The following is a 53,611-nucleotide window of genomic DNA, read 5'->3' as shown; positions in this document are numbered from 1 at the left end:
ACTACCATTCAAAGGTTTGGGGTCACTTAGAAAAAACATACATGAAATGAGTTTGAATAGTAAATATAGCAAAATGAATAGGAAATATAGTCAAATATTGACATGGTTAGAAATAATGATTTTTAATTGAAATAATAATTGTGTCCTTCAGACTTTGCTTTTGTCAAAGAATCCTCCATTTGCAGCAACTACAGCCTTGCAGACCTTTGGCATTCTAGTTGTCAATTTGTTGAGGTAATCCGAAGAGATTTCACCCCATGCATCCTGAAGCACCTCACACAAGTTGGATTGGCTTGATGGGCACTTCTTACGTACCATATGGTCAAGCTTCTCCCACAACAGCTCAATAGGGTTGAGATCCGGTGACTGTGCTGGCCACTCCATTATAGACAGAATACCAGCTGACTGCTTCTTCACTAAATAGTTCTTGCAATGTTTGGAGCTGTGCTTTGGGTCATTGTCCTGTTGTAGGAGGAAATTGATTCCAATCAAGCGCCATCCACAGGGTATGGCATGGTGTTACAAAATGGAGTGATAGCCTTCCTTCTTAATGATCCCTTTTACCCTGTACAAATCTCCCACTTTACCACCACCAAAGCACCCTCAGACCATCACATTGCCTCCACCATGCTTGACAGATGGGTCAAGCTCTCCTCCAGCAGCTTTTAATTTGGTCTGTGTCTCACAAATGTTCTTCTTTGTGATCCGAACACCTCAAACTTAGATTTGTCTGTCCATAACACTTTTTTCCAATCTTCCTCTGTCCAGTGTCTGTGTTCTTTGCCCATCTTAATCTTTTCTTTTTATTGGCCAGTCTGAGATATGGCTTTTTCTTTGCAACTCTGACTAGAAGGCCAGCATCCCAGAGTCGTCTCTTCACTGTTGACGTTGAGACTGGGGTTTTGCGGGGACTATTTAATGAAGCTGCCAGTTGAGGACCTGTGAGGCGTCTGTTTCTCAAACTAGACACTCTAATGTATTTGTCCTCTTGCTCTGTTGTGCACCGAGGCCTCCACTCCTCTTTCTATTCTGGTTAGAGCCAGTTTGCACTGTTCTGTGAAGGGAGTAGTACACAGCGTTGTACGAGATCTTCAGTTTCTTGGCAATTTATCACATGGAATAGCCTCCATTTCTCAGAACAAGAATAGAGTGACGAATTTCAGAAGAAAGTTCTTTGTTTCTGGCCATTTTGAGCCTGTAATCGAACCCACAATTGCTGATGCTCCAGATACTCAACTAGTTTAAAGAAGGCCAGTTTTATTGCTTCTTTAATCAGCACAACAGTTTTCAGCTGCGCTAACATAATTGCAAAAGGGTTTTCTAATGATCAATTAGCCTTTTAAAATGATAAACTTGGATTAGCAAACACAACGTGCCATTGGAACGCAGGACTGGTGGTTGCTGATAATGGGCCTCTGTACGCCTATGTAGATATTCCATTACAAATCAGCCGTTTCCAGCTACAATAGTCATTTACAACATTAACAATGTCTACATTGTATTTCTGATCAATTTGATGTTATTTCAAAAACATGTGAATTTCTAAGTGACCCCAAACTTTTGAACGGTTGTGTGTGTATATACATACATAAATAAATATATATATATATATATATATATATATATATATATATATATATATATATATATATATATACACACACACACACACACACACACACACACACACACACACACACACACACACACACATTCAGTTTTATTTGTATCTGGGAGGTTTCACAAGGGTTCACAACACAGTAATTATGGCTGTGTTTTTCATAGTTTCCCACTATTGTTGAGGGCTAAATTGGTAACTCTTTTTGTTTGGCAGGTCACAATAACCCAACCAACTTCCGAATATGAAGTATCTGGTGCTTTTGCTTCTTGTCTCTCATGTGGTTGACTTGTAATGACAGACCATTCTTAGTGTTCAATATGGCCTGAAAACTTTAGAAATAACACACTTTATTTAATGGGCAATTCATTTTATTACATTCTATGGTGTATACCAGCTCATGCATAATCTTTAAATACTGTCAGTGTCCTTATGTGCAAAATTGCCACTATAGTCTGTCAACATTCACCACTGATGTTCAAATTGGACTACATTCAAAACAAAAATAATTATATTCAACATTTGTTCTTGCACATAGACTATTCACTGACACATACACACTGCAGTAAAGTTGTATGCATGTATTTATTTACTGGGATATATTGCACTGCAAGGCACAGGGATAATTAATTTCACACCACACGAGATCAGACCAGATTGAAGCCAGTGCAGCCTGTAATCCCGCTCAACACGGCCGAGATGCGCTAAAGCCGGCCCGTGTCTGCGCAGTTTGCGTCCCTTCAACATCTTGCTTTCCAGCACATTCAGGAAACCGGGGCTCAGCCGGGGAGGAAGTGCACTCGACCAGCTGCTGAGACCGGCACCTCGGCGGACCAATGGCAGGCCAGGAAGGCCGGCGCGGACCAATCGCCGCTGAGCGTGGAGAGGCGGGTCTTCCGCTGGACTGTGTTGTGTTTCTAGAAAAGAAAAAAGAAAGAAAAACAGAAAGATTGTGTTATTGTGTTGACCGTTTCTAACCGATCACACTGGGCCGTGTTATTGCACCTGATAATCTCGCTACTCGCAGGTAAACCGGGTTTGTGCTGTGTAGTGTGTGAGGAGGAAGGGTAGCCTTTATGTGCCCAGCGTGTGTAGGATGTGTGTCCGAGCACAGCGAAGTGCACACAGACCCCGGTCACAACACGGGCTGCTGGGGACCCGGCTGGGCTGTGGTCGGGGGTCGGGGGCAGAAAGGGGGCGATTTAAACCGTACGGGACGCCGGGCGATTGTCGAGTTGAGACCTTGCGTTTCCAAAAAGTGTCCCATGTCTCCGTGCTGAGTCATTTCCCGAGCCGAGGGGGTCGAGTACACTGCGGGTGTCACTCAGGTCCGCGGACGGTGTGTAAGCGGATTCCATGTCGGGGTGCCGGGGTGTGACGCTTCCCACCCCCTGTCATCCGTGCGGCACCATTTCCCCCGGGTCACACATTACATAACCAGCGCTGCTCGCACTGACTACAGCTGCTGCCGTGCGGGTGTTTACTCGGACGTGGTGACATTATTCCTGTCTTTCTTACAGCCCGGGGCCAGTGTTGTGAGTGCATGAAGCAGGGGGTCCCAGTGTGTGTGTGTCCTGTGATTGACAGCGGCCACGATGAGTCGGGGCAATAGTGACAAGTGCCCCTGTTGTTGTTCGAGTCCCGGGCAGTCACTGATAGGACGTGGGTGTGATGCTGCGACTGCCAGGCTTCAGAGGTTTCTTTTTTTGCAAAGCACAGAATTGCTTATTTTAATGGTTATATATGCACAACCTAGTCACACTAGCAGCAACAATGCACATTCCTGCTTTTCCTGTGTGTATTTGAGTGCAGAAATACTCTGTGACTGTTAGCTTTGATATGCCTTGAAGATCCCTTTGGATTTTTGTACACACAAGTCTTCTGTCATCTTTTTGAAAAGGATTTGACTAATCGTGGACAGCAGCGAGGGTGCTGTTTCGGGGCTGTCGTGCATGAACTTAGGCCTGTCTGTGTGTGTGTTTTGAAGGCATATGTCACCTGAACCTCAAGCCACGGCTCCTGGATTGTAGGGTGCAGCAGAGTCCGGTGACCCGGTCCAGTCGGAGGCAGTGTGAGACCTGAAAGGGCAGGTTACTGTAATAAGGCTGTGTGTGTTCAGTGTTGAAGTTTGTGTCACAGCTCTGGTACGTAAATATACAGATCCTGAGTGAATGCATTTAGGATCGCAATACGTCTCAACTCCAGTGGGACAAAATCCTGATCCTCACATAGGGTTGACAGGTGCACAGTGCATCGACCAATCATTTGTGTTTCCCATTGGGGGAGACGGGGTGGGTTAGGGAAATAACAAGTCTACAGACTTCAGAATGATATTTTCAAGCTTTTTATGTATATATGTATGTATGTATGTATGTATGTATGTATGTATGTATGTGATTATGTATTTGCCTGTACAGAGACCAGCCGTATCAGAGTGACCAGACCAGATGTTGACATTTAATAGCGTCTTCGGATTAGGGATGGTATCTTTTATGTGAAGAATACTTTTTTTTTTATACTTTCAAGTCCTTTCTAGTATACTGTAGATCACAGCAAAAAGCTCTGCCCAGAGGGAAATCCTCTTGCTTGTTTACAGTTGTGTTTTCTGGTTGTGGTCCTGATCTGAGTCCCCCGTCATACTATGAGGGATCTCCCAGATTAAGGCAAGAGGGACTTTTCCCTATGATGTATGTACATGTCTTGCCTTGTTAGTCCTGATTTTTAATGTATTATGAGTTGGGCAAACACCCCCGCCCACAAGTGAGGCCCTGTGTCTGCTTCCTCGTACTAGCAGTATTTATTTATTAACTTTTTGGTTTCACTTTCTGTTTAGAGTGCTTGTAGAGGTTTGTGCGGCATGGGATCAAATGTGCTCTTTCTTTTTTTTTTTGCAGGTTACATCACGGCACTTGGCCCCTTCACCCCAACCCTTTGTGAAAAGCTCTTTAACTAAATGAAAAAGAGGCACCATGTTTAGCTTTGAAGGAGATTTCAAAACTAGGCCGAATGTGTCTCTTGGGGGAGCGAGTAAGAAGGTAAGATTATAATAGGCAGCTTTTACAGACATCATATAGGCCTAATCTTCAGTTTTGCTAATCAAATCAATGATGATGCCCTGTGGCACAATTGCAGGGGTGTGTGATTAAATACGCAGCAACTGGTTCAATTGGGAACAGAATGATTTTCAGATGAGTTGTTTGAAGCTGTTGGTTATTCAAAATGAAACTGAACAGACTACACAGCAGAAACAATGCCCTATATTTTATTACTGCAGATCTTTGACCTTAATTCATGCATTCTTGCATTCTTGCATTAGGCGTAGTTCTGGATTTCACGTAACACTTGGGTATCTTGCAATGTATATTATATTCTGGTATAGCTACTGAAAGAATGTTTGTATCTCCCATCTGAAGCTAGGATGTGAAATAATTAGAATATATGATGGTAACTAGAGTTTTTCCATTTGTTTTTGTCTTTCTCCATCATTCCCAAACTTTTTCTGTCTGTTTGTTTTCATACATGGTGTATACATATATTCATTAAGTGCTGCTCTACTCACGGGCACTGGTGCCAAAATATATCAGTCCAGTAATATAACTTAATTGACAAAGGCTTATAATCCCTGTCACACTGCTGTGTAACTCTTCTTTCTTTTGCCTCCAAGGAGGAAAAGGCTTCACTTTTGCATCGTACAACAGAAGAAAGGAGAAAAAGAGAGGTAAGCCTGAACGGTATTTTGTGGTTTGTATTTGTAGTTAATTTAGAACAATTTGCAGATTATATTTTTCACTTTGACATTATGGACATTTTCTGTGTCGATCAGTGGCAGAAACTCCTGATTAAATCCATTCTGATTTCATATTGTAACACAATGAAATGTGGAAAAGTCCAAGGGGGGTGCATACTTTTGAGAGCCATTCCTGTAGTCTGTGGTGGTGGTTGTGGCAGTGGTGGTATTGCCGGGCAATTTGGATGTCTTCTGTATCTTTCTTTTTTACCTTGAACAGCTGTAGTTGATGTACTTGGCACGGGATAATGAGTCACAGGCCCTATTGAGCTACATTTCTGTTTTCTCGCACCAGGACGAAAGGCGAAGACTGAAAAATGCCATTATTATCCAGTCCTACGTGCGAGGGTACAAGGACAGGAAACAGCAGGTATTTATCCCCCTGTATAAAAACAAAAAGGGAATATTGAAATAATAGTTTATAATGACAAAGGCCTGGACCAAATCAAAACTTCAGTATACCCGTGAAACGCAAATGACAATCCTGTCCCCTTTCACGTTTTCATGCACAACTCACAGAAAGCAGCTTCCGATGATAAACAGGACTGCTGTCTGGTACAGTGTCAGTTTGTATTTTGTGTTTAGGCACGTCAGGGATTGGAACTGGTCTCCCCCATAGTGCGTGCTCAGATTGTGTCCCAGCATGGCCCACACTTGTCCACTTGTCCATCTACTGTCCAAGCACCTTCACGTCCCTGCTTACACTGCAGACTATTCGTAATGTTATGAATTATTCTGATACTTCAGTGAAGGTGTCTGCTGTATGACTCATAAATAAATAAGTAAATAAAAGAAGACCATTAGTTTTGTCCTTCTGTCTTCTGTAAGAATGCATCCATCTGTCTTTCCCTAATACCTCAAATCCTAGCTTAATAAGGGCTTATTTACATGTTAATGCTATTGTACATGTGCAGCATCACTATACGGTTATCTGTTTGACTTTGATGTCCTGTGTTGACACTCCACGTAAAACATTTCTGACTATGACCTGCTGTGCTCCTGTGGCTGTGCTGGTGCTGTGGGATGGTTTTGAGCGTGTCCGTGCCAACGCTGTGGCTTGTGTTCCTGTGTCTGCAGCACGCCATTCAGAGGAGTGAGTTCGACCACTGTGCCTGCCTGGCGCAGTCGGGGGGAGGGTTTTGTCTCAGTGACGGAGCCAACCTGACGCTCCTAGTAAGGCAACTTCTGTTTTTCTACCGACAAAGTGAAGACTCTTCAAGATTGGTAAGTATCGTCATACACTCTCTGTTTCCTTTCTTTCTCTCTCTCTCTCTCTCTCTCTCACACACACACACACACACACACATAGTATTTTGCGGTTGAATGCTGTCTGAAGTGTAATACCTAATGATAGACCAAGTTTGCTCTTTGAATAGTGTCTAACACTAACATAAGGATTAACAAATAAATATGGTTATATAAAAAAAAAAAAGAGTAGGTGTTTAAACTTGGATTATCTTAGAAAAATCTGTTTTCTGTTGGATGTGGTGGCATGGTTTGTAAATACACTAATTTAACAAATAGAGGATATGGAAATGCCCTGGGTACCAAACAGCGTATTCATTACATAAACGAGTCAAAGCAGTTCCCACTGTTTTACTCGGGAAGTGACACTGTCAGGGCTTGTGCACTTCCTGTTACCTCACAGCACCGGGTGAGATGAGTGCGTTCTCTTGCAGATATGGATGTGTCAGAACTTGGTGAAGTCCAACGGGCCATTCGTGAAGCAGCTTGCTGGGCCGGACAGACAGACCTGCGTCTTTCAGATCAAGAGGATGCTGGGCTTGTGTTGCAGGTACCTTCGACTCTGACTGAATTACAGTTACACTTGTGGAGCACAGCGTTTACTGTACCCGGCGTGTATGTTTGTTGTGTGTAACCCAAAAAGTGTTTGTTTCTGTCTTCCCAGGCTCCTGCAGACGTGCAAGGAAGACAGTTTAAACGTGGCGGTCCCCATGCGCATGCTGGAGATCTTTTCTTCAGAGATAACTTATTTGCCTGTTCTTCAAGATGCTAATTGTGTAGCGTCTTTAATTGAACAAATTTTGCACTATATGGTACATAAAGGTTAGTACGGCCCTCGTGTCCATTTCCCCTCCGCCTGGGATTTATTACACATGCAAGTGCTACCACAGCCGTTTTCACATTTACTTTAGTCTTGGCAGCCGGCGAAGGGAACTGGGAGATTCTGTGCTGCCCATTATGGAGATTTTAATGTAATTACCATATTAAAGTCATCGATAAATTAAAAGTGTTCACAATTTTAAGTCTATGATGTAGGATATTTCCACAGGCACAATAAATAAGGCACTACAGAGGCAAGCGGATGTTGTGATTTCCACCCCCCTAACTGCCTCATAATGTATTCAACACAAAGAATGTCTGCAGTATCTGTAACACAACAATAATGTTACTTTTCTGTCTCAATTGGAGTGACACTTTTACCACCACTGATGGATTGTGCAGCCTTGACCGGGCAGCTGTTCAAGAAGCACTAACGTCTCTTTTTTTCCTCTGTGTTTCAGGATACTACAGGTCGCTTTACATTTTAGTAAATCATAAGCTTCCATCGAGTCTAGAATATAGCAATGCTCCCCGCGTCCCTCTGGCCAGCACTCTCCTGGAGCACATACTCAAGCCTTTGCACTTTACCTACTCTTCTTGTGCACACGGAGCCAGGTGAGGACACCACACTGCTCACAGGAATCGGTCCCCATCACAGATAGACTCAGACTACCCGTGCGCAGCTGCGTTTTTAACAACAGTGGCCAATTGAAGGTTTATTGACAGTTCAGAGGGGTAGGCCTACAATTTCTCAACTTTAAGCAGTTAGAAAACATTTCATTCAGAAGGCGCAGCTCTTTGTGAAGCCCTCTTTCTACAGGGGCACTTGTTTGCTTTTTCTTGGCCTTTCTACAGATAACATTGAACGACGGGGCTGCTTTCTGTTATGGTACAGATCATGAAAGATTGAGATTTGTTTTGTAATGACTCATGCACAGATATTCAATTGTATGAAGGCTGGTCTGTTCCTTTAAAACAGACTCAGAAACACAAATGGGCACATTGTCATCCTCACGGTACATATTTTTTAGACTCCCCTTGGCATTTGAACGTTCTGCATCACAGACTTGCAAGCATGTGAGAAAAGGCGAACTTTGTCTAAGAGGCATTCGTACACAAAAAAGAAATCCAGACAGTAAAGTGACGATCACAGGAACACTGTAATTGCTTCACCAACCTGTTTACAATGAGCAATAAAAGTAAACCCGAGCGCTCTGACTAATAGCAGACGAGATCGAGAGCAGCCACTTGGACTGGCATTCAGTCATGCCAAACACATGTTTTTTACTCACTGAACACGGTGATCTCACGACTACTAATGGAAACCCTGAAGTGTAGGAACCAGCACTCAAAATTATACATATATTAGGATCAAATGATTAAAATCACGATTAATCTCAAATGTTCACTAATTAGTCACATATTTAATCTCATGTTAAAATGACATGAAACATTTGCATATATCAGTGTAACTCTAGTAGAATGGGTGTAAAATAATCCCAAGAAAGTCCTCTAATAAAATCTTTAATAAAAATTCCAGCAATCCAGTACAAAATTTCAAAAAATTATAATAATAAAACAAACAAGAGGCTGCCATAGTCTCTAGAGTTTTCTGCTTCTTCATTATAAATGTACAGGGAGGTTGCGATTAACAGGGTTTCACAACAACACAGTAAAATAATTAAAGAATAAATGAATTTAGCACCGTCAAGTATTTTCTACAGTTAATGATCTATGATTATGGTTTACGGTTTAACGTATTTATTATTAATTTATTGCATACGTTTATAACATGTATTCCTATCGAGAAATGGGTTTAATTCTCCATGGTTTCAGAAGCACAGTCATTTTCAGAAACTCCTCTACCGTATGGAAAGCCAAACTAATTTAGAGAGATCTCGAAATACAATGTAAGATATCTTAAATTGAATTGGAGATCTCTCGTACTAACTCCATTTCAAGAGGTCTCAAATTGACTTCCTGACCTATTTGAGATATTTTGAATTGTATTTGAGATATCTCAAATTGATTTCCTGTCTATTTCAAGATAAGTTAATACAAAACATTCAGCATTTTCACAGGAAGTCAATTTGAGATATCTCCTTCAATTCGAGATCTCGAAATGGAGTTAATTTGAGATCTCTGCAATTCTATTTAAGATATCTTAAATTGTATTTGGATATATCTCTCAATGACAGCTTGGATTGCCATATCTACCGTGTTAAGTGATACTGTACTGAAAAGGTCCCCTGTAAATGCAGTTAGATCATCAGATTAATTTAACTACTGAAAAAGTGAATAAAGTTAAAAGAAAATATTTCAAAGGCATAGGCTGAATATAGGAACTAAACCCATAGTACTGCAAACAGACAGACTAGTGTGTTCACATTTTCAGAAGATAATGCTGCTCTTCTGTAGTATTATAACTGGCACGTCGCCCTCCTTGACTAGCAGTTTGAATATTAGCATGTTTAGCTTTGAGCACGACTGTAAGCAAACCCCTGTTGCTGCCTGATTTTGTGTCCCTCTCAGTTTGGTTTGGCTTTGTGTCCTGCAGACAGTACGTGTTTGCAGCCTTCACGGAGGAGTTCATCTCGGCGCCGTTCACGGAGCAGATATTCCACTTCTTCATTCCCGCGCTTTCAGACGCCCACTCCTCGTTCCCCTTTGAGCCCTTCCTCAGCTCCCTGCTGGGGACGGTCTGTGCCTCCATGGTGGCTTCTCACAAGGCCCCCTGGTTGTTCTACTTCATCCTGGCCATCGGGGAGACGAACTTAGGTGAGCAGAGTCCGTATGTCAATTGCAACAGCTCAAATGTGTGAATTCATCATCATCATCATAGAGAAGGTGTATGGGCCTCAAGTGCTGTCCAATTATAACAACAGTGCTAGAGGACACAAGGTCACCTCCGATGATGCTTTGGGTTCTTCCAGGAAGAGCATAACAGCGGCAGTGTTAGAATATGTGTGTCTTTCTCTGCACTTTCTTTTCGAGTGGCACAGAGGAAGATCTCGCTACTCAAGACCCTGCGTCGCTCACTGTGTTTGTCTGTGCCACCAGGGGGCCTGTCCGAGGAGGGCCTGCTGCTGTATCTGCGCACACTACAGACCCTGCTGCCTCAGCTGCCCGTGTCCGTGGCCAGCGGCCGGCAGGAGGTCCTGAGTGACTCCGAGGACGAGGACGACACCAGCATCAAGACCGTGTCCAGTCAGGTACCGTCTGCACTGGAACGCATGCTTGGATGTGATGGGAGCCGGAGGCGGGGTTTGGAACACGGGTCCACGTGACGTTCCGCCTGAATGCGATGCGTGTGAACCTGAAACAGCATCCTTTCCTCTGTTGTGAATCTGATCAGGTGTCATCATCAGGAGGACCCTCGTGCAAGCTTACCCTGGTGAATTTACCGTTGGGTTTCAGCCCTTTTTAGCACGTGGTTTTACTGTGGTTGTACCATAGTTTTACTATAGTGAATGAGCCTTAGAAATATTGATCATGGTATTGCTGTGGTCCAGTGTAGTAAAACACCGTGAAGGCATGTTGAACCCATAGGTATCCACAGCAGAACTATGGTAGAAAGGACACAGATTTATCAGGGTGAACGTGCATAAGGCCATCTTTTCTGTCTCTAATTCAGTTGATGGGTCGAAGCAGTACCCCCCCCCCCAAGAGAGCTGTGGTTTGTAGTTGAGTTTGGCAGGACTAGGGACTGGTGGTTTGTCCAGCCTCTGCTCCTGGGTCGTGCTCATGCTATCCCAGTGTCTCCCACAACTGTGGCTTTTTAGTTACTGTTTAAAGCCTTTTCCTTGAGCTCTCCAGTGCTTATATTCTCCTCAGGCTGTTTGCCTAAGTGTTAATTGGTTGGCTTTAAGATGTATCTGCATCCAGACTGATCCTTAAGAAGCCAAACTGCATTGTGCATGAAGGGAATGCCATTAAATGGAGATGGATGTAATTGGTTACGTCTTTAATGGTCGTCAACAGCTTGCTCTCCATTTTAATTAATTCAGCGAGCTGTCTCCATGTAAAGGAACATCATGTGAACAAGAGGAACATCACATGATCGAAAAAATAAACGCAAACTTCAGGCCTTATACATACATACATAAACAATATTGGCTCAGTATTGGCTCACGCTGGTCATTTCTCTTATTGATTTAAACAAATTAACAAACGAGACAGACAAATAAGTCCTGCCGTTTGCAGTACTCACTGCAGGGCACGTTTGGGGGGTTGTGTGCTGCTAACTGTGCCCTTTTTTCCTCCTTGTCTTTCGTCGATGCTGCTCTCTCAGGATGACAGCCGCATCTCGGTGCAGTTCATCACTGAAGAGTGCGTGCGCAAGCTGGACACCAAGCAGCAGACCAACGCGCTACTCAACCTGGTGTGGAGGGACTCGGCCAGCGAGGAGGTCTTCACCATGATGGCCTCCATCTGCCACACCCTCATGGTGCAGCACCGCATGATGGTGCCCAAAGTCAGGTGAGCCCCCACGCGCCAACCGGCAACCGGGCACTCTGGGACCATCCTACCCCACTGCCCCGCTTAACCGAATCCTCTTTTAAACTGCCATGTTCTTCCCCCTGCCAGTGTTTCCAGAATTATACCAGTTGTCTCCTACCTCAGGCCGCAAGGTGCGTTTTTAATGACCACCAGTTTGAGATTTAAAGGCGTATTTGTTGAGGATATTGGAAAATCAGAAGTTATTGCTGACTTAATGGATTGGGATTTGATGTTTTTTTTTAATTCCAGGAACTAAATCAGTTTTATTTTTTGCCGCAAATTACAAATGTTGTAATATGTGCATCAACGTGGAGCTGAATAAATCGTTACACTCAGCCCCATTGTTTTCAACCTGCTGGTGGGTTGACATGCATCTATTAATAACTCTGGCACTATTATACCCATATACATAATTTTATATCCCTGGAAACTAGAGAATTGAGTCTTGATACAAAGATTGTTAAAATCTGACGTTGCTGTGAGGAGATATTGACTTGCAAAGTAGGGGGGAAAATTGACGAGAATTGCTATTTTTAAAACAAATAACTCCTTCAACTGATATCCAATATTCACCCAGTTTGTCTTAAAAGTTGTATTTTGACAAGTACTTTAAGGGGAAATTGTAAGAAAAGTAAGTTTTGCATTGAAATCTGTTTCATACAATCCATAATTCATAAATATGCTATTATTTATCTTGGGGAAAAAAAAGTGGTCCCACATGCATGTGGCCCTTATAATGGAGAAATGGCCCTCATGTCAGTATTTTGTGGTACACATTTTCTCTAAACTTTTCCGCATAGGCAATTTTTTTTTCAAATGCACATTATTCCTTCATTTCTTATGGTATTTTCAACTTTTCCAAATTTCAATACGAGTGGTATTTCGACATAAAATATTCAAAAAAGATTTCCTATGTAGTGGAGGAAAACTTTTCTAAACGCATTTTTGTTTTTGTGAAAAGACTTGGTATTACTGTAATATAGTTTGTCTAATCAAGATCAACTATGCAGAATATAGTTGTCTAGTTTCATTTGATACGTGTTCCATACCTGTACTCCTTATAATGTCCATATTAGACACTTGCGCGAACAAGCCAATCCTCTGTTGAGTTACTGTGTTGTGATTGTAATGATAAGATCTCTGGTGGGGTAGAAGAGCAAAACTGGAGCTACTGCCTGTGATACAGTAATCTTTATAACCCTACTACAAATCTCAACTCTCTCACTTTTAGGGCAGTCTCCGAAGGTTCGAACGTTCGGTCTCTAGACCTTCAAAGGTTTTTACAAGCCTTCGTTCTTTTTCTCTCTTGTTGATAGAAATTGACAGTGTTTGAATACTGTAGCGCCACCGCACCCAATAAAGGGTTTATGGGGTAAAGGCAACTTTTGCAACTCTGCAAGTTCGTTGCAATTGACCCAATATTATTATTATTATTATTATTATCGTTATTATATTGGTATAATAACTGGAGAAGAAAGTATTTTTATTATAGTTAACGTAAGGTTAAGGTTACTTTTGTTTTGGTTTGTAGTATTTACAACTTTCAGAACAGTAATGAACACCGGGATATATTCATCAAGGAGTTTACAGCGATTCGCTATTTCGTGCAAGTAAAATCAATATAAACCATGAGCTTTATATTTATAAAATTTATAAAAACATGATCACTGTTTGAGAACTTATTTTAAACTATAAGTGGATGTTTTCTTTTGTTCATATATGGATTACCTGTAAAAAAGAAAAGGGAAAAAAAAAGTAGTCTGTTCATTCAAATCGATACACTAGTAGCTAATGTGACGTCATCGATAAAGTATGCAAATTAGCACCAACAAAGCTTCGACAATTTGTACGGTAATGTGTTCCAAACCTTCAAAGATTAAAATTTACCCTTCGGGACAGCCTCCACCGGACATTACTCCGATACCAATTTTAACATCATATTTATGTACGCTTTTAAAAATAAACCTTATATTATTTGAAACCTCAAAGAGTGCCAAGATTGAGTGATTGATTCTGCAGTAGAAAAGGACTAAGCAAATGAAATCTGCAGGGACCATGCTGTAATTATGAAGGAGAAAATGTTAATGATAATCTGGATTACTGCATCGTTTGCCGCCGTTGTGCTGTCTTGGAGTTTGTGTTTTCTCACTGTGGGAAGGGTGAGTGAGGCGATTTGGGGGCTTTTCCTGGTTCAAATCCAGGCTGTGCCACTTGCTTGCCTTGTGCTCGCCAGCACCCCCTCTGTATGAGCTTTGCCGAGCGTCTCCCTACAATAGTTTTGTGCACGACCCCAAAATGAAGAGTGGGGAGGCTGGTTCCATGATCGAGGCACAGAAGAGTAGGCAGAGGGTAAAAATAAGACTCATTCGAATTAAAAGAGTTAAATTAAAGGCAGTAAACGGATTGCTTCAGGTCTTGGTAATAAACCATTTATTCCAACCCCTTCAGTCCTACACCAGCCCTGCGTTTTAAGTAATGCAAGCACTTATGTAAATAATGATGAAGCAGAACCAATTAGCTCCTGTCTTCACCCACTTGTGTTTATGGCTGCCAGAGGAAGTAAGATGTCAGTGAAACTGTCATTCCTCGATTAGGGTAATTAGCTCTTTACCGGCTAATTGCATTAGGGCAGGATGTAAGGGTTTGGGGGGTTGGGGGGGTTGGTTTGGTCGTCATAGTTGCCTCTGAATTAGAGCGCCGGGCTTTACTGCTGCAAATAACTGGCTTCCCTGGGTAATCATTACTGGGTTGAAATGAATCGGCGCTCCTGGTTGACTGGGGGACAGACATGATCAACGGAAGAAGGAGAGTCCTGTGTGTCAGGCTTATTTGTCTGCTTCCTGGACCCTGATTTACAGTCCTCAATTCCCCGAGCGCGCTCACACACAACAGGGACGCCTGTTAAAGCACAGAGACTCCTTTGCACAATCTTCACATGAATGCTTGGTGCTGCAGCTTAACTCTGATGTGTCACAGGTTTAATAGAGTATAACCATCAAATTGTCTGTCTAGAGTATCAGGAAATATAGCGAATGATTGCTCATCATAATTTGTGATACGTGTGCTTGCAGCTCTGATGGTCTTCTGTACAGACGTGTGTATGTATGTGCTGCACACAGAGCCCTCAATACTCCTCAGTATCCTCTGTCCCAGTCAGTCCTGCCTGCTCGTAGTTTCAGGAGCAGAGACTCAAACAGAGAGAGAGAGAGCTGGCTTCAGCTGTAGAGATGGGGACAGCAGGTTTCTTCAACAGGGTTACACTTCCTGTTTGGTCACTAGTGACGAGGCTGACGTGTAATAACCTGGACTAGGATGGGACAAAACATAATTGCCAGATTTCTGTCTCTTTCCTTTTTGGTCTTACCGAGGCCAAGAAGGAAATACTGGGCAGCTGTTTGTGTTGAGACTGAATTGTGTCTGGACTTCCTCTCTCTGTTCCTAAATTTCATCTGACTCACTAGCCATATGGATTGAGCAGCATAAACAGAAAAGCAGGCTTAGTTTAATGCCCGGTCTACAAATGACCATGTTTTAGTTTGTTTTGTTTTTCGGGTGCCCTTTTAAATTCCTTTTTTCTTTTTGTACTTTCGTTCCTTCTTTTCCTCCTTCTTCTTCTCCTTCTCCTACTCCTTCTGTAATTTTATTTATAACCACTCGCTGGCATTCCCAACCCCCCTCCGCAATCATCTCCTTCTCACTGCGAACGCTTTTACTATAAATCCGCCTGCTCTCTCCCCACCATTATTGGAGATCTGTACAAAATAATTAGCTCAGAGAGGAAGATGAATGAATGTAGAATAGGACAGGATAGCTTTACAAGAGGCACAGGGGGCCGATCGCACTGTGCGCTAATTTATAGTGTTTTAAGAAAGGGTTCATTGCCGGTGCGTTTCGGAGAATAAATATTACAATTGAATAGTTTGTGCTCATGTCTTCACCTGAAATACATTTTCAGTAAATGCTGATAACACTTCAATTTGTATTTCTTTTTCTTGCAATTGAATGCAAGAGCTCCCCATATGCATCAAAGCTATATATTTGTATATATGGTATGATGATGTATGATCCTTATATTTCTCATAATTTAGTCTGTAATCCATATATCTATTGATGTATATTTACACTATATATGTATAAAATACACTAAGAAGTTAATACCTACCATATATTTTCAACATATAAAATGTATTGATTACAGACAAAAATATATTCTATAAGTATATCCCATGTATTTTAAATCTACAAGGAATTATGGAATATGAAAAATAGAAGCATTGTACATCTACCAAATAGTAAAATGTAGTTGTGTGTTTCATATGAAGAGGTCTTGCATTCAATTGAAAGAAAGAAATAGAAAATGATGAGGAAAAAGAAAGAGATAGATATATACATCATCTGCCATGTGTTAAAAATGTGTGTTTGTTCCATGAGGCTCTTTCTGCACAAGGCTCAGATGTGATTGCAGTCACATGGCTGTGGCATAATCGCCTCCTAATTGTTTGCCTTGCATACAGTGCAGCCCGCCTCGGTGAGCCTCTGTCATTAGCAGCTGTCGCAGACTCCCAGACTGCTCTCGGGATGCTGGGTTTGTTTAGCACACCAGCTATAATTGTGTAGTTTACATGTGGAAAACACCGCCGGCTCCCCAGTCATCTCACTCGGCTTCACTGTGACGTGCTGGGGCTTCCCTCCACAGAATGCCATCAAACCTCAAACCTAGGGCTGGCATAATTGGCTATTAGCAAATCCCTTTTTAATTGAAGTGATATCTTCCAGACGGCCTCGAAATTGCTCCAAGATAGGAACTGACCAAAGATAACATACGATAAGAATTATAGCTTTTTATTTGAATTACTTCTTACACCTTATGAACATAAACACGACAGGGTACGAGTCTGCAATTTGCGATTTGGGGGTTGGTCATAGTTTTGTTGTGGTCTGGGCCTTTGAGTGACATGGGTAACAGGCAGTGGAAATCAAGTTTTGAATTTTGTTTTGGATTTGCTTGAATCTGATTGCTGCCGGGGAAAGCACAAATAAAAGTGGCTGAAGAAGAATCATATTCCAGTCCCGCAGGTTTTTAATTGATATGCTAATTTCTGTTGATCTTTCCAGTGCCCCATCATGGCGTGACGTTTATTGACACTATAGTGAAACGTTCCATAAACCTGTCAAGACTTCCAGTCTCTTTCATTTAACCTCAGTGTTTATTTATTTAAAACATAATTATTATTCACACTGGCAATCTGTAATATGGTTGGAAATAGCTTCTTATTTGCAGTTGTTCCTGTTCCTGCTAATTGTTACTGTTCCTGCTACAACCCCCTAGTGATTCATTCAGTTACCCTGAGGGGACAGCAGTGGGCTTGTGTTCCCGGGGACAGGAAGTCATATCCCGTCTTGTCTTGCCTGCTGCAGGTTGGACTTGATCAATTTGTGACCTCCACTCCTCTCATGCAGAGAGTCTTGATGGTCAGACCAGGTAAAACCACATGGGTGTGAAATCTTTCAACGATGTCATCAGAGCGATCAGTGTATCAAGGTCATCCTACACGCACTTTTCCCTGTTTCCGCCAGCCCCCCCACTTCCGTGTTCATTGTAAATGCACAGCCTCATCTTGTGATTGAAACGAGGTGGGGGGCTGTTTTTTTTTCTTTTAACACGTAAGCTGTAAATCATTGTGTCAGTGAGTATTTTAGTGCTTTGTTACCAATTTCAATCAGACACTCACAAACGATTAAAACCGGGAGAGTGCCACGTTTCCTGTGGGAGACAGATTGGGAGTATATCAAGATTTACCCCTTAAACATATTAGTGTTGTCCCTTTCTGTCTCTTTCTTTCTTTGTTTCTTGCTTTCTTACTTTTTTCCCCTAATTGTCCAAACTAGAAATCTGTGACATGGTCCAAATGGTGCCGTGCTGTGAAACGTTTCTGCTGTAGCGAGTCACTCGGCTCGCCGTTTCTTTCTTAACATCTCTTTTACGAGAGTTAGTGACGATTCACCGGTGTTATCAATTCCTGGCAGTGGCGGAGTTTGTCCTGAGGAACTGACAGTAAGCTGATTTTCAAACCTCGATTCATGTAAACAAATCACTTCCTGTATATTTGTGAAGGAGCAGAATGTGGATACGCGATGCATTTTATACACGTGCTTTGAAAGGAATTTGAATGAGGTTTTGGAAATGACATCTTCAGTGTATTATGATTATTATTTGTAATACCTTTTTTTTAAATCACGCCATCGTATTGCAACTCTACCCACCTACTGTACGTGGCATTCAATGACAAAGTCCTGCCTGGTTGGACAGATGCAATGGCAGTGGCAGTGCCCCTTTCACTTCTGCTTCTGAATATATAATCATTGTCCTTGTCTTGTTGCTGTCAAGGGCTTTTTTTTTTTTTTTTTTTGCTTTGCAAGAGTGGCAGTTATCTGGGCCTTGAGGCAGGGGCTCTGTTGTATGCAGGGCTTAGTTTAGCTTTGGGGCAATTATTGTCTCTGTGCTACCTTCACGCCAGCGAGCTCACCTTTGACTTGGAAGACCTGGGCATGGGGAGGGGGAGGCAGTGGGGGGGGGGGTAGGTGTCCATTCTCACAGAGGTGCTATAGCCTATAGCTCTTTGTGGCATTGTTATAGAAAACGGGTCCTTGCGTTTCTATTATCTCGGCGACACCTTCGCAGTTCCCATCGAGTGTCTAAGCATGCGATCCCCACTCAGGGCCTTCCCCGCAATGGCATTGTGTGCTTCTACACAGCTCCATTGTGTGTCTCCTACACATCTCCATCGTGGTCTCTTCATTAACTTAAATGGGCCCTCCAGGAAGCTCGAATCTGTTTATGACCCTGCCTTCCATCCTCGTCATCAGCCAGTTTACTAATGGAAGGTGCCTCACCTAAATAAAGCTTAATGGGTCATTCAGTCTGTTTCATTGCACATAAGGAATCTTGACGCCTTTTACTACGGAGGCCCTGACATTCCTGTGGGATGCCGTGTTCTGCCGTCACGCCTTTTTAGCTCTCCTCTCCGTCAAGGCCACAGAGCTGCACTGATTCCTCTTTGGGGGAAAATAACAAACAAAACAGGATGTGAATAAAGGAAAGGAATTAGTCACAGCTAATCAGAGTATAAGAGACGTGTAGATTAAAACGTGCGGTAGAAATGGGAAAAGTGGTCTGCACGGTCTGGTTTGACCATGCTAGTGCTTTTGCAGTTACGCAAATTGCTTTGGAAACTGTTTGTGCCATGAATATTCAAATGTCTTGTGTATTCTGAAACTTGATGGTCAAATAGAGTTGACGTTTCGCCCACATTTTCCTTTTTTACGACATCCAAACCAGCAGTCAATATCGAGGACGATCCCTAATCAATCAACCTGAGAGTTAACGGTGACTGGCATTGTGGACTGGCAACTGAATGTCTCGACACCAATAACACACCCATCTCCTCAGCTTGAGAGATACCCAGGACCCATGCCTAGCTATCATTCAGAAGCTGTTACCTGCCATTACTGTATTAAAGCAATCCCTCCACAGAACACTTTTAGATGCTTTAACCAAATTAAACCAAGGGACAGTGATTTTATCCTTGTTGATCTTTTTCTCCTTCCGTCTTTCAGACTCCTCTACAGTTTAGCGTTCAACGCTCGCTTCCTGAGGCACCTGTGGCATTTAATAACATCCATGACCACCAAGATGATTACCGGGTATGGTATAAACATATTTTTATATATTTACATTGTGACATGCCCTCAGCGCATTCATGTGGTTGCTCTGAATGCAAGAGTCTGCCCTGTGGAATTTCCTCTGAGGACCTCTGCTAATTAAACACGTTTACTGGCATATTAGCAAGCTGCGGCCTAATCTGTGTGCGTCGGTGGCACCCAGGCCCCAGTTTATATCGGTGTGCAGCCGGAAACCCTTTAAATGACATCCTTTCTGAGCACACAACAAATTTATTAAATAATGCACATGTTTTAATGAAGCAGGCAAGCACTGGTTTGAGAGATGGGTTTAATATGGAGAAAAACTGTCTCCTACGAGCATACAATCCTTTTCCGCAATGATTAAATAATCTAGGGAGTTCAGCAGCTAGAAGTCTGCCTCTCAATTACGAAGCTTGTGTTGCCTACTTCCTTATGAACTATCAATCAGGTTTGAGTCCTGAGTAACAAAAGATCAAACCCATGGGTGACTGGCATGCTTGATTGAAGAATGGTCATCTGTTTATCTGTAAAAGAACAGAGGGGTTGATTTCCCGAGTTGACGATTGATGTACTTTTGAATGAGACCGGCACTGTGAATCGAGTTTATTCCTGTGAATGACGTGTTCTCCTGTGCCCCGCCCTCGCAGGTCCATGGTTCCCCTGCTGCAGGTGATCTCCCGCGGGTCGCCCATGTCCCTGGAAGACTCGAACCGCATCATCCCCCTCTTCTATCTCTTCAGCTCTCTGTTCAGCCACTCGCTCATCTCGGTGCACGACAGTGAGTTCTTCGGATATCCCATGGAAGGTAATGCAAACAAACATACAGGCAAACAAAACAAACTCATAATCGTTGTTGTTGTTGTTAACATTTCACCCTGTGATCACAATGCTTTGACTGCAACGTTAGCTCTTTGTTTTTTTCTACAATAAAATGTGGGTTTTGCAGTTTTTTCCTCCATCGGCGGCCCAGACATAACACAGTTCCACTAATACCTTGACTAGACACTATAATGAATAGTCTCCAAATACTGGGAACAATAAAATGAAGAAATATAGACTTGTAAAAAAACTATTGAGAGAATTTAACAATATAGCGATGCTCATAACTGAGGAGCACACTGGCCCAGTCTCTGTAAATACGGCCTGCATGAATGACCATTTTTGTTATCTCCTAACCCCCAGAGAGGCGATTCCCTCAGGGGTAGAACTGACAAGCTACGGGGATATGCCATCTTCACGGATTCATGTTCTCTGCGTGTTGTGGCACTGTTATTCCCATTTTTACCATACAAGCTGCCTGTATGGTATAATATATTGTACAGCATAGTTTTGCTCTTTTTTGGGGGGGGATTAGTGCTACCAAAACCAGCTGTGAAACTGAGTGCTGGTGCATGTTTGTGTAAGTGAATGTTTAGCGGTGGTGGGGAGGGGGGGGGGCAGGACGCTGTCCGGGCAAAGCAGGCTTTAGGAAGTAACGGCAGAGTGCTAAAATGTTGTAAGGGCTTCCTAAAACTCCAGACACACTGACGAAGACAAATATGATTTTAATTACAAAACAGACTTTGAGACTAAAAATATACATTTCCACCTTTAAAAAAGGCCAGACAAATCTTAAGTGATATAAATGAGATTTCATGGGGCTCATAAAAAAATGTTGGCTTTCAGTGCTTGGCGAATTGTATGATCTGCAGTAACTGAGACAAGATAACAAAACTATTTATTACAAACAAATGTACATCCTGTGCAACTTGCACCCCTAGCATTGTCCTGAAACCTCATTGGTAACTGGAGCTGGTATTTGGTTACCAGGCATTGCTGTCACAGCAAGGGGGACTTTTCCTGAAGACTTATGTGAAGAAATGTGTTTAACTCCCTTTTTGGCACTTCAGCCAAGTTTGGTGTGTGATGATTAAGACTGAGTTTACTCTTGTGTCCAGAAACTGACGTCTGTCCTCAACTCCAGCACCTAAAACTCATCAGCAAGTGGCACAAACACAAACGCAATGCACACTGTCGAGAGAACAGCCGCTACTGAGGTTTTACACTTATTTTTCACTGTAAAGATATTTGTATGTATTATCTTTACATATGTGATTTATAAGAAGTTAATATGTTAAAATCGAAGATAGCATGATTGTCCATTTTGCTGTTATAATTTTTAAATATTGATAATTGTCTGCACAGGGTGAGAGGTATAGGATAGCTTGGAAATGCTGCTCTGCCATTGGTTGGTTTCTCGTATGTGATTCATAATGATTGATACAATTATTGGCACTTCTGACTCCATATGGATTGCTGTAAGACAGACAAGTGAAAGCATTGTTTGGCTCGGTGGCTGTGCTTGAGATCCACTTGGCTCTGATTGCTTGAGACACAGTTGGCCTGTCCATGTGGCAGTATGACGCAAGTCTTGCAGGAATGTGCCAGCTGCCAGTTTGGCCTCACGCGTCCCGTGTGTTGCAGGGCAGAGCCAGTCCTCCATGATGCCCTTCACCCTGGTCGAGCTGGTCACGCTGTCCCGCTGCCTGAGGGACGCCTGCCTGGGCATCATCAAGCTGGCCTACCCCGAGACCAAGCCCGAGCACCGTGAGGAGTACATCGCCGCCTTCAAGAGCGTGGGTGTCAAGACCAACACCGAGATGCAGCAGCGCATCCAGGCCGAGCAGAAGCGCTGGGTCCAGCTGTTCAAGGTGAGCTGAGCTCCCAGTGAACGATGTAGTGGAACATTCCTCAAGCGATTTCGGGTCTATTTTTTAATTGACCAGATGTTGCGCTCCTCTGGTCGATGTGTGTTTGATATGTCCTTCTCGTTGTGACATGAGGTGTCAAAGCCGAGTAGTTAAATCCCACAGCACACAGTCTGTGGCGATGAATACATCTCTTCGTCAAGTGCCTCTTTCATGGACAAGAGTGGATTAGCCCTGAACCCTTGGTCCTAATGTGCACCTAACAGTCTTCTCAAATTCTGTTTTGAGACAGCAGGGGATAAATATCATGTTTGACTAACTTTTCACTGCAGTCTAATGAGAAACAAGTAAATGGAAAATCGCAATATACCACAGTATCGAATTGCAGTATTTGGTGTATCACTAAACATAATCGCAATGTTATCGTATCGTGATATTGTATCGCCAGGTCCCTTCCAATTCCCACCCCTAATCTATTCATACAGGGAAGGCTACAGGAATAGTTTCACTGCAGCCATGCTTTTCAGTTATTTCCTTATTTTCCTTCTATCCCAGGGCAAGAATATAATTTGTCATCTCCCCTCTTGCCCATCAGAAGGAAAAGCAAACCACCAACTCCCTTCCCAGCAGTTCATGACCACAAAATGCACTAATTTAAAATAAATAGGATTGTGTATTTCATTTAATTTAAAGTTTCTAATCACACAGGCCCTAGTGCTTAGGTTTCAGCTGATCACAGAGCCCCGAGGGAAACAATTCTGCTTGTTGGTTTGTTTTTTTGATGCTGAATTGTTTGTTTGACTTGAGGGTGAGCACTCTCTCCTCTGGTTCAAAATATTCATCAAAAGGAGTTTTTAGTTCATAGTGGTTTTTGTTCTCCTAAATTCAAGTAATTTAGACTAAAGGTACAAAATGCAGATGACATCAGTGTTCATTTATGGATTTATTTATGCATGTATTGATTGGAGGGTTCAGGCTTTTGCAGGGTCATCATTTCTGTTGGTGACTTAAACCAACGTTCACCAGTATGACTGAAGATTTCTTTTCCATGGGCCACAGGACACGTATCGTTCATCTCTCGGTATGCTGGATTTTTCAAAGAGGATTATAATAACCAAACAAACAAGTTCCAGGCAATGTTTTTCATCTTCTTCATCAAAATCTGTAGATTTCCTTGAATCTTGTGTCTTAAATGTCTTAAAACAAAGGTATTATTATTATTATTCATAATAGTAAGTCCTTATGGTGAATGACATCAAGGTATACGAGAAGATCAGAGTCTAATCTCAATAGCTGTGTCTTAAGGGTTTGACTCTGGCACCACCAGCATATAAACCCAACTAAGCAGGGTGCTGGAGGTGCTGGCGAACCTGGCTGCGGTAGGAACTGGTTCTTGGCCCACTCTGGAGGTGGACCTCTCCTCGTGTCGCCCTGCCCTGTAGGAAGATGCGGAGATGCTGCCGCAGGGTGAGCACAGGAGGTGTAGAAACACGGCTGAAATTTCATAAAAGGCTGGTGCCGACACCTCTTGTCAGCTGACACGGCCCATTAAAGGAGCGGGCGCAGCGAGAGACGCATTTTCCAAATTGAATGCTAGATTTACAGTGAGTTTAATACCACTGACCCCCCTCACACGCTAATGTTTGGTTGGAGTCATCGGCTGTCCCTGACGATCTTTTATCACTCCTATTGTCAAGCTATCTATTTAATTGAAAGAAGTTAATTGAATGAAAATGATCAACTAAGCTCGTATTAATATTGCTAATGGAACTTTCTTCTTGGCCATGTTTGGAGAAAGATGTCACGCTGGAGTTTGGGGAGAGGCCCATTAAGGCCAGCACTTAACCCGATGGGCTAATTAAGGAATGCTTATTCATTCGACAAGTCAGGGGGAAGCCACAGTCCAGCCCAATCGGGTTGATTTTACAGCGTTTTGCACTTGTGGTTATTGCCAGCTCCAGACGGCTCCGGTTTGGGGTTGGAGATTGATGGTACGGGTCGGAGAAGATGAGGGCTCGGGAGGAATTCTCAATTGCGGTGGTTGGGGGTGTAGGCTGGTCTTGGGTCATTTTGTTTAACTTCAGTAGGGTATCCATCCGGTTAATATTCATATAGGTTTATATAAATATGGGTATATCATCCGAATTATGAGTGAAAGAGGGATGGTGTGGAGGCCTGGCCTGCGATGGCTGCGATGGCTGGCTCCAGAGAAAGTCCTGGTCTGTACCCTGGGCACGGCGCTCTGCCTGCTGTTGTTGCCGTCGCAGTTTACCTTCGAGCACGGCTCCAGATCAGTAGCTGATGTCAGCAGTCTTGGCCTAATTAACGAGGCTGTGCGTTTCCAGATGATTTGAGTCATTTTTCTTTTATACTACCCATAAATGGTGCGCTAATGATGGAATGCTCAAATTGGCTTTTAGCAAAAGCTTCTAATTGTATTTCTTTGCATATAAACAGTGGCGTTCCTTTTTTCCAAGTACCTCGAGTACAGCGTGGAAACATTTATTATCCTTAATGCGAGGAATGGCCTGCACTTTGATTGACACACAAGAGTTATGCTGTTTCCTGTTAGATCATCAGCAAAATATCTTCCAAGGAAAGTTCAAGTTCTTTATACAAACATACACAAAAGAATGTGTGTGTGTGTGTGTGTGTGTGTGTGTGTTATTAAAATCATGGATACAAATTCAAGAGAAATGTAAGACTTATTGTCTGTGAAATAGCGCTTGCCTGGTGTGTGTGTCAGCTGAGATGTGGTGTGTTTTACAGGTCATCACTAACCTGGTGAAAATGGTGAAAGCACGGGACATTCGCAGGCCCTTCTGTCCATCTGCTCACTGGCTCTCAGGCGAGGTGAACATCAGAGCTGATAAGGTGAGTCTTCATTGAGCATTCATAACCTTCCCTTTCCTCACCGTTAGCAACAGCTGGAGATGGCCCTGAAACCGGCCATGCACCAGGATTGGTGAGCACGTTACACGCTGAACTGGATTCTTAGCTGAAGCCCTATTTAAAATCTTTTCTGACTATTGAGAGTATTGATATAAACCCCGCAAGGGCTTCTCTGATTGTTGTTACTGTAATTGATAGATTAGGCAGTGGGTCCCTATCTGTAAGGCTGGGCTGTTAATGGGTTGGTCTGTGCAGGGGACTTTACTATTGTGCTAATTATTCCTTTACTAATTTTTCCCCATCAATATTGACTGTTTTCTCCCTGCGATCCCAGGTCACTCAGCTGTATGTCCCCTCAGCCCGGAACGTGTGGAGAATCCGACGAATGGGACGCATCGGGCCCCTGCAGTCCACTTTAGACGGTGAGATCGGTCTATAGGTGGTTGCTGGCCAGCCCTGTTCCTGGAGGGCCCCACTGCTGCAGGTTTCATAGGGCTCAGAATCAGTGGCCCTCAAAGTGGTCCCTGTGGGGTCCGGTTGCCTTGCCTACCACATCTTGGAGGTGTATTATATTATATTATGCTGGGATTTCTTAATGTTACATTTTTTTCCTTGGCTTCTGCTGTCAGGAAGGTGGTGGATAAATAAACAAAAAAGAAAGAAAGAGAAAGAAAGAAAGAAAAAGGGATGTGATATGAATAGAGTGCTGAACCTTGTGTGACCCTGGATCTCGTAGCAGGCCAGATATATGCCTGTACACAAACTTCCTTGAGGACCCCTGTGCCACATTCTACATCACTCAATACTGTGAACACTGAGCACGTTGGTTTTCACTCATTATGCCCAATCCTTGAATCGTTTTTAAGTAGTCAATGGTTGGATAAGAAAAACGGTAGACAATGTGTGTCCAAGGTCAACCAGCCATTGCAAATGTTGCTTTTTGTTCCTCTCATCAGATATTAGTTACTCTTTTCATAGTGTTATGCGATGGAGACAACAGCTGAGTTGCACACATTCGTGTTATGAAAACTGCTCTTGGTTACTTTGTTTTTTAATACTTTTGTTGAATATAGTTTCTTGATAAATGCTTTGCGGATGAAGCATCAAGTTTTTCAAGGTTCCATTCACAATGAAGTGCTGCGCTAAACATCTGAATATGAAGTAATAAAATGAAATTGCATTTGATCCGTTTGACAGCGACCCTTTTTCATATAGCACTTGATTCATATGGGCTGTGGGTTCTCTGCTGCTGTCCCTGTGAGGCCGGGGGCTTCAGGAATGGCTTCACTGTCTCCAGTACAGCTGTGACTGAGGAATTGAGTCCTTTCTGAGTCCAGTGGACACAGCAGATTGACCCTGTAGAGGTTAGAGCTGTGCGAATGTTTTAAATGTGGGGAAAGAACAAAACCAAATGAAACAGAGCAAACAAGCGAAGCCCCGAGGTGAGAGAGGGCGGCTCTGCTGCGCTTTAGGACCGTGACCAGGTGAGCCTTCTGAATCCTGAGGGCACCCCCACTGCGCACGCCTTTGTTCCCTCGCCTCCTTTGAAGTCAGCCAGCCGTTCCTTTGAAGCCGGGCCTTGTTTGCCTAAAAGTAGTAGAGCCAGCAAGATGGTGTGAAAACAAGCAGATAACAATGTGCGTATGATTTGCTTAATGCCACTTGACTCCATAAGGGATAAAGTCAATTAGCGCGAGAGAACGGCCTGATGAAGCACACGCAGCCCCGTGTTTGTTTGGCCTTTTTCATTTGCTTAAATGGACAGCCACTAGAGTGATAAATGGGCTGTGTATTGACCGCTGCGGCCCATATTTCTCCTCCAAGATGGAGCCTTGATGGAGAAATGCGGATTGAATTGACTAATTGACCAGAATAATTGAGCTCTAGTAGGCCAGTGGGTGGCGGTGCGGGGGGGCGCTGGTCTGACTCTGCTGTTCTGGCAGTTTTGTGTGGTTTAAAGGCTTTAAACCCTCCGTTTAATATAAAACAAACGCTCCCTTAATGAAAATTGCCCGGCGAGTGGATAAGCGTCTAACAGTTTAGTTAATTAAATTTGTCCGTGGTTGAAAGGAGGCCGCTGTACCCGATTGGAGGAGACGATTGACCGATTTGTAATGGCCTGCCTGTAAACAAGTGGCAGCTTTAAGTATACCTGCCCTTGCAAATTGATCGCCGCGGTTCAGCGGGCACGCAGTCCTCTCCCTCGGCCATGGTGGACCCATCGCTCTCTGCAGTTCTGGCTCCCGTTGAGGGAGGCGTTCACAATCAAATGCATATCTCAGAGCACCAGATTATAGATCTATAAAACCTAATTAGTCTTCTCCTTATAAGTGCCAGAAGAAGTATATACATAGCAATCGGGAGCTGAAAGGAGTATTTCTGTGTAGTTAAAAAGCACCTTTAAGTCAGAGTGCTGTACTGTCCAGGAGGGGCTGTCTGAACAGGTGTGCGTTGAGCAGACCCCTGCAGCTGGCCCTGTGTTGCTGCTTTCAGGAAGGGCAGCCCCCCGCGTGAAGCAGCCAGGTTTATTGATAAGTGTGTATAAAGCGATTTCAATACATGTTGTCTGTCAGAGGTGCAATTAAAGAGCCACATGGTCTCTTACTGTGAGAAGTTGTGCCTCTTTGGTTTGGCAGGTGTGAAGATTTGGTGAAAAATTTAATGCAACATTATTTGTTGACCAGTTGTGTCACTGGTTCGTGGGCGTCTCCCTCATCAGATGGGTTTGTGTCTGTCTGCCTGAGGTGGACCCCACTGACCCTCTCACCTTTCTCTTTCCCTCTCCCAGTCGGGATGGAGCCACCGCAGCTGTCTGTGTCCGAGGAGAGGCAGCTGGCCATCTTGACCGAGCTGCCGTTCGTCGTTCCCTTCGAAGAGCGCGTCAAGGTACACTTCAGTCTCTGCACTGTGTATTCACACTGATAAACTGTTTAATCTGTTTCTGGAGGAAATAAAAACATGTGTGCAACATATATGTGGGTGGGTGGGGACACTTCTGATCCTCTCCGTTCTCCCCATCGGTCAGATCTTCCAGCGACTGATCTACGCGGACAAAAGAGACGTTCAGGGGGACGGCCCCTTTCTGGATGGGATCAATGTCACTATCAGACGCAACTACATCTACGAAGACGCGTACGACAAATTATCTCCCGAGAACGGTATTTATTTTATCTGCGTTTCATTTATAAATTTTTTTCTTCTCCATAATAATTTGGAAAATCCTCAAGAAAGAGACTGAATATGGTCAAACGCCACTCTTCTTCGTCACAAAAATAAAGGCATCTATCAATCTATCTATCTATATATATATAGAGAGAGATATATATGTTTATATATATATGTGTATATATATATTTTTACCAGTGCTGTAATAATTAACCAGAGTAGAAATCCAGCAACAACTAATAATTACATGCGTGTCAATTTCAGCAAATGATACACACAGTAAATATTTTAAAGGGCTTTCTTGTCAAATGAGTTAAATCAGATGAAAAATGATGGCCCCGCACCCTTCATTCCGGCTTAATAAAGACTGGCTTGTGATATCTATGAATGTCTGCAAGTTACTCTAGAAAATAGATCCCCCCCACCCCACATAGCCAGTGACCATAACTGTGATTGATGACCAGTGATAAATCACAGGGAAACTTCTTGTGACCTCTTTATGCATTTTGATTTGAATATTCTCCAAGTCGGGCTTAGGATCAGATTGTAATAATAAGCTTGATTCTACTGGGTTTAAAAGAAGAAGAAGAAGAGATCCGTTATTTACAATTTTGATAACTGCATTATTTCATTATCGGTGACAGATTTATTTAAACATGAACAGGTTATGAAGGGATAAGTTAGTGTTCCTCTGTGTATCTGGCCTCAGTGCAGCTGCTGCTGCTTTAGAAGCAGAGCATGGCAGAAGGAATCATGACGTATTTAAATACTTTATCGTCCGGGTTATTTGGCCACGTACTACGATGAAAACAAAAGCAGTTGGTGTAAAAGAAAAAAGACACAGATTGTGTTTGTCATGGACAGGGAATAAATTGTTTGTGTTTATTTGTGCCTCAGAGCCAGACCTGAAGAAGCGCATCCGGGTGCACCTGCTGAACGCTCACGGGCTGGACGAAGCGGGCATCGACGGAGGCGGGATATTCAGGGAGTTTCTCAACGAGCTCCTTAAATCCGGCTTTAATCCCAACCAGGGCTTCTTCAAAACCACCAACGAGGGCCTGCTTTACCCCAGTCCCACTGCGCAGATGCTGGTCGGTGACTCTTTCACCCGACACTACTATTTCTTGGGGAGGATCTTGGGAAAGGTAGGAAAACGACAGATTGAGAAGGCAAACAACCCGAGTAAACCGATCACACACAAAAACAAAAAAAAAACTCTGATTGGGATCCATTTCCCAGCCAGGCCATGTGTGCAAAACCTGTACCCTTGAGGTCAGTTAACACCGGTTTCTCCTCAACACAAAGAGGAGGGCAAGTGTCTCAATAGACAGGAACAAAAGATAACTAAATGGTTCTTTTTCCACCTTTGCACCATTTTTCCCCCAAAAAAGGTGTGATTAACCCAACATGGCTTTTAAGTTTGAAAGTCTTCATGATTCTGAGCCAAGGCCTTTCAAACAGGAATTATTTGATAGAAAAAACAGGCATGGAGGGCTTTTAGTGTTGATTGGGCCACTCTTTTTGAAATGTGTATTGTGTGGTTGTTTAATAAGTGGGGAAATAACAAAAAGCTGCAGAGATAACCTGTAGGACATGATTTGAGTCACAAAGACTCCTGATGAAACACAGCAGGCTCGTATCGAGGCCTCCGTTGGGAGGAACGAGGTGTCGGGAAGGGCCAGTGTATCCAGACAACAGTGGAGCTCTGTTTCCCCCCAGCAGGCTGGGTCAACAGTGCATAAAGACACTGTTCTCTCCTCTCTCCTTAGTTTACACAGTGCCATTGAGATCTCCTAATCTACACAGCTTTCATTCCCCCCCTCCCCGAGGGTTGTTATACAATATTAGTGTATATGCGTTGCGTTGCGAGTGTGTTTGTTTAAGGAATAAAATAATTGTTGTGCAATAATTCTCTTTTGGTTGGCGACTAATAAACAGTTTTAAAAAATCAATTGGGGGAGCCCGGAGATGCATCTCTGTCTCGGTGGCTTCGATTGGCCGAAATCGCCACTGTGTTGAGTTCAGTCAGCAGTCAGATAGCTCTCTCTCTCTCCTCTTACAGATAGAGATGAGTAGATCTGATGTAATGTATGACCTGAAGTAATAGAAATGCATTTCTTGCTGTATAGTATCACACTGGGGTGGATTTCTTCAGCTGATCTGTTCACAATGTAGGTTATTTACATTGCTCACTGATATGTTAAATGATCAAATAGGTATAATGTTGGTCCTGTATGTATTGGGGTGGAAGAAGGATTCTGTAGATACAATAAGTACTGTATGTGGATTATATTTAATGTAAAGGTTACAAGGGCTGTTTTGCACCCGTAGATCATTCTGTAAATACTGAGTTTAATAGACACAGTGCCAGTCCAACGTGCGTCTTAACTGGGCTCAGTCAGACGGACTCTTTTTCGTCCTCTGTGGGTCGAACCAGCCTTCAGCAATCTCTGATATAGGAAGAGAGAAATCAAGTGTAAGGAGATTTGTTCAGCTAAATGAATTGCCATACCGGGAAGGTAATAGCTCAGACTGGGCCGGCCCCATGACAGAATGCACTTTGTACAGCCGTGTAGCAAAGCGTCTTCTACACTTGCTCCCTTAGTTGCTGTGTATACGATTGTGTAGGCAATGTTATTAGTATACAAAGGTAGGGAGAAGACTCTGCTGCCCCCTGGAGGGCACACAGCTAGGGGCCACCCCCCTCTCCCCCCACCAGACATGGGCCAGAAACTGGACTGTACTGCCCGGCCACATCGTGGTCCCTTTCTTCCTCAACTCTCAGAGCATCGATGGCTATTGTTCACCTCCCACCCCTGATTCTACTATTTATTAGCTCCTAATGTTTTTAAATTTTCCTTAATGCATGTGCTGCTGATTGTTTATTGTGATGCAGGGCGTGGGGGTCATCCCACATGGAAAGAATTACCTCACGGCACTGGTCACTTCTCAATTAGGAATTCCATTAGCCGATGATTCCTGCGTCCTGTTTGTGTAGTGATTGCATTTTACTGGCGCTAAATCAGCCGCCAAGACAGGACATAAATTAGCAGTCAAAGCATGTGGTAATAGCGTTTTGATCTGTTTTACAGTCCGAAGTGGCCGAGTCTATCCGAGACGATTCAGTGTGCTTGAGAGAGTGCCATCATCTTCTTGCCTGTGTGATGTTTTTTTCGTTTTCTTTCCTTTTTTAAGCGGGCTGCCGGTTAGTCCTGCAATTCCTCGTTAATGGTGCAATTAGGGCGGAAGATTAAAGTGGATCCTCCTGTGCAATTAACCGTTTTGCGGGTACCCATAAATAGGTACGGCGCAGCGCTGGGGGTGGCGTATTGATGTTTGTTTAGTAATGCGTCTCAGATGACAGACGGGCCTTTGTGAGTTTTTATTGTCGGGTATTAGGTCACTGCGATGCCGCACCAGCACAGAGCTGACTAATTGAGACATGGGGCTGGAGTTAATTGTAGAAGCACTCTGTTGTCACACAGGGTATTTATAACCCCATCTTTGCAGGGCTTAGAGAGAAAAAAATTCAATAATGAGATGATGACAATAATAATAATAATAATGATTGTAAGAATAATACAGTGCAGTTTACAAAGTTTTGAAATCTTGACGTTTCAAACTTCGATTACACCGTGTAACCAATTTTTAAATAGAGTATAATCGTAAATCTCAAAAACGACTCACTTCTAAATCTTTTGTAGTCATTTTTGTATTACTTTAGTATAAATACACTTTATGTGAAGGAAAATACAAATTTGACCGTTTTCCTCATTGGAAATAGTTAAATTTTAAAATATCACTGTTCTGCGTGCAACAGTAAAAACACCATAATACCATTTTTATTTTTGTTTTATTAGAGGTTCGTTTTTTTTTTAATTTTCAATGTGTTCACGGAGTGCCGGGGATTTGCGTTTCTGAATGGCACCGTTTGTAGCCACACTAGGGCTTCGAGGCCCTTGCAGGAAAACGGGTTTTAATTGGGCCGGTTTGGCAGAGTGATAAGACATGAGCTTGTGAATGAGTTAAGGACTGTGTTAAGCTTGTTTAGCGGTGCCGGTTGTGTTTCAGGGCCCTCTTTCTGTGATTCCACTACAACCTTTATTTCACCAGACAGGTTAATTAAGAAAAAATTTTGAACAAACGGCCTGGCAGGAGAAAAAAGGGACAGGGCTAGGGCTTAGAAATAAATAAAACAAAATTATTAAAAAAATATGAATAATTAAAAAAAAAAAAAAAAAAATATATATATATATATATATATATAAAGCAACTAAATCATGGCAGCAGAACAACAAGGCAACAACACAGTGCAGCAGAAACATAGAACAGCAATAGCAATAGCCAGACCGCAACACAACACAGTATCAACAAAAAAAACACAACAAAGAAAGTGTGGTTGACAGTGGTAGCATGCTACATGTAAGAATTGCACGTGTCAGCAAGAGTGACTGTAATTAAACCCTTCAATGAGGGAATAGATATAAAACTCTTCATTGTAAGACCTTTCTGCAGCGCGTTCCAGTCACTGGCTGCAGCAAACTGGAAAGAGGAGCGGCCCAGGGACATATGCACTTTGGGAACCTTTAGCAGAATGTGTCTGGCAGACCGAGTTTGGTATGTACAGGATGAAGGTTGGATTAGGTGACTCAAAAAGGGGGGAGTGAAGCCTAATAGAGTTTTATAAATAAACATTAACCAATGGATCTTGCGACAGGCATATAGAGAAGGCCAGCTGACAGAGGAATACAGCGTGTAGTGATGCGTTCTGTAAGGAGCATTAGTGGCAAAACTAATGGCTGTGTCGTAAAGAACATCAAGCCACTCAAGAGCACCCTTACCTGCCGACCTATAAGTCTCCGTAATCCAGCATGGCGAGGATTATCATTTGGACCAGTGTAAATTTGGCAGCTGGAATGAAAGAGGAGCGATTCTGAAAAAGGAAACCAAGTCTAGACTTCACATTTACCTGCAGCTAAGATATGTGAAGTGAAAAGGACAGTGTATTATCAAGCCATACTCTGAAATATTTGTATGAGGTAACTACCTCAAGCTCTAGGCCCTCTGAGGTAGCAATAATGTCAGGAGGGTGGACAATTTTCTTTCCAAACCACATTACTTTGATTTTGGAGGTGTTCAAAACCAGGTTTAAGGAAACCAGCTTTAACACAAAGAAAGCTTTGTTGCAGAGAGCTTAACACTAAGTCCGGGGAGGGGGCAACTGAATAAAGGACTGTATCATCAGCATATAAATGAATAAGAGAATTTCCTACTGATCGGGCTGTATTGTTTATATAGATGGAGAAAAGTGTGGGGCCTAAAACCAAGCCTAGAGGTACTCCCTTGGTGACATGTAGGGGTTGAGATAGTGTGTGTTCTGATTTAACACATTGGACTCTTTAGGAGAGGTAGTTTGTAAACCATGCCAGAGACTGCTCAGAGACACCAACAGACCTTAGGTGACCTACAAGAATTCAATGGTCAACCGTATCAAAGGTTTTGGCCAAGTTGATGAAAATAGCAGCACAACATTGCTTTGAGTCAAGGGCAGTGATGACATAATTTAAAACGGTTGCAGAGACCCAACCATAACCAGGACAGAAATCAAATTGCACATCGGAAAGTATACCATAGACATCATGGAAACCAGTTAACTGCTTCTTCACAAGTTTTTCAAATATTTTGGATACACAGGGCAAAATATAAATAGGTCTATAACAGTTTGGATCAGCTTGATCACCCCCTTTAAACAGCGGACGAATCATGGCTATCTTCCAAGCTTTGGGAACTTCTGCAGAGTGGAGAGACCGGCTAAAGATGTGGCTCAGAAATTGGCTCAGCTATGATAGGAGCGGCTGTTTAAATTCTATGAGCTCAGAGCTGTTCTAATTTGCCTCTTTGTGTGTGTGTGTGTGTGTGTGTGTGTGTGTGTGTGTTTTTTTGGGGGGGGTAAGGCAATCAACTATTGCACTGTGAAAGAGTGCTTTAGTAAATGACAGGTTCATGCAGTAAGCAGCAAAAGTGGGGTGATATTTATTTGGTGCTTAGAAACACACATGGTGCTTTTATTGATTCCAAATAAATATTGTGCCACGTGTCCCTGAATAGATTTCACAGCCAAAAGGGTTTCCATACCTTTCCCCAGCCGGGTACAAACCCACTGTACAGAGAGAGGTTTTTTACCTTGGAAATGCCTGCTTTATTAGTAGCCTTAAAAAATTATCTTCCAAAAACATAAAATATAGTTGATTATTGTTATATTGTTTCAGAAACTGCAGTTGTGTAGTTTAACATACACTGTATAACTTATAAAGTATAACATACACTTCTTATGAGTAAGATGGCATTGGCTCTTCACACACAGGGCAGTTAGTAGTGTAACGGCTGTTTTAAACCCTGCAGTCGACATGGTTATAGTGTACCTGTGACTGGATAAGCAGATAACTCAAGTCATTGGAACCTAAACTGTGGGCCAAAATACACAACTGTCCAATTTTCTGTGTTTATCTGTGGATAATCGGGCATCGGTGGAAGACTTCAGACCCGGATCGTCTGTAACGTTGGAGCTACAATAGGAAAGGCCACCGTGTTCCTCGTACGGCTGCAAGGGGGCTCGTACTCCACGCTCGCTGGAGAAAGTTCAGTTTTGGAAGGCGGGGGGAGTAAAAACTACTGATTGATAGTGATGCGTTTGAGCAGGATTATATTTTTTTTATTGATTCTTAATGTTGTAAATTAACAAATTTATTTGGCAGCTAACAGAAGACGCCTGTGATGTTGATCGCGTTTATTCTCCTGATGGTGGCCGCGATTTGCATTAATTGCTCTGCCACGGCACTCACTTATATTAAAAGGCTCACACTGTAATTAATCCTTTTTATTCCAAGTCATTTTGGCACCATTTCTGGCAATAAACAGACATAAATAAAAGGGCTTTGAAAAATACGCTCCCATTTTCTTTCCAATATACTTACTGCGATACCTTTATGGCGTGCTGTTATTGATAGGCTTCAAGGGGCAAGCGCTGCATATGGTCTGAAATAAGGGCTGCTGGGAGAAATGCTAAGTGGATTATTTTGCATAAAAAATAGACTGTGTTTGAAGTTGCATATGTAACCTGTGTTTAGAAAACACTGTGATTGATGGTGCTGTGTGTGTTTAAGATGCATGCATTATGGAAATGTGTTAAATTTATAATCCATTTAGCTGATGTGGTCAGGGTTTTTAGTGCAATCATTTATAAAGACCTGTATATTTTAATGCTTTAAAGGTTTAAATGTGCTCTTTTTAGGACTATTCCAGTACATTAGCTTTCCATTTTATGACTCACCTGCTCAGCTCCTGTACTTGATGGCAGCGAAGTTCAAGGTTAGGATTTGCATGAAGTTTCTCTCTGGGCAAATTTGGGCCCGTGTAGATTTAAACTGCATTATCATGCTTGTGTGTGTATTAGGTTCAATACGAGAGAACTCTTCAGGGTACCTAGATATATTTATATATGTGTGTGTGTAATTGAGTCTTGTAGTGGTATTCGAGGTCGACTCGGGGGAGAGTGGGAGAGTGGGAGAGTAGTTCAGAATTCAGGAGTGTCTATTGTAGTGTGGTTAATCGCTCCCAGCATATTTGCATTATTTAATTTCTAATAAATCTGTATGTAGTGCCTATATCGGTTGTCGTTTGTATGTTTTGAACAATTCACATATTTATAGGGATGAGATCAGAAGCTTTTCTGCAGTGAAATGGAAAAGGGATGCTCTAAATCAGACTGCTGCTGATGGCAGTAGAGATGGATATATTGTGTATTGCGGTATTGTGTGTGATGGGGGGCTGTGAATACCAGGTCTCACTTTCATGATCACGTAGTCGGGTGGGGGGGATATCAACACAATCTCCCACAGAGTATTTCGCAAAATGCATTTGAATGAAGCCAAGACTGCCTGAGATATTAGCATGACTGCCCCTGTGTCTCTTTTCATATCTTGAATGATTGATTTCCTGTTCCATCTCCTTCGTTAGGCGCTTTATGAAAACATGCTCGTGGAGCTTCCATTCGCCAGCTTCTTCCTCTCCAAGATGCTGGGGACGAGCGCGGACGTGGACATCCACCACCTGGCATCCCTGGACCCCGAGATGTACAGAAACCTGCTGTTCCTCAAGAGCTACGAGGAAGATGTGGAGGACCTGGGGCTGAACTTTACGGTGGTCAACAACGACCTGGGAGAAGCCCAGGTGAGCTGGGTGCCCCGTCTCTGTGCATCTCTCTCTGTCTCTGTTTGTGTCTCTCTGTCAGTGTCCTTCTGTCTCGGTCTCTCTCGTGTCCCTCTCTCCTGTTAGCAGTTGCTGCTTCCCTGACAGCGACCCGTTAATAATTAATTCCAATCCTGGGGCCTTATTCAGAGATAGGAGAGATAAAGCACGGGCTGCTGTCGCTGCGATCTTTGTGCAAGTCTAGCCGGGGGACTGCGGGGGGGAAACGGCTCTGTTGACCTATTCCAGAAATATTAGGTGTCAATAACAAGCAGAGCCATAATTATCTAAGAAAAGCACAACTGATAGCGTAGTGTTTCTCAATTTTGTCGTTTTCTCTCTCTCTCTCTCTGTCTCTCTCTCCCCCACACCTGACTGTTTGGACAGCGAGTGGCGTATGTGACATTAACGGGAACCGCGCTTCTTCCAAAATGTCCAGTTTACCGCCTGCGGGCGCTGTGTGCTTAACGTCTCGCTGTGCTATTAACGGCTCTTTAAATATGCTTTACCTTGTCATTACAATGCAAGTCCTCAGCTGTTTGATTTGGGAGCACATGGCAAATACAAGTCCGAAAACAATTTTTCAGAGATTAGGCACACACACTCGACCACGCCACCCTATGTTTGCCCTCGGGCACTGGCCAAAATAAGCACAAGATGTGTTTTCGCAATCGCCTCGGCTCTGAATTCCAAGGAAAGCGAGTCTTGTTCAGATACAGTATTGCGTTCCCTGCGTTCATTTGTGTCACAATATAGTTATTAAGCGGAATCTTTATTCAAGGCTGAGTGTCATGGTTTAATGGGCGAGAACGCGCAATGTTCTGTGTATGTACAATCACACAAGAGTAGCCAGTTGCCGTAGAAAATAAATCATCCCCATGAGGATCATGAAGGGAGATCGCAATAGTTCACAGCAGTCCTGATAGCCCTGATAGTCACTGGAAGCTCGTTCTGCAACCATGGGGGGCAATAGAGGAGACAAAGTAAACATTCCCTGGGTGGAATCATATACACGTTTGGGTGATTTTTCCATCAAATTAGTCATGATTAACCACAAGGCAGGACTTGCAAAAAATGTATTGCGTTTCACCAGCTGGGCCACTGGTTTTGAATACCGTGAGTCCCAGCTGGATATTTCCACGCACTCTGCAGTATTGATCACAAACAGTCGGCACTAGGTTCAGCCCCCTACCCCCCCCCCCCCGGCCAGCACGTCAGGTTATCATGGACAACAGGAGGTGGGGGGTGAAATCACTGAAGGACCAAACTGTCTAAAGCTGCTTCGGGTTCTGCAGTCTATCTTCATATATCTTTGACCTACAGCTTTATATACTGAAGCTAATTAATCGGACAGGATAGTTACTCTTTTAAACTTATATACAATGCCCGTGCCAATGTATCAATTAACCAATTGTCCTTGTGAGAAACTGTAGCAAGGTCTTTTAGCACTCGGGGGTGAAAAAAACCTGCCACTGCAGGCAAGCGTGCTGGTCATGCTACTGGAAGTATTTCCATGTTCCTGAGACATAATTAGGAAGACATGGAAAGCAAGTCACAGGGATGCAGTGGCTCAGGACGCTGGCAGGGGGCTGCAAAACGGCACAGTAGTTATTTTGCCAATTACAGCTGCTCAGAGAGGTACCCATGCTTCTCTGGGTCTGGACTGGAAGGTAGCCATTCTGCACGATCCATTCAAACGCTCAGTTTTGTTCTGGGTCTAGCATCCTGTAGGCAAGTTGTCACAGAGCACTTTTACACGTTTAAAACAAAGAGAGGATGGTTACAATGCAGGTAAGAATGAAAATCCTGCTGATCAGTTGTTACGGCACAGGAAATATATAATAAAATGCCTATCGGTATACAGCGAATAGAGGGCGATCTATAGAGGAATAGATAGAGGGGAGGGGAATAGAGGGGAATTTGTTGGAATTCTCACACCCAGTGTCAGGGTTCTCTGGTTAAGGCACCTCAAGTCAGTGGAATGGCACCCACTGCGCCCAGGATAGACCTGGGTGCGACAGAGCCGGATACACACAGCAGACATGGGCACCACATGGTCAGGGAGGCGACGATTAGCAAATCAGTGAGAGACAAAAGCAGAGCAGATGTGTGTGTGCGTGTGTGTTTGGAGATGGGAGTGGAAGGAAGGAAGGTAGAAGACATTACTCCTCATACATTTTCAATCAGATTTTCAAGGATCCTCCATGCTCTTGGCAAAAGCTTTGTTCAGAACACCCCCTCCCACTGCTCACTTGGTACAACAGCCTTCTTGCTACACTTTTGGGAAATGCAGTGAGGCTTGTGTAGTTATGTATATAGCAGCATTGTGGAGTTGTGGTCAGGGCTCTGGACTCTGGAGCAGAGGGTTGTGGGTTCAGTCCCTGCTGTTGTACCCTTGAGCAAGGCCCTGAACCTAGATTGCTCCAGTAGAAACCCAGCTGTATAAATGTGTCATTGTATGTCAAAATAATGTGAGATACTGTAACAATTGTAAGTCACCCTGGATAAAGGCGTCTGCTAAGAAATGTAACAGCCCTTTAAGAGGGCTGTCCTAGGCTGGGGGTGCATGATTAAATTCTCAAGACATATTCTTGAAGGACACAAAACCAAAAATTGTTGAGTGCAGTTTGCAAACATAACCGAACATGTGATTGAAATATCGCTGTTATTATTATTGACTTCGTAGCAGACGCCCTTATCTAGGGTGACTTACAGTTTTACAAGGAACATGTTCACAACATCATAAACCACTCCACTGAGGTTTGAAGGCAAAGAGCCAGCAAACAGTGCTGATATGTGGATGTGTGTTCCTTCCCTGCAGTCAAGAATTCACTGAGAAAGGTCAAGGGAACTCTGAACGCTGAACCTCACCTCTCCAGGGGCTTTCAGTTCTGAAGAAGGTAACGACCGCTTGTCTTGCACTTCACAGGTGGTTGAGCTGAAGACGGGCGGCAAGGACATCACGGTGACGACCGCCAACAGGATAGCGTACATCCACCTAGTGGCCGACTACAGGCTAAACAAACAGATCAGGCCTCACTGCCTGGCCTTCAGACAGGGCCTGGCCAACGTCGTCAACTTGGAGTGGCTGCGCATGTTCGATCAGCAGGAACTACAGGTAACGCCCCCCGCGCTCTGGACTGGTGTCCAGCTCTGTCCCCACTGAGAGTGCAAGATACAAGCCTTTGAGGGTAATATTAATACATAATTTTGGGCCTTCCGGGTGATAACGCTGTCTCTCACCACAGATTGAGACCTTGGGTATCAAGATTTACTTCTTTATGCTTACAGGCCTGAATCCAGGACAATGGGGCTGTAGGTGTAGAGACTTTTTAGAATGATTGGAAAGACAGGCCCTAGGTGTTTACCAGAGAAAAACAAAGGTGACCAATGCCTTGACTGTTTGTTACCGACAAAAGGTTCAGAACTGTCTTGGAAAGTCGTGGCTAGTGAACCTGCAACCACAACGTTTTGACTTTGTGGTTGGTTGGTTTGATTTCAGTGCAGCTCGCCAACAGCAACAACCACAATTTAATATAATCCGACTCCTGATAGATAGCTAGGACCTATCCCTCGGCCCCAGACTGGACCCTGGTTGTGAGGAGTCAGGCTTTTACTGTGGTAGCAAACTTGATTGTTGTGTTTTTCCTCACTGGTGTAGGTGCTAATTTCCGGTGCACACATTCCCATTAGCCTTGAAGATCTCAAGAAGTTTACAAACTATTCAGGTAATTAAATGCTATATTGTCTTGTCTGTCTCTCTATCTCTCTCTTTCTATGTGTCTCTGTCTTTCTATGTCTGTCTCTCTCTTTCTATCTGTCCATCTACACCGATCAGCCATAACATTATGACCACCTGCCTAATATTGTGTAGGTCCCACTTTTGCTGCCAAAACAGCCCTGACCCGTCGAGGCATGGACTCCACTAGACCTCTGAAGGTGTGCTGTGGTATCTGGCACCAAGACGATAGCAGCAGATCCTTTAAGTCCTGTAAGTTGCGAGGTGGGGCCTCCATGGATCGGACTTGTTTGTCCAGCACATCCCACAGATGCTCGATTGGATTGAGATCTGGGGAATTTGGAGGCCAAGTCAACACCTTGAACTTGTGATTCATCAGACCAGGCCACCTTCTTCCATTGCTCCGTGGTCCAGTTCTGATGCTCACGTGCCCATTGTAGGTGCTTTCGGCAGTGGACAGGGGTCAGCATGGGCAGCCTGACTGGTCTGTGGCTACGCAGCCCCATACGCAACAAACTGCGATGCACTGTGTGTTCTGACACCTTTCTATCAGAACCAGCATTCACTTTTTCAGCAATTTGAGCTACAGTAGCTCGTCTGTTGGATCGGACCACACGGGCCAGCCTTCGCTCCCCATGTGCATCAATGAGTCTTGGCCGCCCATGACCCTGTCGCCGCTTTTCCTTCCTTGGACACTTTTGACAGGTTCTGACCACTGCAGACCGGGAACACCCCACAAGAGCTGCAGTTTTGGAGATGCTCTGACCCAGTCGTCTAGCCATCACAATTTGGCCCTTGTCAAAGTCACTCAGATCCTTACGCTGCCCATTTTTCCTGCTTCTAACACATCAACTTTGAGGACAAAATGTTCACTTGCTGCCTAATATATCCCACCCACTGACAGGTGCCATGATAATGAGATTATCAGTGTTATTCACTTCACCTGTCAGTGGTCATAATGTTATGGCTGATCGATGTATGTCTGTCTCTTTCTATCTGTCAGTCTATGGTTCTGTCTCTATTTCTATCTATCTTTCCATCGATTGATTGATTGATTTACAGCTGCACGCTACAGGCGTGTTGTTCTGTAATGTAATGAATTGTTACCGTGGACCCTGCACCTTTTTTTGTCCCCCTGTATAATAATAATCACTTTAAACTGAACGAGAGAGAGAGAGAGAATTGCAGGAGTGATTGCCAAGCTACTTTGCATATCACATTAAATGATATACCACTCTTGGCACTGGCCATAGTGGAAACAGAAGAGGAGCAAACTTTAAAGAGGAAGAAGTGCCCCACCCCCCCCCCCAGTGATTCGGTGCTGATACTAAAAGGATAAAGCCTCGACTGCCAGTGAGCGAAAGGGTAGAAAACGTTTTTAATGAAAATATCTTATTTTCCAAGGGATGCTTTAATTCATTTGTAAGCCTTCACTCCCATCTAGTGGCCAGCAGAGCCACCACAGAGCACTCCGGGTGTCGGGACGGTGCAGACGCGCTCTCGGGCAGGGAGGGGCTGTGCGAACACCCCTGTGCCGTGTCTTTATTGTTGTTGTTTTTTTCAACTCTAGGCGGCTACTCTGCCAGCCACCCCGTCATCAAGATCTTCTGGGAGGTGGTGGAAAGTTTCACGGATGAAGAGAAACGCAAGCTGCTTAGGTTCGTCACCAGCTGCTCGCGGCCCCCGCTGCTGGGGTTCAAGGTGAGATACCGGACTGTTGGACGGGCTTCTCCTCGGCCTCACAGCGCCCAGTCTCTCCTCATGGGTTTCCAGCAAACGTACAGAAACGACTACATCGCGATTAAAGTCCCTGTAATGGCCCTTTAATCGCGATTTGAAAGCGCACATTAGGTCATAAAGTGAATAATTATTTCCACATAAGCCTGTGGTGATAAGCACACCCTTATCTGTACTTTTTTTTGGCCCCGGTTTGCAGGTCACAACCCTTCACATTATAATGCGATTTGAGCCCTGGCCCAGTCCCGCAGGGTGTGGCTTTGCCGTGTCGGCTGGATAAATATTGGAGCAAGTGGAGCTGTGTGTTAGCTCAAGTCATACACAGGGTTCGCAGCTGTTAGCCTGAGATTATAAAGCAATTAGGACCCGTTTATCAAGCGACGGGGGGGCGGGGCGCTCTCCCGCGTCACGGGCTGACTAAATATCAATGCAGAGCGGGAGAGGAACGGCCGAGCAAGAGCAGAGAGAGAGAAAAGGCCCGAAGTCACTTGAGTCGAAACGTGTCTCTTCACAACCCATGAATGGCTTTGTTTCGTCAACTTGAGCTGAGGAGAGAACTTTTTTGGAGTGGGAATTGAAATGTGAAATTGAAATTTATGCATGGGATTCCATTAGGGCACGATCAGTTGTCTTTTATTTCCTGGACGCGGAACGCTTGATCTTCTCGGATCGAAACGGGCCCTAAAACATCGGAATCGCGCACTTGACGTTACGACCGGCGCTGAGATCCATTAAGGGTTTTATGCGCTGGGCAGTATAAAAGAGAGCTGTAATTGTCATTTGATGGGTTTTATGGCTTCCCATCCCTCCCTTATGTTGAACATATTAAAATATTTCCAGAAAGCGATGAGCAATGGGAAAAAAAAATCAGATTCGTTTTTGTGTACAGGTGTATATCCAGAGGCAAAAGACGGGCAAGTCCCCAGTTTAATTCTTTTGACTTTGGGACTGATCAGAGGCGGTCACCTGCACGGTGGGACGGCGCTATGCTCGGAGGCTGCCCTTTGACCCGGCCCTCTGTGAGAATGGACGCCTCTTTAATTAGGAGCAGTAAATGTCCAAGGATTCATTAGACAAGAAATAGCACTGTCAGGGTAGGCCATTTAAAAAAGATGATGGAAACCCTTTTCTCAGGAGGATCTTTCTCAGAACGACACCTTCTCAATAAGCAATGATAGTTTAATACGTTAATTGTCAGAAAAATGGGGCTGTTAACGGTGCAGGCTGAGGATCCATTTAACCAGCCCATAAATTTGTGGAGGCTCCTCCGAGTCTTTAAATAGCAGTATCTTCAGAACGGAGGAGGTGATGGTTTGCCAGGCATATGAGGTCTCTTATTCTCAGGCTGAGGGAAGGAAAGGGCTGGAGCGAGCACCGTAAGGGGAGACGTTCATGAGCTTGAGTGTTATTAGGAGAGGGGTCTTCTGCGTGGTTTGGATCCGTTCTTTTGTGTGATACAAATGTTGTGCTTCATTATCTTCTCGTGGCCCTGCTCTCGAGTGTAACGATTCTCTAAGAGACAGAGGTGGTCTCAAGATTAGAGAGAAGTATCCCATTGGGAATGCATTTTGGACTACAATCACTAGAACCAACGTGTGTTCATCCAATAAAATATATCTTCTTTCTTAATGTTACCACATTATGAATAAAGTATGTTGTACATATCACCCCTAGCAAAATAAAATGCTTGCAGTCTGCCCCCTAAACAGCCTAAATCATCCTTTACCCCTCAATCTTGAGGCATAATTTGAATCCATCCCAGTGAGGACAGTTAAAAGATGACTTCTCGATGTCGCAGTGAAGGCCTGCACCCGATCCAGATGGTACCCAGCCCCCCAAATGGCAAATTACAGAGTTATGTTGTGATTTCTAAGTGGTTGGCGGTGGCTTCTGACAATTAAATAAAACTGCCATGGGGTGTGTGTTTTTGTGATTGCTTGGGGAGATCGGTCAATGTTTGGACTTTGTCTAGCAGTTGATCGGGCACATGCTTCACATAAACATCTCTGAGAAAATAACTAAGACTTAATAATGCTGTTGTGTCAAACTATTCTGAAATAAAAGAGTATCCACAAATGTACAGATCAGAGACATACTTTACTTAGAGAATCTATAGCTTGATATAAAGGGGTCCCCGACATTTTTAAATTGTTGGAGTGTTAAGTGTGAATGATTGAATGATCATTTAATCCAGGAGATAACGGTGAGCAAATTGTTTCTTTCCTGCATGTCCAACTGACACATCCATATTGGGACAGACTTACTGCTTCCCAGAGTGTCATCATAAAACAGTCATCATGACATGATAACTGACCAAAACAGAAGAAAGAAAACACAGATAGCTGCTCACTTGACGTGTCACAGGTTCCCATCGCTGGTCTAGGCCAGTAGCAGATCTTGGGTTTGTCTTGCTGAAAATGTCCTCTACTGTGTTTGTCCAGGAGCTGTACCCGGCCTTCTGCATCCACAACGGAGGGAACGACCTGGAGCGCCTGCCCACCGCCAGCACCTGCATGAACCTGCTGAAGCTGCCGGAGTTCTGTGACGAGAGCCTGATGAGGAACAAGCTCCTCTATGCCATCGAGTCTTCGGCCGGGTTCGAGCTGAGCTGAGAGCCGAGAGCCCCTCGCCCGCGCCTCGCCTGCGCCTCGCCCCCGCGGCAGCGCACCCCGAGTGCTGGGTCCGAGAGCCTCGCTGCCTCGGAGAGACAAAACCGACCAACGAGCAAAAATACAAACACACATGAAATCCATTTAGGCAAACCTACAACAATTATTACAGGGATCGCAAGTAAGGGTCGATGCACTGAGAACGTATTCAGTTTTAAGTTGTTTTGTTTTGTTTTTTAATGACCTTACTTGGGTTTAATAAGGACAACGACGACAACGACATCTACGCTGCTTTTTTCTGTAGTTCATTAAAAGAACCAGACGCTGTTTTGGGCTTTGGCTGACAACTGTGTTTTTAGAGAAAAGAAAAGAAAGAAAATGCCAAGTGAAGCGCAGTCTGAAACGGACGAGTATTCACCAAAGATTCCGCTCTGGCTGCGCGACTCCAGGGTGAGTGATGAGGTCACGGGTGTCGAGATGCGTCCGTGATCCTGTGGAGACGGCACTCGGGCCTGAGGAGGGAGACGCCGGACCTGCAGGGTGTATCGCAGGGATCTGAAGGTAACGCCAGACTGTTAAAGCGAACGACTGATTTTACAAAACTGGAAGTCACAGAGAATCTTCTAGTTGTGCGACGAATATAACGGGGATTTCTGTGTTTTGTTTTTTACATTAACATGATATGATAAACGCACCGGTTTTGGCTTGCCTGTAGTGTTATTTTTATTTGGCACTGGTTGGAGTCTGGCGGGGGAGTTGTGAATATGTGTGTGTGTACACTGTTCTTTTGCTGTCCCTCACTCGGTCACCTGTACAGCTCTTTTCTTTCTTTTTTCCCTTTCTTTTTTCACGTGTATTGGAATCCCCTGGGATACAGCTTCAACTTGTGTTCCCCCACTTATTAAAGTGAACAATCAGTCTCTGGTCTCTTTATTCTTGTTGCGAGTCTCATTCGAGTATCCTGGACAGAAGGAAAGCATATGGGCAATATTCTACTGAATACAAAGTCTATTCACACTATAAATTCAATGACTACATCCATATTAATATAGTAACATAGCTCTGCTACTTTGGAAAGGATATTCAATATATCTGTCATATATTGTCCGGTTTATGTTCAGACTGAACATGTTTGTACGTGTATTGTATATTCGGCTGTCATGAGGGTGGCAGTGGAGAGCCAGGCTGACCCATATCGAGTCACACATTCAGAGAAATGACTGCACCCCTTTCTCTCAACATCTAACACCAATGGGAACGGTTTTATAAAAAGAAGCTGCTCATTTACTTTTATGAATACAAATTAGCGTGTTATGTGACACTTCTTTCACTTGGTTCTCTCTCTTTTTTCCGTGTTAGGGTGAACAGATATGTATTGAGTGCTGCTCAGAGCTCTGGACATGCCAGGGCTATGGAATATGGCCAGGTGTAGGAGTTCAGGTTTGTTCAGCGTGCGCTATGCTGTGTAGAATAATTTGATCAGTATCAACCTGCTAGTCAGTATGAATTGAATCGGAAAGGATATCAGGCCTGGAGGGCTGTTTGGAAGTCTTTAGGTCCATCAGCAATATCGAAATCATCTTCCTCCTGCCCAGTGACGCAGTGCCCTTAGACTTTATTCACAACATCACATCACTTCCTCATAACGGAAGCTTCTCTAAGGGGTTGTGTTGTCGCCCTGGGCTGTGCGTTGTGTGTGTCTGTGGTTTCAGTTTAGTGTGTAGCGGGCCGCGGTGAGGTTTGCTGTGGCACCCTGTGCCGACGTTCTGCCTCAGAGTTCGCCAGCCTTTTGACCCATAATGAAGGAAGCATCCAGTGGGGGTTCCTGTGGGCCTTGCAGCCGCAGCACCGGGCAGATGCAGATCAGCGCTGTGTGCATCTGTCACGAAGCTGGTCCGGCCCGCCGTGGCTGTGGAACAGGCTTTTTATTCGTCCTGGATCATTTCCATCTCTGGAATTACTAACCAATGACCCCCCCTCTCTGCTGCTGAAAGCCCTACGTTTGGGGGGGAATTCAGTGCAGGTAATTAGGTCTTAAATATCGACTTCACCCAACAGATATGAGTGATCGCCCTCAATTACATTGTGATTTATTTCTGCCTATTACTTTATAATGGAATGTGGCCGAGTGGCTTAATGCTCGAGCCCATGAGTCACTATATTATATCCAAGGTGTACTTAAGAGCCCTGCAGAGGGAAGAAAGAGGAGGACAGGATTGAAAAGATATCGTGGGCATTGCTCTTGAGCAGTATATGGGATTGGGTTTGGGGTGTTTTATCCACATTTTCTTAGTCACACATGACACACGTGTTTATGGACAAGACCTGGTTTGCATTTTTTGCAGCAAGATCAGCATTTCACACACATAGGTCAGATATCAGCTGAAACAGTGCAGGGAAGCTGTGGTTACTGTTGTTATTCACTTGGATTAGAGGAAAGAAATCCCTCCCCCACCTATAGACACACATACAATACTCCATAATAATAATGCATAATAGTTATTGTTTCTATTAACTGCACCGTGCATGGTAATTGCATTAAGAAACACTGAAATTAGGCTATTTTTGGTTTATAACCTATATAACTAGCTATCTGTCATACAGTATACAATTCAAACTCCTTACCGATGCCATTCATTACCATTAATGTGAGTTAAGCTCTGTTTGCACTGTTTGCTCTCTGTTTTCTGATATCAGAAGTGATTTGGCACAAGGGCTGGCATGTTTGCATTCTATATTAACAAGTAGGTCTGGTTTGGGATAAATAATATACAAGTTATTAAAACCCATCTGCTTGTAAAAATAACATACAATTGATAAAACCGTCCAATTGTAGGAATAACATGCTGCTTTACAGTAGCCTCTCTTGATTAACGGCCTCAAAACTACTAGCTATCCATTCACTAACACAACGCAATCTTTAGAAAGAAACACAGCAGGACCCCTTCCTCGCAGCTGCTAACCGAGTTAGCCAGACCACTTTCAGATAATTTGACACAAGTGTCTTTTTCCGTTCCTCAAAGCAAGTTTAAAGTCCAGCTCAGTAAATTACCATAGGAGATAGCTAGACTTAAATTATCGTATTAACTGAATCCGGCTGATTAGCCTGAATTAGTTAAACCAGGTAGGAGGAATGGGGCCCAGGACACATTTGTTTCCTCCCTCCTCTTCCGTTTTATGTATATGAGAGAAGTGATTGGCCACATAAAAAATGACTGACAAATATCTTCTGCAGATGATTGGCTGCGTACAAAATGATTGACAGTTACTCCTCCCACATTCCAATGTCTCTGGGTCCGCAGCGATGTAGTTGGTAAAGTCGTCTGTATTGCAGTTTCTCCACTGTGTGTGACGTCAGCGCCCTCTGGTGGCCGACTTGAGACACTGCCTTCATGACCCATGTCCTGAACACCTGCAAAGCCAACGACATCCTGCATGTTCTGCATTGTGTCCCCCACCCACCGAGGCGACAAAAATGGCCCCCGGAACACGAGTGAGCTGCTCAGTTGCTTCTATAGACTATGCGTTTCATATATAAATTATTTTATCTTTATAATGTACATGATGTTTATATCCTTTTGGTCGTTTTATCAGAAGATTACAAGCAAGTTCACTCACTTTCTGAAATCCCGATGTACAATGGCTAGGGGCCTGCGTGCAAGGCCTGGCCAGAGTATTGAGAACCTCCCTATGGTGTCACATTGTGTGAGATTACAAAATGGTGCAAACACATATTTTCAAAACTTGAATGCTCAAACTGGAGACGTTTAATGCTATGATAAGTGGGAAGCACCTTTTGTCTCGGTGCAGTTTCTGCCCATTGTTTTTGGCAGATTTGTTCAAGCAGTGTCAAGTTGGATGGGGATCGTTGGTGGATAGCAATCTTCAAGTCTTGCCGCAGATTCCAAATCGGACTCAAGTCCGTGCTTTCACCGGGCCTCTCTAGGACATTCACTCTCCTGTTTTGGTCATTGTCCTGCTGAAAGCTGATTCTCTTTCCCAGTCTTATGTCTTTTGCAGACTGAAGCAGGTTTTCCTCTAGGGTTTGCTGTATTTAATTCCATCCATTTTGCTCTCTACCCCGACAAGCTTCCCCAGATGATGCTGTCACCATTACCATGGATGTACTTGGCGATGTGCTGTGTTGGGTTTGCAACAGACATACTTTTTTGCCATTTAGGCCAGATAGTTCAATTTTTTGTTTCTTCAGACCACAGAATCTTCTCAGAGTCTCCCACATGCCCTTTTGCAAATTCCAAAGGGGATTTGACATGGTCTTTTTTCAGAAATGGCTTTTCTTGCCACACTTCCATAGAGGTCAGATTTGTGGAGTAGCTGAGCTACTGTTTACACATGGAAAGTTTCTCCCATCTCAGCCGTGGGACGCTGTAGGTCTCTCAGAGTTGTCATTGGCCTCTTGGTGGCATCTCTGACCAATGCCCTTCTTACTCAGCTGCTCAGTGTGGGAGGACGGCTGCTCTAAGCAGATTCTGGGTGGTGCCTGTATACCTTCCATTTCTTAATGATGGACTGGACTGTGCTCCGAGGGATATTCAATACCACTGAAAACTGGTTATACCCCTCCCCTGATCTGTGCCTTTCCACAACTTTATCCCGGAGTTATTTTAAAATCTCTCTGGTCCCCCCCCATTTTGTCCCACATTCAAAGTGTTAAGTAGGTTGTGTCAATCAAAGGGAGAAAAAAATCTATTGAAATGCCTAAAAATGTCAGGCTGTAACACAAGAAAATGTGAAAAAGGCCAAAGTGGGTGATTTCTTCTTATAGGCAATATATGTGACATTATAATAACTGATCATACAGTGGAAATACACACAAGACTAATTAAACCATTTTTACATTATCACCCCTGTAAATACCAGCCAACGAGGACAAGATGGACAACATGATACAGGAACGCCAGTGTCATATGCCAACAAAATATATCTGGGGAAAAAGAAGTGTCACACACGACTAAAAAGTATCATAAAGGGACGTGTGGTAGCGGACAATAGCTTGTCCTCGACGACTATCAAAAGAAAGTTAATTGCACAATATGTAAGAAAGTACTTTATATGATCAAACAATATCCTTAAAGTGAGAAGACCTGGGCACTTATCATCCGCTGAAGACGACACTGTGTCTCGAAGCCCATGAGCTCCAGGTACCCCAGTCGATGCTCGTGCTTTTGAAATCCCCTGTCTGATATGAATATGCTGTGATTGAACTTGAGAAGTAGCACAGGGCAAGTATAGCAGATCAATTTGATACTATTTGATTCCCGTCTTCAGTTAGGAGGGAGATCGGTGTGGAGCAGAGATCTCTGCCAAGCATATCGTCTCCTCTCAGTTTGCAGCCCTTGTGGTCCTTCAATCAATATTCACCTTTAATGGTGATCCCCCTGCACTTAACTAATAAGCAGCAGAACCAATTAAATGCACATGGTTTGGAGCAGTTCTGAGGCTCGTTTCTGACCATTTTTAATCTCATTAGATTTAAGTGATTCTGCTAGCCAGGTTTCTAGTGCTTAGTCTGAGTCACATCATGACAACAGTGTATACAGACTCTATCAGGCGATCTGTACTATACATTGACTCAACTACAGCTAGATAATACATAAATAAACAAAACATGCTTATTTTAATTGGATCTCTAAAGGCTAGTGATGATATATATGTATCTATCAATCCAGTGTTTAATGTCCTTTATGTTTGATCTTGTTATAGTTTTTACTTATTTCATTTATGAAGCTTCTAACATCATTTTGTTAGTTCGCAGATCCATTTAATATTTTATTTATTTATTTATTAGCAGACACCCTTATCCAGTGCGACTTACAAAACATAAGAGCATTATAAAGGTGCAATACAGTCTAGAATTACAGATCAAAGCATAGTACAAATTACAAGTTCAAAATTACACAAGTGCTTAAGGAAATACAGTTAATATAAGTCCTACATCCTAGATTTGTGTTTCTCTCTCTTCTTAGTGCAGCTCTCCATGCTATGTTTTGTCGTTTCCAGTTTCTGTATAATTTGTGCATTCAGTGATTAGGTTTCAGAGCCATATGTGAGCTCTGGTAATATATATATAGATATGATATATTGATTAATGAAATTATACTTTGAGGTTAATTGTGTAATTAAAGTGCTGGCATGAATCAAAAAAATATCGGAATCTAAAGTGGAAACTGGTAAGAATGATAATTCAATTATTTTACTTTAATTAACATTTCGCCAGTGAGGAACAGGCTGATATGTACATGTCTGTAATTATTTACACCTGGGTGTCGTTCAGAGAAGATAGAGGCGAAATGCTCACATTGTGTCAGGTTTAATGACCCAGCAATCTTGTTGAATAAGGTGGTCTTCAGAGATCGGATAATAATAAGAAGAAATAAAAACATCAAAGGGGTTTCATTCTTAATAGTTCTGAATACAAGATCTAATAAAGAGCAAGGGGAACAGATGAAGTCCCTCACTGAGGAGGTCAGGTTGAGACTGGCACACAATCCATAGGAGAGTCATTACTGTGCCCGACTTAGAGCAATTTGTACGACGCTATCAGTTTGAGCAATATGTCATAAACGAGGTCTCCTCCTTTTATTAACTAATCCAGTCTAGGCACTAATCCTTGTTTTAGATAGGCTTCTGTGGGCCTCCTCCTTGGACTGGTTGATTGAAGTTAAGTGTAAACCAAGTGTAAACTCTGGACAGTGTCCCGCTCCCACACCTCTTGTCTTCTGCAGCGTTTTTCTTTCTAGTCTTGAACTGGGTCATGAATGAAACCTTTGACACAGTGCTGCCCACATTCCATGTGCCATGTTTGCCAGTTTCACGATGTCCTGCCTGTGTACAATTCCAAGAGTTCTCCCTGTAACAGGTGGGTTTAAAAATAGAAAAGACAACATGGAACTGAATACCTAAGGGCTTGTTCTGTGGACACTGGGCAGAAGCACAGTTTGTGCCCCATATCATCATCATCATCATCATCATCATCAGCAGCAGCCACCTTAAATCAGTCCCCTGCTGGATGAAGGCCTTCCTGAGATGTTCACACTTGCTTTGCAGCATCTCTTTTCCAGGTCACACCAGCAAATCTTCATCTCATCTTTCATCTTCTATGCGGTCATTGAGGTCTTTTCTCATCTATTGGAATCCATTCAATAGCTTAATTTTCCATCTCTGTTCTGTTCTTCTTGAATGTGTGCGGCCCACTGCCATTTTAACACTTTCACTCGTCCAGTGATGTCCCATGCTTTATATACATTGTGAACTCATATGGTGAGGTTTGCTCAGCTGTTTGCACTCGAGTTAAAGTTATGATGGTATTCTACACCCAGTAGCAGCCAAGTATAATAACAATACATCTGATTACTAACCCTGTGCTGTACTGTATTTGCCCTGTGGTTTCTAGAACTAAAGATCGTTATTCAATTATACCATGCCATCACATTCAGTTTACCTCTTGATGTGGAGGAATGTGTCCATAATGTTCCGTTAAGCAACACTCAAGTCTTGCGGTCATCCCCTCTGTGCTTCCTAGGTGGTTTCAATGCTTCTCCTCGTCATAACCAACAAACAGATTAGATTTGCAAGTCTGGCAGTCATGCTACCATCTCAAAGGACTGACAACTGCCTCAGCAAGTGCAGGCAAGACAGGGTTTCCCAAAACCAAGCACACTTCTCTTTTGTTTTCTTTTTCTGCCCAATCACACGCTGTATTTCTATTCGTACCACTATTCCCTTGTCTGCCGTGTTGCAGTCAGTGCTCCATCACCTAAAGGAGGTCCTCAGCCGGGTCCAGGCCTCGCTGCCCTGCTGATTCTGGTTCAGACCGAGCTCTCAGCCCTAATCAGAATTTTGGGCCTGTCTTGGGTCTGTCTGTCTTGCAGGCAAGATAGGAACAACCAGTACACAGTCTCTGCTTAATTAAAATTCAGCCTGGGTCATAGCGAGCTCAGCAAGACCCAGTGCCCCCGTGGAGACTTCATAGAGGGACACGTTCAACAGCACAGGAACCAGAACCCCTTAAAAACAATCCGTCTCAGGCAGGCAGCTTCAAACTAAAGGAGCAGCACCTGCCTTTCAAACCTACTAGGCGAGGTTGGGGGGGAGGCAGCCAGCTGTCTTTTGTACCAATCACAGAGCTCTATTCATCATTCAATTCAATCACCATTAACACAAGTGCAATCACACCAAATTCAAGCGTGTGACGAAGTAATAAAAGAAAATGAAGTTTGTGAAGTAAAAGTGCAAAGTGAAGCGAACAATAACTCAAACACAAAATTAACACTCAATTGACGGTGTTACTTATATAGTTCATATCGATCCACTGCTGGATGAAGATGTTCTTCAAGATGTGTCCACTTGCTTCTGTTTATGGCTTCTCTTTTCCACGTCAAGCCTGCAAAGTGTATGATTTAATCTTCCCATCTTTTATGTGGTCTTCTAGGTCTTTTCCATCTCTTGGGATCCATTCAACAGTTTCCTCTGTCCATCTTTGATCTGTTCTTGCAGTGTGTCCGGCCCCTTGCCATTTTAATACTCTCTCTGTGATGTCATAGATTTTGTTCTCAGATCCATTCCTCAGATATAGGAAGTATTCACCCCCTATGCTATGACTCTCCTAAATCAGCTCAGGTGCCACCAATTGCCTTCAGATTTCACACACAAGTTGCACAGAGTTGGCAACATGTTAAACTCTTGAAATAGCCAAAGTGTTTGCAATACTTTCCCTTGTTGTGAGACTCGGAGATAAACTCTCAGGCATCATTTTGACAAGGGGCCTGAAACCCAGTTGGCAATAGGGGCCACAGTACCGTCTGCTTCTCCTTCCAACTGGAGCTCTCAATGACTTAATCA

General features: G+C 43.5%; 1 protein-coding gene across 1 annotated transcript; it reads left to right on the top strand.

Annotated features, from left to right (window-relative positions):
- The first annotated feature begins 2,503 nt into the window (after positions 1 to 2,503).
- On the top strand, positions 2,504 to 45,669 carry ube3c (ubiquitin protein ligase E3C). Its single transcript, XM_066688039.1, has 24 exons — positions 2,504 to 2,645; positions 4,513 to 4,653; positions 5,283 to 5,336; positions 5,701 to 5,775; positions 6,483 to 6,629; positions 7,085 to 7,200; positions 7,315 to 7,472; positions 7,931 to 8,084; positions 10,027 to 10,247; positions 10,530 to 10,681; positions 11,761 to 11,948; positions 19,587 to 19,673; positions 20,321 to 20,478; positions 22,137 to 22,363; positions 25,130 to 25,234; positions 25,587 to 25,674; positions 28,041 to 28,138; positions 28,278 to 28,410; positions 29,315 to 29,562; positions 36,434 to 36,646; positions 39,594 to 39,782; positions 40,326 to 40,392; positions 41,974 to 42,104; positions 44,582 to 45,669. The coding sequence occupies exons 2-24, from the start codon at positions 4,588 to 4,590 to the stop codon at positions 44,750 to 44,752; spliced, it is 3,246 nt and encodes a 1,081-aa protein (XP_066544136.1). The 5' UTR covers positions 2,504 to 2,645; positions 4,513 to 4,587; the 3' UTR covers positions 44,753 to 45,669.
- Positions 45,670 to 53,611: the final 7,942 nt, after the last annotated feature.

The sequence above is a fragment of the Amia ocellicauda genome, chromosome 2, assembly GCF_036373705.1.
Source record: "Amia ocellicauda isolate fAmiCal2 chromosome 2, fAmiCal2.hap1, whole genome shotgun sequence".
NCBI classification, from domain to species: Eukaryota; Metazoa; Chordata; class Actinopteri; order Amiiformes; family Amiidae; genus Amia; species Amia ocellicauda.
This window is presented reverse-complemented; position numbering and strand designations above follow the sequence as displayed.

Excerpts from the sequence above, each read along its gene's own strand:
- ube3c (XM_066688039.1), top strand. The coding sequence starts at position 4,588 with ATGTTTAGCTTTGAAGGAGATTTCAAAACTAGGCCGAATGTGTCTCTT. Across the intron at positions 4,654-5,282 it reads TTGGGGGAGCGAGTAAGAAG|GAGGAAAAGGCTTCACTTTT; the intron begins GTAAGATTATAA and ends TTTGCCTCCAAG. Across the intron at positions 6,630-7,084 it reads GTGAAGACTCTTCAAGATTG|ATATGGATGTGTCAGAACTT; the intron begins GTAAGTATCGTC and ends GTTCTCTTGCAG.